This window comes from Podarcis pityusensis (genome assembly GCF_964106645.2).
Source record: "Podarcis pityusensis genome assembly, chromosome: 4".
Taxonomy (NCBI): Eukaryota; Metazoa; Chordata; class Lepidosauria; order Squamata; family Lacertidae; genus Podarcis; species Podarcis pityusensis.
Genome location: NC_138027.1, coordinates 86,633,058 through 86,705,146, shown reverse-complemented (window position 1 = coordinate 86,705,146; position 72,089 = coordinate 86,633,058). Strand labels below are relative to the sequence as shown.

Genomic DNA, 72,089 nt, shown 5'->3' with positions numbered 1-72,089 from the left:
TTTGGATTTGATATCCCGCTTTATCACTACCCGAAGGAGTCTTAAAGTGGCTAACATTCTCCTTTCCCTTCCTCCCCCACAACAAACACTCTGTGAGGTGAGTGGGGCTGAGAGACTTCAAAGAAGTGTGACTAGCCCAAGGTCACTCAGCAGCTGCATGTGGAGGAGCGGGGAAGCGAACCCAGTTCCCCAGGTTACGAGACTACCGCTCTTAACCACTACACCACTCTAGCTGCTACCACAGAGCATAGACAGTCCTGATCTGGATAGACCAAAGGTCTGGCTCAATATAAGGCAGCTTCAAATGTCCCCATACCATTTAGTTCAGACTGATAGCTCCTTGGAGGAAAAGTGGGATTTAAGTGTAATTCATAACAAATTTTAAAAGCACGTAGGTTTGCGCTGTCAGTCAAAGTTTCTCAAGACAGATGGCAAGCCTGCAGATTGATGAGGAGGTGATTGGTACTGAAAAATATATTTCTCAAGCTGCGTTGAAGGAAAAAAGTGGAATCCACATATGTCTGACAATGCTCTGTGTAACTTGCAAAGGCTTCAACTTCACAGGGAAGCAAATCTTGGCAAAGCAATTGCATTTTTTCATATTATTGTTGGCTTCCCCGTGCATAGAGGCACAATACCTTCCGCTCCTGAGGTTCCACGTTTCGGGAAGTCTCGTTCTGCTTAATTAAGCAACAAAGGAGAGCGGCCATTGTTTACTCTTTATATTATGGGGGCATTAATTAAGGACTAATGAACTGAATACAAATTGCAGGCTGGAGTGGCAGCTTATTGTGATATCAGAAAAGTATAAATAATCTGTCCCTATTTAGCATTCCTCTCTTCTCACTGACATCTAATAGCGCCCTTTATCTTCAACGTAAGGAATATAGGATTCCTAAAAGGACCAATTTATTTACTTGCTACATGGTTCCGTTTCCAGGCATTAATGTGATTGATGCAGGAAGACATATCCTTTTATGGTCTCTTGTTTTCCTGAAAAACACAAAATAATACACGCAGCCAAAGGAAGCAAAATAACAATAGCCATGTCCCTGTGTGCATCTGGCATCTGTGTGATTTTGCCACCACATATGTAAGCAGACAGTTCCAAGGAAGAAAAATCAGTGCAAAGTCCTGATTGGGCCTACCACATGTGAGCATGCAAAGCCAGAGATTTACAGAAGTCATCCCAGTTTCTGATTCAATCCCAGAATGTCCTGCTTTTCCTTAGGATGTCCCTATTTTCATCGGGGAAAGACTGTACTTTTGGGGGAAAGATTATAGTCCATGCTTTGTCTGCAGAGAATAAGGTAAAGGTAAAGATAAAGGTAAAGGTAAAGGTAAAGGTAAAGGGATCCTTGACCATTAGGTCCAGTCGTGGCCAACTCTGGGGTTGCGGCACTCATTTCGCTTTATTGGCCGAGGGAGCCGGTGTACAGCTCCCGGGTCATATGGCCAGCATGACTAAACTGCTTCTGGTGAACCAGAGTAGCACACGGAAACGTTTATCTACTTGCCTATTTATCTACTTGCACTTTGACATGCTTTCGAACTGCTACGTTGGCAGGAGCAGGGACCGAGCAACAGGCGCTCACCCCGTTGCGGGGATTCAAACTGCCGACCTTCTGATCGGCAAGCCCCTAGGCTCTGTGGTTTAACCCACAGCGCCCCCCGCATCCCTTGCTTTTCCTTAGGATGTCTCTATTTTCATAGGGGAAAGGCTGTACTTTTGAGGGAAGGACTATAGTCCATGAAACAAAGGCTCTGTCTGCAGAGAGTAGGGTTGCCATATTTCAAGCAGTAAAAATCTGGACAGAAAAAATGCTTCTTCTTTTTTAAGGAAAATCACCAAACACAACACTGCCAACGTGGTTTACCATACGTCTGTATTTTCCCAGACATTTAAGTGCTTTCCGCTTGGGCACAGCTTCTGACTGCAGTATTCCCGATAAGTCCTGTCGAAAACCCTAAAGACCTGCTGTCAATCACTGCATTAACTGATCTAGGTGGGCCAATGGGATGAATTCAGAGTATGGTAGCTTTCAGGTGTTTTAAAACATTATTTTAAAAAAAACTGAAGAAAGAAAATATCCTACATAGATTTAATTATTTATTCATTTATTTTATTGTTTCATTGACGTGCGCTTCTTGGTGGGGAGGAAGATCATTTTAAAATCAGGATACAAAGAACTGAAATAAAGTAGAGGCTGGATAGCCATCTGTCATGGATGCTTTAGTTGAGATTCCGGCATTGCAGGGGGTTAGACTAGATGACCCTTGGGTCTCTTCCAGCTCTATGATTCTATGAAAGAAGCATAGCTGAACTACCATTTGAAAACAGCAGCAGCAGAATAAGAGGAGCACACAAACATCTGGGACATCTCCAGAAACGGGAAGAGCAAGACACATCTCACCATACTTCAGCCTTCTCTTGTCCGCATTTGGAAATGTTAAAAGTGGCATCTGTTTTGACTTTGCTCAGGAAAACAGGCAAGCCAGCTTTGATTTATTTATTTATTTTGCTTCATTTTTAAAAGACATAAATTCATAAAAGGCAAGCTGGCTTTTGTGGTGGAACATCCAGCGGATAAAAAACTATTTGGGTACATTTGAGACCCACATGGCCTGTGTTCTCTTCTGGGTTGCCCAATCCATTCCTGTTGCCCCGGCTTACATGGTTTCCCCTTCCTTCCTCCTTTCCTCCCTCCACCCTCCTCTTCATGCCATTCTTTGCACACTTGCTTTATTGCTGAGCCCGCACCCCGCACCCCGCCTTGAAAACAACACGCTGTAAATTTGTTTATGGCCCCCATTTTATTAATAGCGGCAATCAGAGGAGACTTCATGGATATGGCGATTTCCCTCCAGCCGCAATTGTGTCTGCCGACTTGGTGGGAACCCCACGGGGTGCTCGTAAATGGACAAGTTTACAATCCGGCCGACGTAAAGTACCCAAGCGGCATCTACAGCCAAGTCTCCTTTGTGCTCATTCGCCACCTGTGATGCCAGAGGGCAGAAGGTCAGCAAAGGGGGCTTCCTCTCCCTCCCCATGGATCAGGATCAGCCAGCCTCCATCTATCTGCAGTGGAAGACTTGTTTTGGTTTCTCCCATCATGACTCTGTGGGGTTGTTTGGATATTTTTAATTGAAAGACAAAGCACTTCCTTCTCAAAACTTGGCATCCATGAGGAGCACGGTGGGGGAAATGCTCGTTCAAAATAATTAAGAATGTCAGGAAAATCCTTTCCTAACTACTACAAGATGAATGCATTTCGTAGCATAGTCAAATTAGAGTCTCATAGCTGCAGAACTTTCAGCTGACCTATATTTTTTTTCCTTCGCCCTTCCAACCAATGCTGGGAACAAGCACTGTGGGAAATACAAGCTATTTCTAGCGTATTTAACTACCACTGATTAAAGAAAACTAACCTTTGAAAGAGAGGAATGGCCATATAAGCATCTAGCCAGGTACAAGCTCGTCGGAACCCTATGGTCTGCAATGGCCTTACATTTACTGTGTGGGCCCTTTAAGCAGAATTAAGTCCAGAAGCAAAACAAGAACTTTACGACAGACCCTCCAAGTGTCCCTATTGTCCAGCGATAGTCTCAGAGTTACAGAAGCTTCCCGGGTTTCTGATTTGATCCCAAAATGCTCCGCTTTTCCTTAGGGCACCCCTATATTCATTGGAGAAATGTTGGAAGCTATGGAGGATGTCTCTGTTTTCTTTGGAAAAATGCTAGCAGATATGGAGTTATGCGACCCCAGATCCAAGGAGATATAACCTTTAGGAGACATCCGAAGGCAGCCCTGTGTAGGGTTTTTTAAAAAAGTTTAATGTTTTATTATATTTTTATATACCGTATTTTTTGCACCATAACACTCACTTTTTTCCTCCTAGAAAGTAAGGGGAAATGTCTGTGCGTGTTATGGAGGGAATGCCTATGGGTGGCATGCCTACGGATTTTCCTCCTCTAAAAACTACATGCGTGTTATGGTCGGGTGCGTGTTATAGAGTGAAAAATACGGTATGTTGGAAGCAGCCCAGAGTGGCTGGGACAACCCAGGCAGATGGGTAGGGTATGATGATGATGATGGTGATGATGGAATAAAGGTAAAGGAACCCCTGACCATTAGGTCTAGTCGTGACTGACTCTGGGGTCGCGGCGCTCATCTCGCTTTATTGGCCGAGGGAGCTGGCGTACAGCTTCTGGGTCATGTGGCCAGCATGACTAAGCTGCTTCTGGCGAACCAGAGCAGTGCACAGAAACGCCGTTTACCTTCCCGCCCGAGTGGTACCTATTTATCTACTTGCACTTTGATGTGCTTTCGAACTGCTAGAGTGGCAGGAGCAAGGACCGAGCAACGGGAGCTCACCTCGTTGCGGGGATTCGAACCGCCGACCTTCTGATCGACAAGTCCTAGGCTCTGTGGTTTAACCCACAGCGCCAACCACGTCCCGATGATGGAATAGGATGTCCCTATTTTCATTGGAGAAATGTTGGAGGCTATAGCTCCAGTGCTGACTTGCAAAGAAAGGCCATTGACTTCCTGGAGGTTTTCATTTCTCAGACGTTGTGCATGCAGACTCCTTGAGCTGAGTTTGGGGGAGATCTTTAAGCCCACCCTCTTAGTTAACTGAGAAACATAAACCCTTCCTCCACTCGAAACCCAGAGAGCATCCTCATAAGAAAAAGGGCTTTTTTTTGTGAATGGCCTAGCAAGTGTTCTCGGCCCCTTACACTGGCTTTTCAGAGGAACATCGATATGTATTAGAAGAATGAGATGACTTTTGGAGGGTATGGAGGACCTCCCTCTTTTCATCAGAGAGATGTTGGAGGATATGGAGTTATGCGACCCCCGAGCCAAGGAGATAAGTAACGATACAACTATGTTGGAAGCCACCCAGAGTGGCTGGGGCAACCAGTCAGATGGACAGGGTACAAATAATAAAGTTGTTGATTATGATTAGGAAGTCCCTATTTTCACTGGAGAAATGTTGGGCACTGCATCTGTCTTAAACAAGAACAAAACAGCAATGGGAAACTCCTAACTTTACCCAAATACAACTAAGTCCAGCACCATGTAGTGACTATACTATGTATACCGACACTATCCTAACACTGGCCTTCCTGTGTCACTGGAGAAGTTGGACACAACTTTTTCTGCCTCATTAACCCAAGATAGGTCTGGACCTTTCACATTCTGTGCTTGCTTTACATCTTTCATCCTCCCTTCTTGGCCTGATGCAATTCATGGGTTAATTAAATGTAGTTTTCTTTTACAGCTGAACTGGGAACTTGCGATCAGAACATCTCAGGAGCTACAGCAGTGACACACATTGACTCCAGATTCTGACAGGGCAAAATGGAGTGTGTCACTTCAGACTGTGGGACAACTCCTTTTCATGCAAGAAGGAAATCTCTCAGCTAGCAACCTCTCCCCCTTCCCTCCCCTCCCCTCCCCTCCCCTCCCCACCAAAACAACAACAACAAAACCATCCTCTAGCAACTTCAGGAGAAAAAAATCCCACTTCCCGAACATATTGCACACCTATTGATTGCATAGATTCCAGGCCTTTAGCAGTATTCCTTGACATGTTTTCCTGTTGATGCTCTTCCTAACATCCCCTATTGCTTTCTTACCAATATGAGGAATCCCCCTAACTTATTCATTCCAGACTCCACTACATGAGCACGCTGCTTGTGTAAAACGACAACGCAGAATAGCAAAGCACAAAGGAATTTTTCACGATCAGTTTGATCCAATAGAGCTCCATTTTCTGTCAACCTGCCACCTTTTGACCTCTGCCCTAAGAGCACTGGTCACTCAAGGGCAAAGGTTCAGTGGTAGGTTAAGTCTGTGTGTGTTTGTGTCGAGGGGCGAGGGGCTGTCTGCTCCTGCTTCCTGTTGTCTCTAGCCCAACAATGCAATTGCTTTCTAAATGCAAACTTCACCCCCGCTAAGCAATGGCATACAGATGTTCTGCTCTTCCCGTTCCCATGGCTTTGAGTTTTGTTGCACAACTAATCAAGTTGGAGGAAGTGCAGAAGGAAGGAGATGTTGCTTGTAAGTCGCTATCCTACTTTGGGGTCGTTGAGCTTAAGAAAATATTCTACACTTCCTCTTGCTAAGACCTTCCTTAATTTTAATCATTTATATATAGGATTGTCTGGTCGCATGGCAGAGATCTTTCCAACTTTTTTTAAAGAGCAACACAGCCTCAAAAAAGGACACCATCTTCATCATCGCCCTATGAAACATCTCAAAGCGATTCCATCATATGATAGAAGGATATATAATACATCGGCATATATAAAAACAGTTAAAGCAATTGCAAATATAAAAAAGCAATTTCAAATCCAACATAGGTATCAACTGGGAGAAGCCTCCACTTTGAAAGCTTGTTGAAAGAGGATCCTGTGGATATTGCCAAGGGATCTCTCCTAGACCAGCTTTCCTCAACCCCCAGATGTTTGGGCCTATAGCTCCTATCATAGGGTTGCCATATTTATTTCAAAAAGTAAAAACCAGAGCACACACACACAAAAAGTGGTTTTGACTTGCCAAAGATCAAGAAACAAGCATCACGCTTCAGAAATTCCCCCCAGAAATGCTGAGGCTGGTGCGAACTATGATCCAAAGCAAAGGAGCGCTATGGTCCAAAAGAAGGAGCTCTAGGATTTCTGAATTCAGAAGGTTGCTCAGAATTCTTCTGAATTCAGAAGGAGCTCTAGAATTTCTGAATTTGTAAGGTTGCTTGTTCCTAGGGATGAAAGATATCTCCGCTCTCTCAGTTTCTCAGTTTTCCAACTGTAAATTCAGTTCACATTTCTGAAGTAATTAACCAAAATAATCAAGCAATCAATCTCCCTTATTGGCAGAGAGAAAGTGCATCATATACGTGGATCAGAAAACAACACAGTTAATGAAACATAGTAGGAGATACTTTAGGATAAAACTGTCCAGATATCGTGAGGTACGAAAATGACTCTTAGCACCTATGGTGATGTAATACTCATGAATACTGATGAATGGTGCCAGCATTTTAGTGCAAATTTCTCCTAATAAACACATTGTAATGCAGTTTTGATTCATGTACACATTTTCCCAAGCAAATTCCCCTTATTTGATGCATTTGTGTGTGTTATTTTCACTCGTTTATTCATTTTAATGTACACTTTCCCCTCATGCAGGCATATTTGTCAACCTTGGTTGGTTGGGGAATTTCACTGCAAAATTTGGATCAGTGCGAATTTTAGTTCTTTGGTTCTCACATTGTTTCAGAAAGTGTGGATATGATAGCTTCACCTTTAAAATGCCAGTTATTTAACAGCAGCAACTGTTCAAAAAAAATTCTTTCTTCTTCCTAAATTATGCTGCCGATATTAAATCCTTCATAGGTGAGGGAACCAAGAATGGATTTTTGTCTGTTAGGATTATAAACTCCGTTCGGGTAGTGAATACAAATTGCTGGCTTGAGCATGTACCAAGAGCCAAATAAAAAAATCAGCTTTAAAAGATTAGTATATAGTGAGAGGGTCGGGGTGGAAGTCCTTGACAGATAACAAAGGGTGTCTGAGGGTACCATGGTGCCCAAAATCACCACATTGGACACCCAGATCTAAGCAGAGGAGTCAGCATGAAATTAACATGAAGTTAACAGAGAGTGCTATGTCTAATTAGGTAAAGGTAAAGGGACCCCTGACCATTAGGTCCAGTCGTGGCCGACTCTGGGGTTGCGGCGCTCATCTCGCTTTATTGGCCGAGGGAGCCAGCGTACAGCTTCCGGGTCATGTGGCCAGCATGACTAAGCCACTTCTGGTGATCAGAGCAGCGCACGGAAAGACCATTTACCTTCCCGCAGGAGCGGTACCTATTTATCTACTTGCACTTTGACGTGCTTTCGAACTGCTAGGTTGGCAGGAGCAGGGACCGAACAATGGGAGCTCACCCCGTCGCGGGGATTCGAACGGCCGACCTTCTGATCGGCAAGTCCTAGGCTCTGTGGTTTAACCCACAGCGCCACCCGCGTCCCAGTATGTCTAATTAGGTGTGTCCAATTTCTCTCCTTTTCTCAGCAGGTTGTAATGGAGACAGAGTCAGGTGGGGACCAAGGGCTCCTGGATTCGAACTCCACCACAGTCATGTTGAACTGCTCTCATGAGATTACCCCACCAAGTGGGATTCCCATAAACATCTTGTTTGTCACCATGAGAACAGGATGCTGGGCCACTGGCCTAATCCAACAAGCTCTTTTCGTATTCTTGTGATCTCAGGCCAGTCTCTATCACTCAGCCTAAGTTACTTCGCAGAGCTGTTGTAAGGATTAAAAGGAGGGGAGATAATTCTACATACATCACATCACAGCTGGCCCCAGAAGTACCCACATCTGACTAACTCTGTTTCGTGACATCTGAAAGAAGTCTTTGAGGTCTAGGGATGAGAGGAGACACTGGACTTCCGGTCGGCGCCATCGGTTAATGGCGGATTTCCCTCCGAGCTCCGGAGGGGGTCTGCTTTACAAGTTTGGGTCTTGTCGCTACGGTGAAGTGAGGACCCTCAAAAATTACAGGCGCGGAAGCCTGTGAACAAGGAGGCTCGGTGGGCACCATCGCGCCCCCCCGAAATCGCAAGGGAGCCTTTTTAAAGGCTCCGGAACGGCAGCGGGGGGAGAAGCGGTGCTGAGAGCCGCTACCCAGCTTGTGAAGCGAAGCCGCATCGCCATAGCCGGAGAGCGCCGATTCCTTCCTGAAAATTGGATTATAAAGTAAAACCTGTGAGTAAGACTGAGACCTAATTGGGATTTACAATTATCTTTTTGAAATTTGGCTGAAAACAGGATCGGCTTAAAGTAAGGAAGTCCGCCTTTCCCGGACTGCATAAGGATAAAGCAAAGAAGGATTAAGCTGCAACCATTGAGAGATCGCAAAGAGCTAAGAGAACCAGACATAAACTGTGAATTTTCCCCCTTTTGGTAGGCAGGAGCAAAAGGGGGAGGAATTTGTGATTAGAACCTGCCAGAAAAGGATTTTAAAAACTTTTTACCGCTGTGTCAAACACCCCTGAAACGGACTGCCGGGGCAAAGGAACCTGGAGAGAGAGAACTGTCAGTGAGCTGTCACTTGGATTGTTACATTGTTTTAAACTACTCAGCTCAGGAGAGATATTAAATTACTGGTTTGTTGAACTCTGAAAATATAAGAACTGTTACAATTGACTATTGGGAAACCTCAGGGGAATTTTTGACTGTAAGACATTTTGTTTAGTTTTGGAAACTTTCTTCCCCTAGAGGGCATTTTGATAACTGTTGCAAATTGGGCTGTAACTACTAAGGCAGTGGAAATTTCCCTTGAAAAACAACTAACAGCTGCGAGAGTGACCTTGGCTAGGCATGAGTGGTGCACCAGAAGAGACAACAACCAGGTCTGGGAGACAATACAAAGCAAAATCTTCACAGCGTAGAGTTTCAGTCTCAGGCATCCCAGTGGCACCAGCTGCAACTGGTCAGACAAGAACAATAATGTCATCAGATCCTGTAACACAAGCTTTGGTTAAAATAAATGAGTCTTTGGAATCTTTGACAAAGCAGGGGGCGGAAAATAGTAGAAAATTGACAGAACTCTCAATTAAACTTGATCAGAATACGCAAAGTGTGAATGAATTAGGGAAAAGGGTGACATCTAATACAGAATCTATTAATAAAATATTAGAGGACTCTGCCAATATACGTAAAATTGCAGAAGAAGCCAAAGTCTCTGCTGATGAGGCTAAAGTCTCGGCGGATGCTACACAGGAAAAAATTGTACCAGTTTGCAAAAAGTTAGAAGATCATACATTGGCCCTGTCTATGCTTGAATTGCAGAGGAGAGATAGAAATTTAAGACTACGAGCGGTGCCTGAAAGTGAAGGAGATAACTTGGCGAACTTCCTTTCTAAAGAATTTTCGGATTTTTGGCAACAGGAGTTAGAGAAGGAAGAAATTAAAATAGTCACTGCTTTTAGACTGGGAAGAGCACAAGGCAGGAAGAAGCCAAGGGATTGCCTAATAACATTAGGATCAAGAGAGGAGAGAGATAAAATATTGAGCCTGCATTTTCAAAGAACACTCGAGATTGAAAAGTCTTTTGTGGAGATTTTTAAAGATATCCCAAAGGAAATCCTAGACGCAAGAACATACTATAAAGAACTGGTCGGATTGCTGAAGAAGAACGACGTACCTTTCAGGTGGGAATTCCCGCAAGGCCTATCTTTTAAATTTAAAGGTAGGAAAATAAGGATAAGATCAGTAGAAGATCGAGATCAATTTCTGAATCACTACAGGGAAGACCTTCTGAAAGGAACAGTCGGAGAGGAAATAACATCAGAAACGAAAGACGCAACAGACATTTTAAATTTGACGTTCGGACTGAAATCACCGACAGAAGAAGAACAACTACTCGGAGCGACAGGAGGTAAATAGCTTCAGGATGGCCCTGCAACTTCTAAGTTGGAATTGTAATGGACTTAACCTTCCGCGAAAGAGGAAAAATATATTCCACTTATTGAAAAAAGAGCAGTTGGACTTAATTTGTTTACAGGAAACTCATATAACAAGATTGCATAGGAAACTACTCGTCAATAAGAGATTAGGCCAAGAATTTATTTCATCGGATAAAGTTAAGAAAAGAGGAGTGGTAATCTATGCAAAAGAAAAACTTTCCCCAAAGTTTATGTTTAAAGATGAACAAGGAAGATATTTGGCAATTGAAGTGCAAATCCAAGGTGAAAAATTTTTGATACTAGGGATCTACGCACCTAATGAAGGGAAGTCAGAATTTTTTAAGAAGTTGCATGAGACATTGTTGGACTATTTGGATTACAAATTAATCATGATGGGAGACATGAATGGAGTGGTATCTACAAATATGGACAAAGCACAAAGACAGGTAATCACCAGAGATGGGAGACTACCAAAGACTTTCTTTGAAATGACTGAAAATATGGACTTGATTGATATTTAGAGAACAAGGAATCCTCTCGAGAGAGAGGGAACCTTCTTCTCGGAAGCAATGATGACCTGGACCAGAATCGATCAAATTTGGATTACTAGTGGGTTGGCTCCAAAGATTAAGAAAGTGGAAATCTGCCCAAAGACTTGCTCCGACCATAACGCCGTGAAGATGGAGATGAAATTTACAACAACTGGTCAATTCAGATGGAGGATGAATGACACCCTGTTTCGAGATGAGGAGATCCACAGAAAGGCCCAAAAAATTTTAAAGGACTATTTTGAAATAAATCTAAAAACGGATGTAGAAAAAAGAGTGATCTGGGACGCAAGTAAAGCAGTGATGCGAGGATTTCTAATTCAACAAAATTCAGTAAAAAAGAGAAAGCAAAATGAGAAGAAGGACAAGATCTTGGAAAAGATAAAAGAAGGAGAGAAGAAATTGAGATCAAAACCAAAGTCCCAGGAGATTTTGAGAGAGATTAAGTTATACCAGACACAATATATGGAATTGATGAATCAAGAGATTGAATGGAAGATAAAACAAATGAGACAAAAGACATTTGAATCTGCAGATAAATGTGGTAAGCTTCTGGCTTGGCAATTGAAGAAAAGACAGAAACTAAACACAGTTACAAGCCTAGAAGTGGATGGAAAGAATATATCTAAACCTAACGAGATAAGAAACTGTTTTTTGAGTTATTTTAAAAAACTATATTCACAAGGACCGCAGAAGGAGGAGGATATAGATGAATTCCTTAAAAAGTATGGATTACAAAAAATCTCTCACCAAAGTAAGGTGGATCTAAACCAGAGAATAACAGATCAAGAGATAGAGGGTGCCATTCAAAACATGCAACTGGGCAAATCTCCAGGACCAGATGGACTGACTTCCAGATACTATAAAGCTTTGAAGGAGTGGTTGGTACAACCATTAAAGGAAGTCTGTAATGAGATCTTAGAGGGGAAAAGGGCACCAGAATCGTGGAAAGAAGCGTATATTACACTCATACCAAAGACAGAGACTGAAAAGACTCAACTTAAGAACTACCGCCCAATATCATTACTTAATGTGGATTATAAAATTTTTGCAGACATTCTGGCAAAAAGACTGAAAAGAGTGTTGATGGAGAAGATTCATAAGGACCAAGCAGGCTTTCTCCCAAAAAGGCATTTATCAGACAACGTGAGGAACATAATAGACATTTTGGAATTATTAGAGGTGAACATAAACACTAAAGCAGTTCTGATCTTTGTGGACGCGGAGAAAGCCTTTGACAATATTTCTTGGAGTTTTATGAAAAAGAATCTTCATGGGATGGGGGTAGGCCAAGGATTCGAGAATGGTATGGGTGCCATATACGCTGAACAAAAGGCTAAGTTGATTGTAAATAATGTGATAACTGAAGAATTTAAAATAGAAAAAGGGACACGACAGGGGTGCCCAATTTCCCCATTACTTTTTATTTCTGTTCTGGAGGTGTTGCTAAATATGATTAGAGATGACCAGCAGGTTAAAGGTGTACAGGTCGGAGCCAAACATTACAAATTAAGGGCCTTTGCAGATGATTTAGTACTTACTTTACAAGAGCCAGACACTAGTACAAAAAGGGTGTTGGAGCTAATTCAAGAATTTGGTCAGGTGGCCGGATTTAAATTGAATAAACAAAAGACTAAAGTTTTGGAAAAAAATTTAACAGTCATGGAGAGGGAGAAGTTCCAGAATGAAACAGGTTTGACAATGGTAAAGAAGGTGAAATACCTAGGGGTTTATTTGACATCTAAGAATTTGAACTTGTATAAAGACAATTATGAAAAATGTTGGTCGGAAATTAAAAAAGATCTAGAAATATGGTCAAATTTGAAATTGTCAATGTTAGGCCGAATTGCAGTTATTAAGATGAATGTATTGCCCAGAATGCTATTTTTGTTCCAAACATTACAAATTCTTGACAAGATAGACTGTTTCAAGAGGTGGCAGAAGGATATTTCGAAATTTGTCTGGCAGGGCAAAAAGCCCAGAATAAAATTTAAAATACTGACGGATGCAAAAGAAAGAGGGGGATTTGCCCTGCCGGACTTAAAACTGTATTATGAAGCAGCAGCATTTTGCTGGCTGAAAGAATGGATGCTCCTCGAGAATACAGATATCTTGGACTTAGAAGGTTTTAACAATACATTTGGTTGGCATGCATATTTATGGTATGATAAAATTAAGGTGCATAGGGCCTTTAAAAATCATATTGTCAGAAAAGCATTATATAATGTTTGGATAAGATATAAAGATTTGTTGGAAAGTAAAACCCCTAGATGGTTGTCACCTTTGGAGGCTACGGCGTTGAAAAAGCTTAATATGGAAGCCGAATGGCTAAAGTATTGGGAAATTTTGGAACAAGATGGAGATAAGTTGAAGTTACAGAGTTATGAGAAATTGAAACCCAAAGTTCGAGATTGGCTCCATTATTATCAAATAATGGAGGTGTATAAACAAGACAGGAAAATTGGCTTCCAGGTGGAGAAATTAAAATTAGAAACTGAACTGTTAGAACCCAATGCTAAGAATTTGTCAAGAATGTATAATCTGCTGCTGAAATGGAATACACAAGATGAAACAGTTAAATCAGCTATGATTAAGTGGGCACAGGACATTGGTCATAACATTATGTTTGCTGACTGGGAATGGTTGTGGAACACCGGTATAAAATTTACGGCATGTAATGCCTTAAAGGAAAATATTATGAAAATGATCTATAGGTGGTACATGACCCCAGTCAAGCTAGCAAAAATTTATCATTTGCCTGATAATAAGTGTTGGAAGTGTAAAGAAACTGAAGGTACTTTCTATCACCTCTGGTGGACGTGCCCGAAGATCAAGGCTTTTTGGGAAATGATATATAATGAAATGAAAAAGGTACTTAAATGTACTTTCCCGAAGAAACCAGAAGCCTTTCTCTTGGGCATTGCCGGCCAATTGGTGTTAAAGAAAGATAGAACCTTTTTTATGTATGCTACGACAGCAGCAAGAATACTCATTGCAAAGTATTGGAAGACAGAAGAACTACCCACCTTGGAAGAGTGGCAGATGAAGGTGATAGACTATATGACATTGGCTGAGATGACTGGCAGAATCCGTGAGCAGGGGAAAGAGACGGCGGAAGAAGATTGGAAGAAATTTAAAATTTATCTTAAGAACTACTATAAAATTGAGGAATGTTAAAATGTCGAGGTTTGGAGAAAGAAAAGGAGATTACAGCGACATAAGATTAAGCTGAAGAAAAGAATAAGAAAAAATATATTTGATAAAATTATTTAGAATTTGCTGAAATAATTTTGGAAATTGGGATGTAGGAAGGGGAGGTTTGGGGGAGTCCGAGAAGAGAGGGATATGAAAAAAAGGTTATGAAATTATACATGTTTGTATGTCTTTTTATTTGTTTGTATTGTTTAAAACTTTTCTGTAAAATCAATAAAAAAATTTTTTTTAAAAAAAAGAGAGGAGACACTGGTGACATGATGGGTTTGTGAGATGGCAGCTGTAAAGGATGTTGGGGGCCTGAGCTCAACATTTACGAAGTGATGGGTACCGTCTTCTGAATTTTTCACTTGACTGAACCACATATTAGAAAGCTAAAAGCAGATGTAGCTGTGGCCAAAACCATACAAAACTCAGCTGAGTTTAGCTCTGAGGAAAGGAAACTTCACGCAGTGGGTGTATTTCTGTTTTGTGGTTCCCCTTTACAGGAAACACAAAGGGTACACAAAGGACTGTAAAAATCTACTTTTAGCTTATGCTGTCTGTGTTTGATGTACGTGACACTCGGTGGTGGGGAGGGGAAATTTTCCATTCCCTGCGATGATAAGAGCATGTACAACTCACACCTGTATATTTATGGTAAAAAAAAAACTAGAACTGGCCAAATAACTGTCAGTTTTCATCCGTACGGTGTTATTTGGCTGCATATGTGCTTCTTCCCTCATCAGTTAGGGCCTTTGTACAATTCAGGTGTCTAAATTTGAACTGTATGCTTGAAGTTTCTTAAAAAATATACATCTTAAAGATGTAAAGCATGACAAACAAAGGTCTGAAAATGCAAATATCATATAGGTAAATACAGAAGCAGATTTATTCCTGAGCACACATACCCCCCCCCCCAAAAAAAACACCCTATATGTAATTAAACACCATCACTATGTTGTGTTCTGTTTTCATAGTATACTGCAATGTATTGTTATGAGTTCCTGGGGGGAAGACTCCCCATAATCCCTGGATTTAGAAAAAATTAGAATTAATCAAGGTTTGATTAAACTGTGAGAAACAGTGAACCTCTCTGTAATTAGTTTATGCTAGCAGCCCATTCCAACTTGGAATAGCCGCCAAGATGGGCCATTAGCAGGGGCCAAAGGCCAGTGATGGCCCATCGAGGAAACCATCAGAGGGCAAAACTGCCAGGCAAGGAGGAGAATGGCTCCTTCTCTAGCTGTGTGTGTTAGTGGGCAAGGCAAGAAAAGGGTTAAGATTTCAGTGCTGGGTGATGTAGGCTGAATGAATAGTGGCACTTTGCTAGAGGTTCGGAAAGCAGGCCAGAAAGGGGTCCAGAAGAACTCTTGATGGGCTGGCTGGAGCAGGGTAGAAGAAAGGCTGCTTCCTCTGTTTGTAGACCTAAGCCTGCTGCTCCTAAATAATCATCTTGAGATGTGAATGCTCTGAACCTTCTCTTCATTGTAAATTCAGGTTGTATATGTCTAAATAAACCATATATCATAAAGACACTGCAGTTTACCCTGTGCCCAGTGTTCAAAAGAAACACAAACTCTGGGTAAGTGGCTGAAACGTTGTGTGCGCTGCTCGTTGGAGATAAGGGTGGTGTGTAACAGTATTTATTATTTTAAATGTGTTTCAACTTGCTTGGAGACCTTTGAGTAACAAGCAACTAACAAATAATAAGAATAAGAATAGCAATAATAATACAAAATGACAACATAACCAAATCACGGGGTACAATTCAGCCAAAGTTCAAAACTTTCCTGTCCCATTGGTTTCAGCGGGAAAGGTTTGCAGCCTTCCAATTCGAGTCAATGGTGCTTCAAAGCAGCTGGATCATGCCCAAAGTGATTCATCCACGATACCTAACAGCATGAGGTGGAAGTCCTTTGTGATGTCAGTTACCCATCCTGTCCACATTATGACCAAATGCCAGGACTGTACTAACATCAGAGCCCAGCCCCCCCCCCCCTTTCAGGGATAATCCAGACCCTCTCTGTGAATGTTCAGCTTTTGGTTGAAAAAGCAAATGCCTAAACCATAATAATAATAATAATAATTTATTATTTATTCCCCACCCATCTGGCTGGGTTTCCCCAGCCTCTCTGGGTGGCTTCCAACAAAACACTAAAATACAATAACCTATTAAACATTGAAAGCTTCCCTAAACAGGGCTGCCTTCAGATGTCTTCTAAAAGTTTGGTAGTTATTTTTCTCTTTGACATCTGATGGGAGGGCGTTCCACAGGGTGGGTGCCAGTACCGAGAAGGCCCTCTGCCTGGTTCCCTGTAACTTGGCTTCTCGCAGCGAGGGAACTGCCAGAAGGCCCTCAGCGCTGGACCTCAGTGTCCGGGCAGAACGATGGATGTAGAGACACTCCTTCAGGTATACTGGACCGAGGCCGTTTAGGGATTTAAAGGTCAGCACCGACACTGACCATAGATGTATGTGGCCCTCAATTTCACTTTTTGTGGCCCTTGGCTTAATTTCAAAAATCGATCTGCAGTTCTCATCCCTGGCAAGAATAATTTGTTGCTACTTTTTGGGTTGGAGAGAGAGAGAGAGAGAGAGAGAGAGAGAGAGAGAGAGAGAAGCAGTGTTAGAAAATGAGAGAAAGAAGGGGCAGAGGGAAACAGAGAATGGGCTGGTTCTTTTTGCCAGTTTTGACTGAGGCACCACTCACTGCTACACCTGTAATGCTAGTGATCTCTAGAGAAATGTGGCCTGTGACCCACTCCCTCAAAAATGTCCACCCATGTCCTAGGCCTTTTGCTTGTGGAAAAACACAGAACACTGCTTTTTTGGTGTTCTATTCAGTGGCTCACTAAGAAGTAACCTTGCTCCTGCCATCAAACATTCTGGCCAATGGGTAAAAAGGCAAGCACCAGGCACTGTATAGATTGCAGAGTAATGGGAATATAGGAAGCTGAATAATATAGAGTCAGAACTTCAGTCCATCTACTTCCATATTGGCTACTATGGCTAGAGGCAACATTCTAGAACAGAGTTTCCCAAATTGGGTCTCCAGCTGTTTTTGGACTACAACTCCCATCGCCCCTAACTGGCAAGATCAGTGGTCAGGGATGATGGGAATGGTAGTCTGAGAACAGTTGGAGACCCAAGTTTGGGAAACAATGCTCTAGAGCAACCTTTCTTAACCTGTGGGTCCCCAGATGTTGTTGAACTACAACTCCCATCACCCCTAGCTAGCCAGAGCTCAGGGGTGATGGGATGTGTAGTCCAACAATAACAGGGGACCCACAGGTTGAGAACCACTGCTCTGGAGCTTCAAAAGGAAGCTGGTCCCATCCTAATGTGGAAATGCCAGAGATTGAACTATGGACCTTCTGTATGCAAAGCAGATGCTCTGTCATTGAGCTATAGCCCTTAGGAAGAGATACTCTTCTTGACGCATCATGTTCAAAATGCAGGTCCTGGGGAGGCGGTACGTTTTCTCAGATTCTTCTTAGGGCCCGAAAGATGTTGATTGGTTGGTGAAAGAGGCAGGGAAGCAAGGAGGGCAGATATTGAAAGGCAATGACTGTAGCAATTAACTTTATGACCATCTCTTACCTGCTAACAAGCCGATAGATGATAGATAGATAGATAGATAGATAGATAGATAGATAGATAGATGAAAGATAGATAGATAGATAGATAGATAGATAGATAGATATAGATAGATAGATAGATAGATAGATGATAGATAGATAGATAGATAGATAGATAGATAGATAGATAGATAGATGAAAGATAGATAGATAGATAGATAGATAGATAGATAGATAGATAGATATAGATAGATGATAGATAGATAGATAGATAGATAGATGATAGATAGATAGATAGATAGATAGATAGATAGATAGATAGATGATAGATAGATAGAGTGGTACCTCGGGTTAAGAACTTAATTCTTTCTGGAGGTCAGTTCTTAACCCGAAACTGTTCTTAACCTGAAGCACCACTTTAGCTAATGGAGCCTCCTGCTGCCGCTGCGCTGCCGGAGAACGATTTCTGTTCTCATCCTGAAGCAAAGTTCTTAACCCGAGGTACTATTTCTGGGTTAGCGGCATCTGTAACCTGAAGCGTACGTAACCTGAAGTGTATGTAACCTGAGGAACCACTGTAGATAGATGATGATAGATAGATGATTGACAGATAGATGATAGACAGATAGATGATAGATGATAGATAGATAGATAGATAGATAGATAGATAGATAGATAGATAGATAGATAGAGATAGGCGATAGACAGACAGAGAGATAGATATTGTGTCTTCGTATCTAACATGGCTGCAGAATATAATACAAACTGGGGCCTTGCAAATGAGGAGAGAGGGCCATGCAAGTTAGACAGGCTCTTTCCCCAAAGGCTTCTATGGGGCAAACTATATAGAATTTATTCTGGAGGTGGGAATTTGCCCCCCTCCTTGGAAGCTGCTGCCAGGGGTGCCTGCAAATCCTTGTTCCTCCATCAGCCGTCCACCTTCAGGCAGTTTCCTGCCTCTGCAGTTGAGATCTGCCAGTGCCTGCCTTTCAAGTGTCAACACTCCCCCCCTTGGCTAGGCCAGCCAAATGCTTGTTAATGAGAAATAGCAGCTGGGTAGAGGTGAACTACTGAGAAGTATAAAGGCGTGCTGCTGGTGCAGGAAGCAATGCCTTTTGGATTTTTTCAGCACTCCAAAAGCATTCGAATCAAAGAAGGTATGTTGCATTCATTAATGGGGGAGGAAAAACCCAGTTTCCCATGCAACGGTAGGCTAAACTAGATATCTCACAGAGGATGCTTAAAAAAACCCTCCCCAGCACTTTGGGGTATGGTTTTGTTTTCAAACTGAAAAGCAGCCCTGGAGGCTGCAAGCAGGAGTAGACAACCAGGGGAGTGGCACTGCTTAACCCTTTCTTTTCTGGTTAGTTGTCTACTGAGATCCGCTCTCCCCACTGCTTTCCTATCCATTTAGGAAATGATTGTTGGTCCCCAAATAATGTGATGGCCTGGGAGTGATTCAGAAGCTGAACCTGAGGAGTCCCAGCCTGCACAGGAGTCCCCGCCTCCAGGGTTGGCTGAGCCGGGGCAGGGGCTTGAGTCTGAAGGGTCTGCACCTGTGCCAGATCCTCAGGAGCACACACCAGATGAATCCACTCTGGCTCCGGAGGTGGTTGAGGACCCATTGCCTGCAGGTGCGCCTCTCCCAGCCCTCTCAGGGGAAGGTGAAGCTGCCCCTGGGTCCAGTAACCCTCCAGCCTCTCCTGAGCTGCAGAGGCTCAGGGCAGAGAGGCAGAGGGAACTGGGTTCTCTCAGGAGGAGTGCTCGCCTTAAGGCCAGGAGAGGCGGGTCACCTGTGGGCCGGGACCGCCCCTGGCCTCATAGAAGATAAAGGTCAGTCAGCCCAGTCCCAGGTTGCGGGAGCAACGTCGTTGGAAACCTGTTTCTGCCAGCACCCAGACCTGTTCTTCCAGAGTTCCTGACCACGCCCGGCTTCTCGCTCTGGACCCCGCTTCACCCTTGGTGGACAGTCTCCAGACCCTTGACCCAGGACCAAACTCTGACCACGCCTCACGGTAACCTCCCCCCGGGACCATCACAAATAATAATAATTATTTTTATTTATTTATACCCCACCCATCTGGATGGGCTTCCACAGCCACTCTGGGCAGCTTCCCAAAAAATATTAATATACCGTAATACTTCAAACATTAAAAGCTTCCCTAAACAGGGCTGCCTTCAGATGTCTTCTAAAAGTCTGGTAGTTGTCGTTCTCTTTGACATCTGGTGGGAGGGCGTTCCACAGGGCGGGCGCCACTACCAAGAAGGCCCTCTGCCTGGTTCCCTGTAACTTGGCTTCTCGCAGTGAGGGAACCGCCAGAAGGCCCTCGGCGCTGAACCTCAGTGTCCGGGTAGAACGATGGGGGTGGAGACGCTCCTTCAGATATACTGGACTGAGGCCTGAAGAGCAGGTTGGGTGGAGCAATTTGCAATGGCCATTGTTTGAATTGGACTCAGGTCATACTTGGGGGCCTACTGTATGAGACAGGATGTTGAACTAGATGAGGTTTTGGTCTAAAGCAGCAGGGCTAATCTTATATTTTTGTTATTTTGGGGGGGGGAGCATATAGGTGGTGCTGTGGTCTAAACCACTGAGCCTCTTGGGCTTGCTGATCAGAAGGTCAGCGGTTCAAATCCCCGCGATGGGGTGAGCTCCCATTGCTCTGTCCCAGCTCTTGCCAACCTAGCAGTTTGAAAGCATGCCAGTGCGAGTAGATAAATAGGTACCACTGCAGCAGTAAGGTAAACGGTGTTTCCATGTGCTCTGGTTTCCGTCACGGTGTTCCGTTGCACCAGAAGTGGTTTAGTCATGCTGGCCACATGAACCGGAAAGCTGTCTGTGGACTAACACCGGCTCCTTCAGCCTGAAAGCAAAATGAGCGCTGCAACCCCATAGTCACTTTTGACTGGACTTAACCATCCAGGGGTCCTTTACCTTTTACCTTATACACCTTGATATCACTTGGATTATGATGGTCAAATTAGTATAACACTGAAGTTCCACGTATTGAATACGATTTATCTTTCTATACTAGATTCTGCTCATTCTGGACATAAAATGTTGTTTGGCTGTATACAGAGTCATTTTCTAACACAACGGGAACTCCAGACATTGTTGGACTGCACTCCCATCATTCTTGACCATTGGCCACACTGTTTGGGGTTGGACAGGAGTTGGAGTCCAACAACGTATGGTAAATGACAGGTTCCGCAGCTCTGTTCTAATGGATAGAACCTTCTTTAAATAGCAACCCAAGTTTTGGCTATTTTCAAGATGTTCTAGAGCTGAAATGCAAGTTCACATAAACTCTAACCACCTGCTTGCTTTATTTCAACAACCCATAGGTCTGCCACCATCGTGTCTAATTAGAGTTAGAGCTTTACAGCTCAGTCATATTCTTACTCATAAGTAAGGCCCACTGTATTCAATGGAGCTCTCCCCCATGTCATTGTGGCTAGGATTAAAGCAGAGACAGGGGTCATGTGGCCCTCCATCTTAATAGACTCCAACTCTCACTGCTCTCAGCCACATCTGGAGAGCAGTGGGTTTCCCATCCCTGTATTACAGATTTAGGCCAGCTTTACATAGATAACTTTGCTTATAAAATAATTCATCTAAATGCCCTGTTCTTTTAAAGGCAATATACTTATTTGAGTTACTCATACACTTACGTCTTTTGTTAAAATAGTTGGGGGGAGGGCTTCAGAAGTTGTATGGGTCTTTTAAAAGTGTTTTTTCTGAATTCTCTAATCCAGGACAGAAGTTGCATTTTATAGTGAAAGAGCATTTCTTGTTCAAACATTTCAAAGTCCAGTCTGTACGTTCAACATTATTGCCTCCCACTGGACTACCGTTTAGTTGAAGGAGCATAGGAATAGGAACAAGACACTTGCAGACTTCAGAGCTCAAATGTTCACTGGGAGAGACAAACTGATGGAAGAGTATCTGACAGAAACACCCCACATGAGCAATGTAAAGGTAAAGGTAAAAGGACCCCTGACCATTAGGTCCAGTCGTGACCGACTCTGGGGTTGCGGCGCTCATCTCGCTTTATTGGCCAAGGGAGCCGGCGTACAGCTTCCAGGTCATGTGGCCAGCATGACTAAGCCACTTCTGGTGAACTAGAGCAGTGCAAGGAAACGCCATTTACCTTCCCGCCGGAGCGGTACTTATTTATCTACTTGCACTTTGACATGCTTTCAAACTGCTAGGTGGGCAGGAGCAGGGACTGAGCAACGGGAGCTCACCCCGTCGCAGGAATTCGAACTGCCGACCTTCTGATCGGCAATTCCTAGGCTCTGTGGTTTAACCCACAGCGCCACCTGCGTCCCACACAATGAGCAATGTAGAAGGCTGCTTATACCACACAAAACCTGCTAACCATTTCCTAACAAGCAGTTTTTGTTAAACCAAACAGTTAAACCAAATTTAACCAACCAATAGACTTGGGGAATCACTTCAAGTTGGAGGAAATTGGTTGAGCCGTTTCAGAACTGTGTAACACACACAAAATTGGACCCAGGCAGCCGACAATTTGTTGCTTGTGTATGCGATTGTGTTGGCTGTGCATGTTTCATCTTTTGATCATTGATGTTGCTCAAGCAGTAAAATTGCAGCAACCAACCATCACTCTTCTTAAGTTCATTGTTCATCAAAGTGTTGCTCAAGAACCCTTGACAGGTGGTTCTCATTAACTTCAATGAGAACCCAATGCATGCACCAGAAGAACAAATTTGGTCTCCAGACTCTGCCAGCCTAAATATATATTATTTGGTAGGGGCGGTTTGAGAGAGCCAGAGTGTTTTGTTAAAATATGTTGAAAAAGACATGCTGGCAACGTTTTTAGAGAACGCGTCTATCTGTCGGTGGAACAGTGTAGCTGGAAGATGTTTAAATGTACGTCCACACAGAATGGTTTAATTTAAGCTGAAGAATTTAGTGGTCATCAGTTTGGAACACTTTCCCTGATGAATGAGTACCAGGGAGATTCAAAAAGACAGTGCACATAAATTTAACGGATTCGGGGAAAGAACAAAGAGTTCAAGGAGAAGGTGTTGGAGGGAGACTCAGGTGGTGTCAAGCTGAAGGAAATGTATTCTCCTGTTTTCTTTCAAAGAGAGATCTAGCAGCCATAACAAAAAGAGAGGGAATGCTATAAAAAGTGGGGGGGGGGGGAGGTTTCTACTATTGAAATACAGTGTACCTCTGGTTAAGAACTTAATTCATTCCGGAGGTCCGTTCTTAACCTGAAACTGTTCTTAACCTGAGGTACCACTTTAGCTAATGGGGCCTCCTGCTGCCACGGCACCGCTGCTGCACAATTTCTGTTCTCATCCTGAAGCAAAGTTCTTAACCCGAGGTACTATTTCTGGGTTAGTGGAGTCTGTAACCTGAAGCGTCTGTAACCTGAAGCGTCTGTAACCTGAGGTACCACTGTACTGTTGACTTTTCTTTCTTTTCCTCTCTCCCGGCCTGGACCCCAATCAACCTCCTAGGACAATGTACAATATATTTTAGAAAGCTGTTTGTCTAAGGTATCATAACTGTTTTTTTCATTATGGTCCCTGCGATCAAGGATCAGCTTTGGGGCAAAGTTTTGATACGACTGGACACCTGCTTGAACCAAGATGGCAGACTGATCCTTTCAAACCTGCGTTGATATTTTGGTTTCTTAGACTTCCTGAGCAACGCTGGTTAGGCAGCTGCAAGTATGCTACAATTCTAGGTAGATGATCACATGATTTGTTCTTCCATTGCAAGTCCATATCCGATATATAAATCCAATAAATCGAGCTGTTTCAAGTTTTGTGCTTTTCATTTTTTTCTACAAGGCATCTGTTTTTGAAAATCGAAGTCAGCAATTGGGGCCGGGGGAGGGAGCGGTGCAAGCAGTTAGTCTTGCCTAGTCACAAAATAGCCTCAAACTGGATAAGCCACAGTAAGCCTCAGGCTTGCATCTTCCCTTATTACCTTCCCTTGCTCAGCTGTGGCTGTAAGGAGGTGATTGGAAGCTTTTGATTCCATTTTAGATTAAGCACAATTTAGCATGGCATCCAAGTTCTAAATTCTGATTAATCTTAACCAGGCATAGGCAAACTCAGCCTTCCAGATGTTTTGGGACTACAACTCCCATCATCCCTAGCTAACAGGACCAGTGGTCAGGGATGATGGGGGTTGTAGTCCCAAAACATCTGGAGGGCCAAGTTTGCCTATGCCTGATCTTAACTGTGGGTAGTCTAAACAAGCCAGCCTTCATAGTTTGAAGTCGCCTTGTTTCCATTAACCATTGTTTAAACTAGCCACAGTTTGTTGAGGTTCAGATGTCAGAACAAGCTGCAGTTCCTGAAGTCCCACTTGCAGAGACACCAGAAGAGAAGCATGGACAAACGGACAGACAGACAGACAGACACATCAATCTATCAAACTTCTGTGCTATCAAGTTCTCCCTTTTTGTGTGTTCAGGACCATGTTGCTCATGAATTTGATACAGGTGTACCTTCCAAATAGGAAGCTGCAAAGTAGTATTCCTTTGGGTGGAAAATATGCAAGAGTTATATATTACACTGATATATTTATTATATCACAATCCCTCTTGCTGTCTTACTGTCTGTTTTGAGTGCCAAAGCGTCTGTTATTTCATAGAGTTTCCATATTTTCACTTTTGAGAAAGTTGTCAGCTTTTCAAAGTCAGAATTTTCACTGCCCCTCTTTATCACAGCTGAGCCAGAAAGCATTTTCTCCAGATTATTTGTAGGCCGAATATAAGAGCAACTCAAAAGCACCAGTGTTAAGGCATCAGATATGTAGATATCATATAATTCACATTATCATTTCAATATTATGTTGACCTGGGCTGCATCATAGAGTTCTGGTTTCAGCTCTACAGCACCATCTGGTGTCACAGTGTTATAACACATTTATAACGTTTTATTTTTACTAATGTAGCTGAGTCCCTGTGCTCTGTTCACACATTACTCATTTCTAGGACATAATTGTGTGGAGTGTGGAGCAAGGACATGCTTTTAGTCCTGCTTCCAGAGTCTCATCTCCCCCCTTTCAACAATTGCATTAGATGTGGCTGCCCATCATTTGACACCTTCCTCCGGTAGATCAGGCAGGGTCACTGTTAGTTTTCTGTCTTCTCTCTAGGCCACTCAGCAGAATAACAGCCAGAGCAAAGGCAACTCTTTCACCACAACACCACAACCATTTGCAAACATAAATTCCCAGAAAGACAAATTTCCATTTTTATCAGATTACAATTTTTTGTCTAAAAAGGGGGCTCTCTAAAGTATCTAAATGTTGGAGATGCAATAGGGATAATGCTTCTCTTAAACACATAGTTTTTTTCATTGTCCTACATGGAAGGATTTTTGGCAGAAGGTAACTGAAACCATCAACAGAACTGTATGCAACAACCTTACATTTACAGAGCAAAATATCCTATTGAATTATGTGCCCAGCGCATGGAACCTTACAAAAGGACAATACGAGCAGACTCTCAGTGCCCTTACCACAGCAAAAAGACTGATACTGATGAACTGGAAATAAAAATAAAAATGCGGCTCCCTTCTATAATTGGATTGAAGACTCATACAAACTCGCAACATATGAACAACTTACATATAAACACAGACTTGCCATGGACAAATATTTGGAATCCATTCTTACAAATACTGTGATAGGTTAAGATCTGGCGAAGTACAATAACAACTTTGTAAAATATACAGTTTTGGGTGTGTGTGTCCCCCTATTTTCCCTTCTATGTGTGTTCAGTTTCTCTTTTTCTTTTTCTCTCTCTTATTTAGGTCTCATCATGTTCTGTTGTTGTTTAGTCTTTTAGTCGTGTCCGACTCTTCGTGACCCCATGGACCAGAGCACGCCTGGCATTCGTGTCTTCCATTGCCTCCTGCAGTTTGGTCAGACTCATGTTGGTAGCTTCGAGAACATTGTCCAACCACCTCGTCCTCTGTCACCCCCTTCTCCTTGTGCCCTCAATCTTTCCCAACATCAGTGTCTTTTCCAGGGAGTCTTCTCTTCTCATGAGGTGGCCAAAGTATTGGAGCCTCAGCTTCACGATCTGTCCTTCCAGTGAGCACTCAGGGCTGATTTCCTTAAGGATGGATAAGTTTGATCTTCTTGCAGTCCATGGGACTCTCAAGAGTCTCCTCCAGCACCATAATTCAAAAGCATCAATTCTTCGGTGATCAGCCTTCTTTATGGTCCAGCTCTCACTTCCCTACATCGCTACTAGGAAAACCATAGCTTTAACTATACGGACCTCTGTCGGCAAGGCGATGTCTCTGCTTTTTAAGATGCTGTCATTGCTTTTCTCCCAAGAAGCAGGCATCTTTTAATTACGTGACTGCTGTCACCATCTGCAGTGATCATGGAACCCAAGAAAGTAAAATCTCTCACTGCCTCCATTTCTTTCCCTTCTATTTGCCAGGAGGTGATGGGCCCAGTGGCCATGATCTTCGTTTTTTTGATGTTGAGCTTCAGACCATATTTTGCGCTCTCCTCTTTCACCCTCATTAAAGGTTCTTTAATTCCTCTTCACTTTCTGCCATCAAGGTTCTGTCATCTGCATATCTGAGGTTGTTGATATTTCTTCTGGTAATCTTAATTCCGCCTTGGGATTCATCCAGTCCAGCCTTTTGCGAAAGGCTGAACTCACCATGTTTAGTGCACATATAATTAAGTACTTTTTGAATTTTCAGTAAAGATGTTTGAAAAAAAGGGGGGGGGGACATTACAAATTTCCATTTTTACCAGATGCTGCTGAAGGACATGCCTGATATCTGGGATGCATCAGAGCACAGGTGAGCTTTCTCACCTGTCCCTCCTGGCAAGCAGTCAGCAATGACTTCACTGCTAGGTCAGGTAAGAGGGTTGCCCACGACTGCACTGTCCCCTGCTGCCCTGTCGTTGCTATGAAAAGCACCACCTATTTAGTTCTGCATATCAAACTGTGCCAGGGAAGAACAGGCTGGCTGGAACCTCCATATATGAGATACCTTCCACTTTAATGGGACACTAAAAAAAAAAACTGCTTCAAAATGAAGAGGAAATGTACTATAATTTTGCCTCGTGTGCATTAATCCTGTTAAGTAGGGCCTCTTAAGGCCTGGTGGAATTGCACTTTTATCAATGAGGGTACTATGTGACTTTTTTTTTTACAAATTCCACTGCTGTAGGAAAAGTCTGTTTGCTTTAAAGGCTAGATTAAGCTAAGGTTGCCCCCCGCCCTGATTTGCGCACACAGAAATCACCATATTTAGGGAAATAAAAGTTGGCATAGTAGAACTATGGAACCACAACAGTTTTAAAAATATTCAGACAGTTGAAGTATCTCAGAAACTATTCTTTTAAATATGGGCTTCATTATTCCATGCTGCTGGGCTACCTACAGCTGGAGGAAAGATGTCCAAGGCAGAGTGGATGGTTCTCAGTGATCATAAGTGGTTTTCCAAAATGAACATGGAATTCGTTTTGTGCCTCCTTCCCAGATTAGAATTTCAATGTGCAAACACATTCCAGGGATTTGCCATGAAATAAGGCTCTCTTCTTAAATGCCAGGAAGCCAATCAGCAAGCAGAGTCAAGAACTATCCACAATTTCATTCCACACAGCTTCCTGGGGAGCAATTTAGTGGTCCTCATTTATGGACACATAGGTAACTCAATTTTGAAAATGTCTGCTGTTTATTATAAAGTTACATTTACAGGCCACTGTAGCCATGAGCACTAAGGACACTTTCTCTCTCTCTCTTTCTGCTGCACTCCAATAGGTAAAGGTAAAGGAACCCCTGAACATTAGGTCCAGTCATGACTGACTCTGGGGTTGCGGCGCTCATCTCGCTTTATTGGCTGAGGGAGCCGGCGTACAGCTTCCGGGTCATGTGGCCAGCATGACTAAGCCACTTCTGGCGAACCAGAGCAGCGCACGGAAACGCCGTTTACCTTCCCACTGGAGCAGTACCTATTTATCTACTTGTACTTTGATGTGCTTTCAAACTGCTAGGTTGGCAGGAGCAGGGACCGAGCAACGGGAGCTCACCCCGTTGCGGGGACTCGAACCGCCGACCTTCTGATCGGCAAGTCCTAGGCTCTGTGGTACCCGCGTCCCCTGCTGCACTCCAATAGAACTACACAAACAGAATCACCTTCTGTTAGGATGGAGGGATCTGTCAGATTTTGGTGTCTCTCACTTTCATATTTTTCCAAACTTACATTCAGTTCTCCACATTTCCAATTTTTTTAAACTGCTTTTGAAAATTCACCAGCATTTTAGTTTGAATTTATCCTCATATACACATTTCTCTACGTCGTTTAGCCCTAAATGGCTTTGTCCCAGTATACCTGAAGGAGTGTCTCCACCCCCATCGGCCACTGAGGTCCAGCTCTGAGGGCCTTCTGGCAGTTCCCACATTGCAAGAAGTGAGGTTACAGAGAACCAGGCAGAGGGCCTTCTCCATAGTGGCACCTGCCCTGTGTAACATCCTCCCAACAGATATGAAACAGATAAACAACTATGTGATTTTTTTTAAAAAGACATCTGTTCAGAGAAGTTTGTCGTGTTTGATGTTGCATTGTGTTTTTACTGTTTCTTGCTGGGAGCCACCCAGAGTGGCTAGGGCAACCCAGTCAGATGGGCAGCATAATAAAACAATAACAATTTATTACTAATGCATATATATTGCCAACCATTCCCCCTAATATAATTTTTGCTTTTTATTTTCAGGGACCCATACATGTTTACGCATATTTTTCCTTAGTATATGCTGAGTTCTTGGTGTGTTTTTTCATATCCGCATTATTTGGGTTGGAGAATTGCATCACCAACCCTCGAAGACCTGCAGATTTTTAAAGGAGAGCAGTATTTTGCATTGTGTATTGTTTCAGGAAGTGTGAATTAGGTTGCTTTGCCCAAAAATGTGAACCACGCCAAATTTCTACCCCCATCCCTCTATCCCATGTCTGCTCAGTTTGCTTATGAGATTTCAAAGGGAAGCTGGTCCGTAGCTTTTGGAAAATTGAAGAGTCCAATGGCTGCCACTTAACTTGGCATCTTCTGAGCAGCTTGATAAGTGGTGCCATGAAGAATTGACACGCTGGATCTGTTCTCGAAACTCTAGTCACAATCCAGACCTGGCTCTGGAAGAATCTCCTTGTTTTCCCTCTTCTTTTTTTTAATTAGCCCAAACTGTGGAGTTCAGAAAGGCTAAATAAATGTAGTATTTTAATGGCAGTGGAACAGCTGCAGAGGCAGACACAGTCGTTCATACATACGCATAACCTCCTGACCACGTCTGCCAAAAGGCTGTAAACAGGTGCACCCAGAGGCCGAAGCTGTTTTTTAAAAAATAAAAATAAAAACTGTGACACTAATTTCATTGTCCGCAGAGAGCTTTACAATTAACTATGTGTTAGGACACCATAAAGGAATCCAGACACATATGGTCAGCTGGAATTCCAAGCCCCCTTTCCTCTCTCTCGCTCTCCCTCTCTCTTTTTTTTCTTCCTTTCCCTCCCCTCACCTCCCAAAACTAAGCTGCAATTCCACTCATCAATACTGAGCTCTTTCGTACCGTGAAGGGGGTGGGGGACCCTGCTGTTGTTTTCAAGTAAGCTTCTGCATGGCTGTACATTTGAAACACACTCTTTCCCTCACGCCGGCTCCCTCGGCCAATAAAGCGAGATGAGTGCCGCAACCCCAGAGTCGGCCATGACTGGACCTAATGGTCAGGGGTCCCTTTACCTTTACTACCCTGGGAACAGTCTTTTAACATCACAGAACTACGGTTCCCAGGATGCTTTGGGAACAGTGGGATGTGGTGAGGCACCAGGGGGACATGTAGGTTACTAGCCCAGCCCCCCTAGTCTACTGAACGCACATAACTGTTTGGAAAAGACGTGTTTTAAGTGCATGGGGTGTGTCTGGCTGTGAGAGTAGGGTAGTTACATCATAGAAAGCTGTCCTCCATTTGAAGAGCCAGCAGAGGACCATCCTTTATTTGAAGTCTTCTGCTGAAGAGCTGTAGTGTCCAACTCTGTTTTAAAAGAGAAAGAAGCATAATAAGAGACAACAGGGGCCTTGAAATTTTCAGCCAGCAACATCTGGGCCGTTGACTGAGCAGGCACGGGCCACAGTCGCCATCTTCCCTAGTGTTGTGCTGAAAATTTATCCTGTGGTTTCCCCACCCCTTCACCCCAAGCAACCATTCTTCAACGAATAATGAGAAAAGAAATTGCATTAAAAATTTATCAAAGGCTATATTTTATAATGAGAACGATTGGAAGCTTTTCACAGAAGACTTTATTGGATAAGACATGATGTTGTATAAATATCTGGTACTTTTAATTGTTGTTTTCTTCTTGTTACTTTTAAACTTTTTGTACTTTTTGATGTGGAGAATTCTTTTTTTTCTCTTTTCTTTTTCTTTTTCTGTGCTTAACTTTGTTGTACTTACCTTTATTGTAAGATTGTATTTTAAACCAATAGATATGTATTTATTTTTTAAAAAAATTATCCAAGGCTAGATAAACTTTCACTGAATTCGCATGAGCGGGGAGCAAGGCTGTTGTCATGCCTACAGAAAAGTCGAACAGAGAACATCATGGGATTTTCAGGAAACATGGGTACACAAAAAGTTTGCAGAATGAACATGAATAAGTACCATGAAGCATGTGAACAGCTGCCCTAAAAAGGGCCAGTGTGCAGTAGTTTATTACATTGTTGAAGGCATGGCTGCTTGCTGTGGCCTTCTGCAAGTTGATAAACTCTGTCAGGCCCAGCAAGCTTGGTCAATGGCCAGCGATTGTGGGACCAACATCTGGAGGGATACAGGTTTGCACGAGGAAAAGGCAGTTGACAGCTTGAATCAGTATTTGATTCCTTTTGCATGTGTGCAAAGAAAATGCAGCTAAACTGGGCTCACCTTGTGACTGAAGGACCTGCTGGGAACACAGGTAAAATTGTCACATCTGCTTCCATCCTGCCTTTAGTCACAACTGTAACAGTTCCATAAAAGTTAATTCCCTTTACAGTGGTAGCTCAGGTTAAGTACTTAATTCGTTCAGAGGGGCCGTTCTTAACCTGAAACTGTTTTTAACCTGAAGCACCACTTTAGCTAATGGGGCCTCCTGCTGCCGCCGCACCGTCGCTGCACGATTTCTGTTCTCATCCTGAAGCAAAGTTCTTAACCCAAGGTACTATTTCTGGGTTAGCGGAGCCTGTAACCTGAAGCGTCTGTAACCTGAAGCGTATGTAACCCCAGGTACCACTGTATAAATAAAGGAGTTCAGGGAACTTGTGTCCTTGTGAGACAAAATTTCAATCAATGTTATGAACATTTACCAAAAAGGAAAAAGAAAGATATTTTTTAATATTAAAAAAATCACATTATTGGATATGTTTTTGGTTTGAGGTCAACAATCTTTAACTGGGTTCCAGAGGAGATGTCCCACTTAACTTTGCCCTGATTCACTCTATTTTTTTTGGTGGGGGATCTTTCATTTCCTGGTGTGTTTTCCCCCAGTCTCCAGACATTTTCTCCTTGCCGGATAAGGTATGTGCCTGCAGTATCTCAAAATGGATTTAGAGAGTGCTTTTAATAGAATTCAATTTATAATCTTCAGTTTCAATTGTTTTGTGTAAAGTATCCTAGCCATGCCATTGGATTATGGCCAGAAAGATGTGATCTTCTTTATAGTTGAATCCCAAAAGTTCCAAAAACGTTTTGATGCAGGGGGAGATTGGGGGGGTAACTAGATGCTGGAGCGCTGGCCCACTGTCATCTCTGATAAAAGATGGGATACCACATGTGCTTAATACTGGATCCAGAGCAGGAAGCAAAGTATCCGATGAGGTAGATGAAAAAATGCCAGTAACGGATATCTGGAATATGCATCTGTCAAAATGGAAAAAAATATTTGCCATTGGGCAGAAGTTCTTTCAATGCTCAGTAATTCAGATGCCTGAAACTTTCTGTCTTGGATGTCTGAGGCTTCAGTTGATTCACCTCAAAAATGTAATGAAAAATTCAGACCGACGAAGCTACTCTCTCGCCAGCACATTTATGAACAAAACCATACTTTCTTCCTTAATCTCCCCCCCCCCCAAACCAAGGAATGCATTATTTGCAAATGTTTACATAGCAGAGGCTGGTCCATTAGACTGAATTGCCCCATCAACCTCAGTCTCTCCTCAGCCAGCCCCCACCTGCCAGACTCCTTACATCCAGCCCAGGAGGCATCACTGCTGTCAATTTCTGCTTCCTTAGTGCCAGATTTGCACTTAGCGTCAGAACTCAGTTGGGGGGGGGGGAATGGTGGCAAAAATGCCCATCATTGGTTCTGGCTCCATCCTGTGTTGATCACTCCGCCTTCCACCCTGCCAGTTCCAATAGTCACTAGCCACTGCTGTGTTTAGACCAAGGTTTCCCAAACTTGGGTCACCAGCTGCTTTAGGACTACAAATCCCATTATCTCAAGCTAGCAGGACCAGTGGTCAGAGGGGATGGGAACTGTAGTCCACAAACAGCTGGAGACCCAAGTTTGGGAAACCCTGATTTAGACTATAAATAGGTTTTTGTTTTTGAAATGGAATTAAAGGAAGAAAGCAACAGGAATAAATCATCACAACATTCCAATAACATGGTGCAAAGCAGCACAGGTATAAACGCAGGTGTGACATTCATTCAGAGGAGCAGGGTGAAACCAGGTGTCAGGATGCTGTCAGCGGCTCCCAGCTTGTTGCCCAGGAAAGTATAAAGACAAGGCAAAGTTTCTTACTGTCCTTTTTTATTTCAGTCTTTACAGAGAGAGGCTATAGACCCCAGCCTCTTGGATAATGGCATTGTCCCATGTGAATCTCCACACACACACCCGTCTCTCCCACTTCCTTATTTGTCGTCATCATCATCTCTACAGCTGCTGCTATGTGCCTTTGAGGTTTTTGCTCTCCTACTTTTAAGGCTCACCAGGTTCTGGGAGATGGAGGGTCTGGAATGCTTTCTAATGACAACGTGTCAGCCGGGTGTTGTTCTGGCTCTCCCATGATTTCCCAGCTTTTCCCCTCATCTGCCTCTAGGCTGCGACCTCCCTCAAACCCCTGCTGTAAAACTACACTGTCTTCCTCTTCCTCCTCCCTGAAGGGTCAGGATAGGGAGGCGGTCTCCACCACTCCTCCTCTGCCCAGTCCCTGACATCAGGGTGGCCTGCTTCAAGCAGTATCATGAAGCGGTTGGGCATGGCAGAAGGAACTGAACTGGTGTCTGAATGGTGCAACAAGACATATTAAAATGTTTGTTTATCTGTGACTTAATCTGGTGGAACGCTCTGCCACAAGAGACTAGGGCCCTGTAGGACTTGACATCTTTCTGCAGGGCCTGCAAGACAGAGCTGTTCCACCAGGCCTCTAGCCAAGGCACAGTCTCTGTAATCCTCACAGAACTCTAGCCCAATGGTTGCTATTAATTTAATTTGATTTTGAATTGATTTTAAAATGAATTGATTTTAGAAGACTGTGTTACTTTATTGTTGTTAGCCGCTCTGAGTCCGGCTTTGGCTGGGAAGGGAGGGATATAAATTTAAAAATATTATTATTATTATTATTGTTATTTTTTTTAAAAAAACACCAAAGTTGCCATCACTATACACACATACCTAAGAGTCATCAATTAGCCTTCCCTATGTTTGCATTTATACCCTCATGTTACGGGATGTCCTGAACCCCATGCCTACCTAGTAGCAAATAAGTATGCCAAGTCCCCAGTCCAGGGTCAATCCACGTGTCCAAAGTCCAAACCTAAGCACAGTCCTGCAGAGCTCCTGGAGCATCCAAGCTGAGGTCCATCAACATAGGTAGTTGAGTAGACCCAGCACCTCAGCTCTGTTGCCCTTTTGTACCTTGCATGATGATTGCAACATCTGGGCTTGAGGAGGCAGGTGACCCTCACCTGTTCCAAGCGTACTCCAGCTGAGGAATCACCTCCTATCAGAGCTAGCGAGCCCCACCTGGCCAACTAGTGAGCTGGGCTGTGGACCCTTACCTGCCTCAGCCTCCTGGATCACCCAGCCTGCTGCTCCTCAGAGCCAACCACATTGATGGAGACAGGGGCCTCTCTAGTTCTGCTGACACGTCCTGCCACTCTGGTTCCTCCAGCTCCTGACCCCCATCCCCTCGTCATCCTCCATCACTCCATGAGTACTTCCTACACCAACCACTCCTTCCCCATCCCCAGTTTGCCCCAGTCCTGGCTACACACCTCACCAGGATCCTCTTCCCCATTGTCCTGCCAGTTCATGACACTGTAGGCCTTCACTAGATCAAGCATACTCTGGAGTCTTCAGACCCAGTCCAGTCCAGTTTTTCTGGGTGGCCCAGAGGAAAGCTGCTTGCCTCCATTTTTAACATATTAAGAACATATGAAGCACAGTCCTAGATGTGTCTAAGGAGAGGGATTGTGTGTGTGTGGGAACCAAACTTGATTCTCTGCGATTTGGTGAGAATTGGGAACATTGCTGTAATCTTTTGAGTACCACTTCAGTTCCAGGGTGTAAACCACAAGACCACACTTCCATTTTGGTTCCAAAGCAAAAGATTGTCATCCAATTGAATGAAATACCGCATGGCATTAAAGTCAGGCTGTTTCGCTGGCCTGCTTTCCCTCCTCTTACTAACTCAAGGGGGGGGGGCAAGGGAAGGAGGTGAGATTTCCAATTTGCACGGCGATGCCTCCCAGTCATTGGATAAATTATAACACATGCTGTGGTCGGGACACAAAAAGCCCTCTGGAATTATGCATTCCACTTGGGGAAGATATTGTGATAGCAAACATTAAAATATATGACTGCACAGATATTTGTGGTGAATTGTTATATAAACTTTTTTCCCCGGTGCCAAAAATAGAGTAGCTAAACTGTTCTCAACAGCAGTGGCAATATCTTTCGACAATGTGATACTCTGGGAGCAAAAACTGAAAGACTGTAATGAGAAATAGGAAAATATGCACCACTTCAATGGTATATATTTGAATACGATCCTCTCTTGTGCCAGAGGTCTTAGAATTATGTATTTGAGAGATTGCTAGACTCTCTCCTAGAGCCATTGGCAGGGTTGGACTTTGGTATTTCAAATTTTAGCAGTGCCCTGTGCAAGGCCAAAATTTGTCCATGCCCCCACCCTACTTCTCGCCTTCTGTTCTGCTCAGTTCACTATGTCATAAATTTGATGCCCTGCAGCGCCCCCTAGGCTCAGCACCTGGAGTGATGGAAGTGGACCCACTGTTCTAAATCCACCTAGGATTCATCCTTAGGACCAGGCATGCCCTTCGTGTCTTGGAGCAGAAAGCCAAATAGAGACAGAGGGATTCCCTTAGCAGCAGCCGCAGGTGGCAGGAGGGCTAGGAAGTAGCTGCCAGGGGGTTGGAGCAGCACTCTGAGCAACGTTGGCTCCAACTTGAGAGTGTACATTCTGTGTCTTCCTGTGTTTGTGTGGATTAAAATAAGGGAGCTGAAAGAAGCTGTCTGCATCTTTGACTTCACTAGGCAGTTAGCCAGTGAGCTGTTGATGGCACCCCTGATAATAGGGCGGTATACAAGCAAACAAATGAATTAATTAATGAATTAATGAATTAATGAATACTCTTCCATGCAGAATGGGCAGAATATCCATCTTCAGGTATGCCACCACATCTCCCTATTCTATTAAAAGACTTTTAAAAAGAAAAAATCAGATTGCATTTTAAAAATAAACCCTGTGCATCTATTGCTTTTAATTGATCCAAACCACACCTACATTTTAGATTCCAAGCAGTGTTTTGCAGTGGCTTTATGGCTTATCTCCTCTCTCCAACTCAGAACTGCCTCTTTCCTTTCAACCAGCCTGTCCTTTCGTGACATCAGGACCTGCGCACAAGAAGATCCCTCTCTCCTCCGTCAGTTTCCAGGAACTGGAAGAACTCTGGTGGGATGGAAGAATGGGGGAAGCCCACTTTCCCAGCCATAGGCTGCCCACATGTGCGTTAGAGCATCTGAACCAACAACAACAACAATAATAAAAATAAATAAATAGCAATAATCTGAGGCCCTTCTATGAATGCCTCCTCCGCTAGCAGCGTGAGAAGAGGTCTTTTCTGCAGTGGCTCCCCATTTGTGGAATGCTCTCCCCAGAGAGGCTCACCTGGCACCTTCATTATATATTGTTAGGTGCCAGGCAAAACCATTCTCCCAGGCCTTTGGCTCATTAAACAATCTATGGCCTTTTAAATTGTGGTGGGGTACTGTTTTCTTTTATTACAAGGTGTGTATTTATATTGTAAACTCCCCTGTGATCTTCGGATGAAGAGCAGTACAGAATTTTAATAAAAATAATAATGTCTCTGATCCTAATTTTTTAAATTAAAAAAAAACCAGTGTCCATTAAATTACCTAAACAAACCTTGCACATGCGGAGTTGGAAACAGGAAAAGGTGGCAATCATGCCCCTATCATTTTTTGCAAGAGAGACAAAAAGGTATTGATGCACACTTGAATCCTTTTCTGCATAAAGGAAGCAAACGTCTGGGTTTAATGAATCAAAATTCCCTCTTGAAGATACAAGGATTTATTGGAAAATAAAACCCCAAGGTGGCTGTCACCAATGGAAGCGAAAGCTCTGAAAAAGCTCAATATGGAGGTCAAATGGCCGAAATATTGGGAAACTTTGGAACAAGATGGAGATAGATTGAAATTGCAGAGTTTTGAAAAACTAAAAAACAAAGTGCGAGACTGGCTTCATTATTATCAGATAATGGAGGCATACAATTTGGATAAGAAAATTGGCTTCCAGGTGGAAAAATCAAAATTAGAAACAGAATTGTTAGAACCCAAAACTAAGATTTTGTCAAAGATGTATAACTTGCTGTTGAAATGGAATACGCAGGATGAAACGGTGAAATCTGCTATGATTAAATGGGCACAAGATGTTGGATATAACATAATGATGGCTGACTGGGAACAGTTATGGACCACAGGTATGAAGTTTACGGCATGCAATGCCTTAAGAGAGAATATTATGAAAATGATATACATGACCCCAGTCAAGCTTGCAAAAATCTACCATTTGCCCGATAATAAATGTTGGAAATGTAAGGAAACTGAAGGTACATTCTTTCACCTTTGGTGGACGTGCCCAAGGATTAAGGCTTTCTGGGAGATGATATATAATGAATTGAAAAAGGTATTTAAATATACCTTCTTGAAGAAACCAGAGGCCTTTCTCCTGGGCATAGTCGGCCAATCGGTGTTAAAGAAGGACAGAACTTTTTTTATGTATGCCACAACAGCAGCAAGAATACTCATTGCAAAGTATTGGAAGACACAAGATCTACCCACTCTGGAAGAATGGCAGATGAAGGTGATGGACTATATGGAATTGGCGGAAATGACTGGCAGAATCCGAGACCAGGGAGAAGAGTCGGTGGAAGAAGATTGGAAGAAATTTAAAGACTATTTACAGAAATATTGCAAAATTAATGAATGTTAGAATGATGTTGGATTGAAGTTAAGTGGTTTCTAGCTGTAATGGTATAAAAGAATATGAAAGAATTGGATTTTTAACAGGTAAAAATTTAATGCTATAATATATTAAGATTAAGGATCAGGATAAAATAAGGAGGGAAAGGAATTGCTGAACTAATAAATTGAACTGGAATACAAAAGAGGGAGGTATGAGGAGGTCCGGGAAACAAGCAAATGAAAGATAAGTGACAAAAAGATGGAATTGTTTTTAACTGTTTTTTATTTTGTATTTTTTCTTTTTTCTTTTTCATTATGTAATATTGTAAAAACTTTAATATTTATAAATAAATAAAAACAAAATTCCCTCTTGAAGTCCCCCCCCCCCCAATTTCTTCACAATCAATATGTTCGGGAGACCGGCAGACATTATGTGTGTACATTTCTACAGTCTCCCTCAATATATAATCTCCAGCCGGTTCCCTAGTCACAATTTCCCATGCTTTCGAAGCTTTGCTGCGAAGGCAATCAAATGCAAAGCCGACCACAGTCTCAGCAGCCTCCATGTACTGGCATGAAGGCTTCAGAGGAAGCTCGGCTGTGATGGCTGTTGTGCGGCCTCCGAGGCAATCCTATACCCCCCCCCGGAGGTGCTTTTTTGGGACTTGCTTCTGAGTAGACCAGGGTAGGATTGCATGGTCAGTCTGCCATCCCAAGCACTCTTACTGGGTGGAAAGTCCCGTTGAACACAGTGGTCCTCGTTTCTGAGCAAATCTGTGCAGCACAGTGCACCAATTATGTATTAATAGGAGTTAGGAGGGTTCCTCTCCCCCCGATTCCTCAGCACACATGTGGGCAAGTCAGCTGCAACTGATTTGAGCTGTGTACCAATTCCATGCTCCACCATGCCAAATGGCACCGCCTTGCAAAATATATGAGCTAAGAATTTCCCACGGAGCAGCTCCACGGCCGTCTATTAAACGTGTAATCCACAGAACCAAAGTGCCTTTTTGTTTTTTATGTACTTGGGAACAGCCCTTGGTGAAAATTGAATCCATTCCTCAAAGGGCTGGATGTTAAAAGCTGGGACAACTGAGGAGGAACTGGGCTCGCTTACGACGAAGGGAGAACCCAGAAGGAGCATGTGGCGGTGTTGTTTGGGGTCTCGGCTTCAGAAAGAAACTGGCAGCTCGGCTTAATCTACAGATGGTCACAACCGATGTGGGAAAGACAGCTGCTATTAAGAACCAGGCCTCATAAAACTCAAGACATCTGCATTGTGTCTATTAATGTGGCCCTTCAGATTTTTGGATCCTAAAGGCGTCCAGGTATCCGATTACATTTGGCAAGCAAAGGCCCGAGATACGAAGCAGTTGCCAGTTATTATACTATGTGTTATTGCTTTAGCGTTGATTGATTTGGAAGTCTTATATTCCACCTCCTGTGCACAAGGGACAAGTTTTATCCTTTTTGCCAACAACCTTCCCCAGGGTGGAAAACACACAGTTCGTTCATCTTCACAACAACCCTGTGAAGTGGAATAGGTTGAGAGACAGGGCAAAGTCAGCCAGCAGACTTCACAGCTGCATGGAGTCATTCCCCTTCGTCTAAGAGCCAAACTACAGATTATGTACAATCAGGGCTTTTTTTAAAGCAGGAGCTCACTAGAACTCAGTTCCGGCACCTCTCATGTGGGCACCATAGCCATTCTAAGAGAACAAGTTCATAGTGAGTTCCGGCACTTTTTCCCTAGAAAAATAGCACTGCGTAGAACGAGATGGGGTAGAATTCTGGTTGCAGCACTTCAAAAGGCTGGTGGGGTCATGTTTTTCGAATCTCCCCCTGCACACAGAAAACAGCCCCCCTGAAAATTTGGAAGAGGGCTATAGCAAACCACACTTCATGTTGAGCTTCAATGTGTAGATATAATTGTCCTCACCACCGTTCAAAAATGTGTGTGCATGCAAACAGCTGTCTGAAGTGGTAAGGTAAAAGGTAAAGCACCCCTGGACAGTTAAGTCCAGTCAAAAGAGACTATGGGGTGTGGCGCTCATCTCTGCTTTCAGGCCGAGGGAGCCGGCATTTGTCCGCAGACAGCTTTCCTTCATGCGGCCAGCATCACTAAACCACTTCTGGCGCAACAGGACACTGTGACTGAAGCCAGAGCACACGGAAATGCTGTTTAGCTTCCCGCCACAGTGATACCTATTTATCTACTTGCGTTAGTGTGCTGCTATGTTGGCAGGAGCTGGGACAGAACAACGGGAACTCACCCCGTCGCACAGATTCGAACCGCCAACCTTCTGATCAGCAAACCCAAGAGGCTCGGTGGTTTAGACCCCAGCGCCACCAGTGTCCCAACTCTGAAGTGGTGCAGTTCACGAACTCTACCACCTCACTCAACCATTCTGCCTATTATGTTATGAGTCAGTGTCTAAGATGTTATCCACAACACCACACAAGCTTCCCACTTTACATACATTGCGGAGCTGAGGCAGGGAAATGGTAAATACTGGCCCAAGGCAAGCTATAATTGAGGCTGGCCAGCATTTCCCCCTAGATTGCTCTGTCAGCCCTTATGCTAGAGAACAGAGTGGGGGAACCTCTGTATTTATTGCATGGTTTCCTTTTAGAGAAGCACTGTGCTGAAATCCACAGACTGCTTAAACTGGTGTACCCACAGCTGAAACCACAGATCCCAGGAAGACTAATAGCACAATCCTAAGCAAGTTTCCTCAGAAGTAAGCTTCACTGCATCCAACTAGCTTGCTCCTGAGCAAGCATATGTGAGAATGCAGCCTAGATTCCTTTTAAACACTGGCTAATAGGCTTTGTGAATCACACTGCTCTGGTTTGTACATCATGGTAAGTGAGAGCCTGGCTTACTGTGGCTGGATCTACACTGACCTGTTTTAGCATTATTTTCCTCCTATTAGAATGATATTAAAAAGGTAAAGGGTAAAGGGACCCCTGACCATTAGGTCCAGTCATGGCCGACTCTGGGGTTGCGGTGCTCATCTCGCTTTATTGGCCAAGGGAGCCAGTGTACAGCTTCCTGGTCATGTGGCCAGCATGTGGCGAACTAGAGCAGCGCACGGAAACACTGTTTACCTTCCCGCCGGAGCGGTACCTATTTATCTACTTGCACTTTGACATGCTTTTGAACTGCTAGGTTGGCAGGAGCAGGGACTGAGCAACGGGAGCTCACCCCGTCGCAAGGATTCAAACTGCGACCTTCTGAACGGCAAGTCCTAGGCTCTGTGGTTTAGACAACAGCGCCACCCACGTCCCGTAAAATGATATTAGAGATGTCTAAAACATCACAGGGCATACTTGCTAATGGAAACATTTTTTTTTTGCTTCGGTTGGGCAAATAGGATCACTTATTCTAACAGATAGCACTTATCACAGCATCAGCGGAATCAACTGTGATTTGAAAGATACTTGATCTGTCAAGGGGTCAAGAAAAGCATGAAGGCAAGAGGGCTTCGCAGGAGAATTTGCTGGCTCTCAGGCCAGCATTATGCATGGCACTTTCCTCACTTTCACTCCCCTCTTCCCAATCCTAGCCCCATCATTCTTCTAATCTGGTGCTTTTGGCTTTGTTTAAAGGTCAGAGCCCCAGTCTCCACATGCCAAGCCAACTTAGACAGGGTTGGCATCAGGAGTTGCCATCATCAGGCACCTACCAAGGGGTCCTGCTGTTGATCCCTAGTACCCTAACATTCATAGAATCATAGAATCATAGAATCATAGAGTTGGAAGAGACCACAAGGGCCATCGAGTCCAACCCCCTGCCAAGCAGGAAACACCATCAGAGCACTCCTGACATATGGTTGTCAAGCTTCTGCTTAAAGACCTCCAAAGAAAGGGACTCCACCACACTCCTTGGCAGCAAATTCCACTGTCGAACAGCTCTTACTGTCAGGAAGTTCTTCCTAATGTTTAGGTGGAATCTTCTTTCTTGTAGTTTGGATCCATTGCTCCGTGTCCGCTTCTCTGGAGCAGCAGAAAACAACCTTTCTCCCTCCTCTATGTGACATCCTTTTATATATTTGAACATGGCTATCATATCACCCCTTAACCTCCTCTTCTCCAGGCTAAACATGCCCAGCTCCCTTAGCCGTTCCTCATAAGGCATCGTTTCCAGGCCTTTGACCATTTTGGTTGCCCTCCTCTGGACACGTTCCAGTTTGTCAGTGTCCTTCTTGAACTGTGGTGCCCAGAACTGGACACAGTACTCCAGGTGAGGTCTGACCAGAGCAGAATACAGTGGCACTATTACTTCCCTTGATCTAGATGCTATACTCCTATTGATGCAGCCCAGAATTGCATTGGCTTTTTTAGCTGCCACGTCACACTGTTGGCTCATGTCAAGTTTGTGGTCAGCCAAGACTCCGAGATCCTTTTCACATGTACTGCTCTCAAGCCAGGTGTCACCCATCTTGTATTTGTGCCTCTCATTTTTTTTGCCCAAGTGCAATACTTTACATTTCTCCCTGTTAAAATTCATCTTGTTTGTTTTGGCCCAGTTCTCTAATCTGTCAAGGTCGTTTTGAAGTGTGATCCTGTCCTCTGGGGTGTTAGCCACCCCTCCCAGTTTGGTGTCATCTGCAAATTTGATCAGGATGCCCTTGAGTCCATCATCCAAGTCGTTGATAAAGATGTTGAATAAGACCGGGCCCAAGACAGAACCCTGTGGCACCCACTAGTCACTCTTCTCCAGGATGAAGAGGAACCATTGATGAGCACCCTTTGGGTTTGGTCAGTCATAGCAGGTGTGTGTCAGTTCGTAAGTACATCTATGGAGCTCAGTGGGGCTTGCTTCCTGCTAAGGGTGTATTTGCAATCGCAGCTTCCCACCTGCTGTCTGAAGTGGCATCCCACACTCTTTCTGCATGTTTGGATCAGCCTTGAAATACGCAATGTGGAAAGGATGTGGGGATTGAGGAGCGAGTCGATTTCCTAATTGTGTAACACGAGATAATTGGTTCAGGCTCAGGCATACGGTACTCGGCGGGAGCCAAGAGTTGTTCTCCAAGACTGGCAGCTCCGGATCTTCTCAGCTCTTGCCAGGTTAGTTTGAAATGTCCCTCCATCCGTCCTGACAGATGCAAACCAGCTGCGTTTCAACAGGAGGACACAAGCGAGAGGAAGAGGCAGGCGAGTTGAGACTGAGCAGCAACAGCTTCTGGAGCCAGCTGGAGCCCGAAGATCACAGACACAGACACTGCCACAGCAACACACACAACAAAAAGATGTTATTTAATATTTGCCAAACAGTGAAGTAATTCATCGTGAGGTTATAAGTGGATCTAAAAGGTCTGAAATCGCCTGCTGGAGATTAACGTAACATCTCATGTTTCCCAACATGATGACCCAAACGGGAAGGAGAGTCGAACAAGGCTTGTCAGAAAGGCAATCGGGACATTCAGAGAACCAGCAGAAAATTCTCAGGCTGACCATCTGGCAACACATTTTCAAAAGGCCCTGAACCAGAATGACATTGTGAATGAAGACAGAAAGCAGAAGGTGATGTAAAGAACAGAATACTCGTGTTGGAATTGCTCTCAACAGCATTGGATGCAGACAATCATTGTTCAGTGAATTGGTTGCGGCGTGAGACCCAGATCATTAACTTGGGTGTACAAAAGAAGAATAAGTGTTTGGATTTGATATCCCGCTTTATCACTACCTGAAGGAGTCTCATAGCAGCTAACATTCTCCTTTCCCTTCCTCCCCCACAACAAACACTCTGTGAGGTGAGTGGGGCTGAGAGACTTCAGAGAAGTGTGACTGGCCCAAGGTCACCCAGCAGCTGAATGTGGAGGAGCGGAGACGTGAACCCAGTTCGCCAGATTATGAGTCTACCGCTCTTAACCACTACACCACACTGGATAATGTCCAACGGGAAGTGATGAGAGTGGACACTCTCCTCAAATAATTCCCACTGCCCCATTCACTTCAGTTAAAATAAGCTAGCAAGTGTGTGTCTTGTAGACAGGTTCATGCTACCATTTTCAGGATACCATTAATCTCAGGTTGGCACATCAGACAAAAAACTGGTCAAAATTGTCATTGACACTAGTTAATTAACCTTCCTCCTATTTGACCCCCACAAATATTGTCAGATATTCCATGAAGTCATGTGGTAGCTGGTGCATGATGAATTGCCAGGCTGCCTTGAGTAAACTCATGGGGAGGAACACATTTAGAGCTCCCCATTACTACACAACAGATTCTAAACTTCATGAAAGCCAGTTTAATCAACTACCATTCCACCCCACCCTCAAACAATCCTGGCTTCATTTGCTATAGAACGTTTCAAAGAACTACAGTTCCCAAGGTACCTTAGGTGGAAAATGACAACAGCTAAACCTACTGTGATGCAGACAGGCCCAGCTGGCTCAATAGGAAATGATGGCGCATCTCTCAGGAAACCCCAGAAGTCCTAAGTTCTCAATAATTGCATACCGGGTAAATAACGTCCTCCGTCTGGTAGCTCACCAAAGTTCAAACCAGGTCATTTTCTAAATATGATGCACAATTCTCTCTCGCACACACATCTGCCATGATCATAGGAGAGCCAGGAACTGGCTGAAATTTAATTAAGTAGAATACTAAACAAGTATCAAATCATAACAGATTTGCTAATTGTGCTATTTTAAATGTGCATTTTATAGTTGACTTCCTTTCGGATGCTTTTTTTGAAATGCTTAAGGTTGTTGTTTTTGTTAACTTTGCTGTGTTAATGCTGTAGTTGACCACCTTCATAACGTTTTGTTTTGAAATCTTTAAGACAATGCTTTAGTTTCCTGTTAACTACAGTGGTACCTCAGGTTACAAAAATCTCGGGTTACAAACACTTCAGGTTATAAACTCCACTAACCCGGAACTAGTACCTCAGGTTAAGAACTTTACCTCAGGATGAGGACAGAAATCGCATGGCAGCAGCGCACAGCAGCAGTGGGAGGCCCCATTAGCTAAAGTGGTACCTCAGGTTAAGAACAGTTTCAGGTTAAGAACGGACCTCCGGAACGAATTAAGTTTGTAACCCGAGGTACCACAGTACATTGCTTTGAATGTATACTTTCTTCAGTAATGTTTTATTCTGGGTTGTTTTATTTGATGTTTAAATGTGTTGTAAACGGCTTTGAGGTTTTTTTCTTGAAAAATAGAAATGAAATAAATAATAATAATAATTACAGGTGGCGGCCATTGCAGTTTATAAGGGGCATGGAACTCAACGTTCGAGTTTCATCCAGATAATTATGGAAAAACTAGAGGATTAGGGAGGACAATGAATGAGCAAGTCTATACAGATATAGAATCATTTTTAGCTAGCCTGCATAATATTGGTCTTAGAGAGAGTCACAGGATTCCCTTTTTTAACATAATTACAGGGTAAGGAGGCAGGCGTAAGTGCTCCTCTTATGAGTTGGATAACTACAGACCGCAATGAACAGCAGAAGTGTTTCAGCAAATGAAATGTGTTTCAAGGTGGTGGATTCCCTGTTCTCTCACGTCGAAGAAGGTGCAATCTGCATTATCATGATGCACTTAGAGGGAAATAGTGCTTCTTTTGGGGTATGTTTCCTATGCAGTGGAAATGGGTCACTGCCATGGTTCAAGAACTCAATGATCATTGCTACGTGCCCCTGAGGAAGAACTACAGTGGTACCCTGTCCTTGGCGGTGGTGGATGGTCGGTACGGCAAAGTACAGTACAAGGAGAGACTTTGCCTGTGTGGGCAACCTTGCGTAGAGGACCTGTACCACTATTTATTGCAATACCCACTATAAAAAACCCATGCTTGCGAACGGAACACACTCGAACAGGGCGGAAAGGGTGAAATGGCTGCTGAGTGATACTGATGACTTCGTAACTTACAAAGTAGCACTATATGTGTTGGCAAGCTAAGAAGATCCGGAGAAAAGAACTAGATAAAATAGCGGCCAATTGCAAAGGTGATTCGGACATTTAAGCTGGCACATTCTATCTGAAAACCCCCTGCTATTCTATCGTACGCAACAAATAATTTCTAGGAGACGTGACCGTGGTTTATTGTATTTGCAGTGCCTGGTGTTTTTATGGTTTTGGGTTTTTTGTGTGTGTCCTTTATGAATGATGCCATGGAGTTTGGCTAGTGCAATAATGTTTATGATGATGACAGTGGTACCGTGGTTCTCAAACTTAATCCGTTCCAGGAGTCTGTTTGACTCCCGAAACCATTCGAAAATCAAGGCGCGGCTTCCGATTGGCTGCAGGAGCTTCCTGCACTCAAGCGGAAGCTGCGTCGGACGTTCGGCTCCCAAAAAACGCTCGCAAACCGGAACACCTACTTCCAGGTTTGCTGCATTCGGGAGGCGATTTGTTCAGCAACTAAGCCATTCGGGAACCAAGGTTTGACCGTACTCTGAAATGTGTCAGGCCTGAATGGAATCTTTCCTCAAGCAGCTAGCATCTTTTCCTGTTAGTGCTGTCTCCTTGGTTTTCTGGTTGCTTGGGACCATAGTTTCCATCATCCCTGTCTGTTGGCCACGCCGGCTGGGACTGATGCTAGTAGTAAGCTGGCAACATCTGGAGGAGACCCCCATCACCGCGGTAAATCTTTGAACTTTAATTGCGTTTGAAATTAACTGTAAGACCCCCTCTCTCAGGAAGAAGCGCAAACAGCCAAAGAGGGAGATTTGTAGCTCAGAAGCTGTTGCGATACACCTAGTGAAGGCAGACATCCTGAGGAATTACAGGTTTATTGTACTTCTGGCTGCATTGGCCGCCAAAAGCCAGTTTGGATATACCAAATGTTGCATTTGGCTTCCATGGCAACATAAACTTTAGGAGTCCAAACTGCTTGGCTGACATATTTACTGCGATGTTTTTCTTTACTCCTGTTCCCTGCCTTACAAGGTGTCTGTGAGTCTTGATTACTGCCAGAGACAGGTTCAGATGACTGCTGTATTGTATTGTATTGTATTGTATTGTATTGTATTGTATTGTATATTATATTATATTATATTATATTATATTATATTATATTATATTAACCATTGTTTCTCTTGCCCATCATGGCTGTATATGGCCTGAAACATTTTTGCATGAGACTGAAATTGGGAGATATAATTATAGTGTTCATACCACCTTATCATGGAGGGAGAACTCAACTTTGGTTGCATTTCAGTGAGAAAGTGCCTAATACGTACTTCTCACCAAAGTGCAAGCTCCAAAGCAGCTATACTTCATAATTTGCACGTCTTCAGGTTTTTCAGTGCAGTTTTCCAAGTAAAATGTGCCTAGTGTTGTATTGGTTAGTGAAAATAGCATACGAAAGTATTTGGGGAAATTGCTTCAGATGTTTTCTAAAAGTCAGACAGTTGTTTATTTCCTTGACATCTGATGGGAGGGCATTCCACAGGGTGGGTGCCACTACTGAGAAGGCCCTCTGTCTGGTTCCCTGTAACCAGGGAATACTTCTCGCTGTGAGGGAACTGCCAAAAGGCCCTCGGAGCTGGACCTCAGTGGGTGGGGATGGAGCTGAACGATGGGGGTGGTGACGCTCCTTCAGATATACTGGGCTGTTCATGGGGCAGTGCTGGATTAAACCCTGTGGAGGCCCCTTGGCAGCCAAAATCTGGGCAGGGGGGCAGGCCTCGTGCGCACACTGGAATAACCTTGAACTAAGAAAGCTTGATTGTTGTTTTCTTTCAAGATCAAATCAATCTTCTTTTGATCCATTGTCACGGGACCCCTAAAATGTGTGGGGTCCATAGGCCAGTGCCTACTCTGCCTATTTGGTAATCCAGCCCGGCCCCCTTGGCTGCAGGAGAGAGAAGAAACGGAAGTTGAGGGACGCCTCCTGACGTGCTGTTCCCCACAATGAAATGGAAGGCTCAACATTTGCCAGGCACTTTCAGATGCTCAACAGCCTTGTGTGGTTACAACAACCCTGTAAAGTAGGCCAGTGCCATGCGCTCCCCAAATTGAAGCTGAATCCCTCGCAGATTGGCATCCAACCTCTGCTTAAAAGCCTCCAAGGAAGGAGAGTCCACCACCGTCCCAGAGAGTCTTACCGTCAGAAAGTTCTTGCTAATGTTTAGTCCGAATCGCCTCTCCTGCCCTCCCCTCTGGAGCAGCAGAAAACAAGCTTGCTCCCTCTTGCAGCCCTCAGATATTGGAAGATGGCTCTCCTCTCTCCTCTTCTCCATGCTAAACATACCTCCATGCTGCCTCAACTGTTCCTCATCAGGCTTGGTTTCCAGACCCTTCATCATCCTGGTCGCATTCCTCTGCTCACCTTCCAGCTGCTCAATATCCTTCTTCTACCTTCTTCTATCCTGCGCTGACTGGCAGCAGCTATCCAGGGTTTTGAATGGGGGGGGGGGACATTCCCAGGACAGAAGGCCTGCATGCAAAGCAGATGGTCCAATGCTGTGCTATGGAGACCCCTAGCCTGCCTTAAAGGATGTGGGGGTGGTCTCCCTTTGGAAATGGGGCTGCAGCAAGAAGGACGTGAAATGCCAATGTGAATCTGTGGATAGAAGATACAGCCCAGCTGCAGTCGGAACAGAAGGCACCTCCAAGTTCTGACAGATAAGCATCACCTCTCAGGAGGGGCCACATACAGGTGGAGGGGTTGCCATGGTGACAAGGACCTGCCCTCCTTTGTGACAGCTCTTGCTCTTCCCTTAAAAGCCTCTGACTTGCAGGCGGCCATTGTGGGTTAGTGAGGAGAGTCAGGAGAGAGAGGTAGTGGTGGTGGTGGTGGTTGTAGAAGAGGAGAGGTTTGCTTGCTATTTTTCTTTTTATTTTATTTATTACTTTTATTTGATTCATTTTATTTTTTTATTTTTATTTTATTTTTTATTTTAACACTTTTATTTTAACACTTTTATTTTTTACTTTTTATTTTTATTTTTTATTTTGTTATTATTATTTATTTGTTTTTATTTTTTATTTTTTTATTTCTTTTATTTCTTATTTCTTATTTTTTGCATATTTGTGCGCATTTGTGCACATTTGTGCATATTTGTGCGCATTTGCACGCATTTGTGCATATTTGCGTGCATTTGCACATATTTGCACGCATTTGTGCGTATTTGCGCGCATTTGCACGTATTTGCGTGCATTTGTGCGTATTTGCACATATTTGTGTGTATTTGTGCATGTTTGTGTGTGTTTGCACGCATTTGTGTGTATTTGCGCATATTTGTGCACATTTGTGCACATATTTCTTTTGTTTATAGAAGAATAGTTAGGGGTAAGTGTAGGGTTAGGGTGGGGGTTAGGTTTAGCGTTAGGGCTGGGTTTGGGGTTGGGAGTGGGATCAGAGTTTGGGATCAGGCTTGGGTGGGAATTTTAGCTAGGTAGTTAGCTTAGATAGGGGGAGGGGATTTTTCATCAAGAAGATGTGCCGGCTGTAAGTACCATTCCTTTGCTTTCACTTGGTCTCCTGCGGGCGGGGTGTGAGTCCCGGGTCCCCCCCACAGCTTTAGCTCTCTTGTCCACCAGGGACCAGAGTCTCCTCCCTCACCAGGAAGGGCAGGGCTGTCCTGTTAACGGAAAAATCCGAGGGCTCCCTTGGACAAAAACAAAGACACCAACCAATAATAGAAAGATATTATCAAAACCACACAGATTACTACTGGACTGAAAAAATGGAAAAACAATGGGAAAAAAGCTTAAAATTCACCATGTGCTATCTGATAAAAAGGTAAACAAATACCATTCCACAAACAATGTTTGTTTGTGCTTCAATTAATTTCATAGGCATCATGGAAAAACTGATTTAATAAATGAAAACAGATTATTTGTAACTTAAAAGGTGTCAAAGCCATAAAGAAATAGAGGAAAGTCAACTAATATAGCAGGGATTCAGACTTGTTTCGCAGAACAGAAAGAAAGTGACTGTTTGGCTGTAAGGGAAGAAAGACGAAAAGAAATACAAATGCAATGACTTTTCTGAGAATCTTGGGTACAGAATATTTAAATTGCTGTTTGTATCCCCCCCCACACACTTTTTTTTTGTGAGAGAAAAGAAGGGACAAACACTTTGTTAGAGGTTCCCATATCCTGTTAAAAGGGAAAATTATTTCATGTGAGAAGTCTGTCAGGAAATGCTGTTCCTAAAATGCACATAAACAAAACCTGTTATAAAATTTAAATCCCATGGGGGGGGGACTACTCAAGAGAGGAACTCACAGTGGGAGTGCTTTGATATTTACCTGTGAAAAGAATTTGGCATGTTAAGATTTGAAACTTGGCAACCTCTTGACTTTTGATGGTCCAGTACTTAACCCTTTTGTACTTAACCCCTGGAGCAAAGGAGACATTAAGGGTGATTTCCCTCAATGGTTCCAAGTTTACACAAGGAAATTTGGATGAGTTTCTCCCTGCAGCCCACGCTCTCCAACCTTTCCCCTCCTTTTTCTAAGCTGATCTAGCCTCTGTGCATGTGCAGAGTTCATATTTCAGCAAACCTTTTATACCATTGAAAGTGTTGCATCTGTTTTTTTTTTTTTTTTAATAATCTTTATTAAAGTTTCAAAAGGTTACAAAAAACAAAACAAAAACACACACAAAAATAACACAAAACACAACATAAAAAATTCCACCTTTTAAGTCTCATTTTCAATAACTTCTTTTCATGACTTCCCCACGCCTCCCCTTATTGTATTCCAACTCCGATTGTTTATTCAAGCAAGTTTTTATCCTTAATGTCCTAATCATAATTTATTAATTTACTTAACCATAAATTATTAATGTGATTCTTTATAATAATTTTAAACCTTAATTCATTATTATCCATTAATTTAGATTATTTAACAATTTTTAGAATATATACCTTAATCATACATAAAAAGAGATTAAAAAAAAGAGATATAAAAACAAATTATAAAATACCTTCCCTAAGATTGTCCCTAATTCCCATCCACAGATTCCCCATTCTTATAATAATAAAGAGCATATAGTTTTACACTGCAAAATAAAAATCAGGCCCCCTTTGGACTTCTAAACCCCACCCTTCTCTTCCCGGTTTCAATCCCAAACCAAAGTCCAATTAGTCCATCTTTTTAGCCTGGTGACCTTACGTCCGAGGCTCTCGAATCTCTCTCAGTCCCTTTCCGCCGGCTTCTTCGAAAATCTTTCATATTGAACACCCCAGGTCGGGGAAGTACCTTCTCCATGTTAACCATATTTCTTCCAGCAAGGCCTACTTGTTTAGAGGTGGAGCTCCAACTCTGTTTCTTAAGTCTATATGTCCCAAATAATCCAGTTTTCATCTTAGTCGAATTGGAATTCTTCTTGGCAGGTCTCCGGCTCTCTTTTATCTTCTGTAACTTTTCAGCCACCCCTTCTTTCTGCTCCTCCTGTTCAGCTGATGTCTTAATCTTTGGTTTCTTTTCTTGTCCAGCTGCCTGTGTTTTGAGCATCAAGTCCCTTTCCAACTCAGTAGGTATATTTTCTGTTGACTTCGGTTTCGTAGGACTTGTAGACAAAACATGGCCTTGCTCGATCCTCTCTTGCAGCTTTCCCATGAGAAAAATAAGCTCTTGCAAGTCAGCTCGTATTTCCCGACCTAATTCCATTCTTGTAATATCCAAGAATCCCCTCTAGAGGGATTCTAGTTACTTAGTATTCTTTTCCCTTCCGATCCAAAAGTCAGGTTTATTTGTATCAGTCTTTCTTTACTTTCAATATTTTGTAGCAGTATAGCCGGTTAGAATTTAAGCTTTGATTTTTCCGGCTTTGACAGCTAATTTGACAGCTGTCAAAAGTTTTCTATAAATCCTCTGCAGGCTCTTTTCACGGGTTACTCCCGGGCTTGAGAAAGGTGGTACTTAGTCCAAATAATTAAACTTTTGTCCTCCGGCACATTAGCTTAGTCCTTTAAATCTGTGGAATTTATATCTTTTATCAAATTACCCCAATTCTTCACGCAACCTTAGTTGACAGCTCCTTGCTTCAAACTGTTTACAATAAGGGGGGGGCGGACTTCCCTTTTTTTCACCTCCCCCGCTCGTGCCAAATTCATAATCAAATTATTTGTAATCCAATTTCCCAATTACTCACGGGTTGTTGTTCTTGATTTTAAGTCCAAATTTTAATAGGAAGAAGTCAGCGCTCTCCGACAAATGGCATGCGGCTTCGCTCGGCAGGGGAAGCAGAAGACTCACAGCACCACGCCACTCCCCGGCACCCGTTCCGTAGCCTTTAAAAAGGCTCCTTCGCGAGTCGGGAGGGCGCTAACGATGCCCGCCGAGTCACCATGTCCACGGGCTCCTATGCCCGTGGTTTTTGAGGGTCCCCGTGTCGCCGGCACGGCAAGACCCAGCCCCTGTCAAGCCGATTCCCTCCGGAACTCGGAGGGAATCCGCCATTAGCCGATCGCGCTAACCCGGAAGTCCGAAAGTGTTGCATCTGTTGGCTAAATTAGAATAAAGGAAGGGAAGGGTAAGGAGTAGATTTAAAAAATAGATTTAGATTTAAAACAAAACAAGAAACTTAGCTAACAATAGAAGTTGGTCAAATTAAATTTCTGTTAACTCAGTTCTAAGGGATCATGTTTCCTGCAGCCCAAGCAAAGGGAGTGCTTTCTTTATGTGCAGGAAAGGACTATCATTATTTTGTGCTGCCCCTCTGGTCATTCGCGGAACAATCAACCATTCTCTTATTTATGAGTAAAAATGGCCAGAGAGTCAGAATTCATAGGATCTTTAACATTCTCAGTCATTTCAGCCTTACCATTTGCAGACAAAATTTTCTGCCCTTTATTTACAGGATGGTCAAGGCTCATTCTACTTGATTATGAATTTGTATGTGCTTAAACTTTGAAAAGACTTTTAAGTCTGATTTTTGTAAATAATAGACAAAATGATAAACACTGTAATCACTCAAATGCTTGATATTACTAGTTCTGCTTCAAAACATCACGGCTTTCACCTCTCACCTCTCACCTTTTAAAAAACAAAGAGCAAAGCTGGGCTGAATTTCAACTCATCACCACACCAGAATTTAAGAATTACCCTCCAATGCTTGCAGACACATGACCTTCCACACAGCCACAAATTGGGAGAGTTGAAAGGGACCCTGGGGTCATCTAGTCCAACCCTCCAAAATATAGGGTTCACATCAAGATTTCACAGCAAGATTTGTACTACCAAAGAGATACACATTTAAGTATAGATGCGCAACTGGGAAAGGAAACACAGCAAGCAGACACATGTACTAAGGAAGAGGAAAATAAAAGTACCCAACTTTATACAGAACCCTTTTAACAGATCTTGAAGCTAATTTGAGTGAGAGTTTACTTCCTTAGACTAAAGAGTGCAAGTTCCTAGAGAAATGATCTTTAAAAGAAGAATAGTTTTCCTAAGATAAGATAGGAAGAGAATCAGGGAGAGAATATTTTATAACCATAGGGTTAATTCAATTGATATAACCACTCACAAATAATTAAACAGCCATAGATTTGATTTAAAAGGTATACAAAAGTGAACAATTTTTCTGAACTTGCATAGGAATAGTAAACCTAATAAGGATTTTAAAATTACCACACATAGGAAATTGAGATGCAGGGTACCTTTAGCAAAGATTGCCCCCCCCCCCCCGCAATTTCCTTTTAAAGGAAGCTTGCTCAGGAGTAAATTTACCTGGCACAGAAGTAAGGGGGGGGGAATTGAAAAAGACTGAAACAGGGGGAGGGGCATTTTCCAAGAAAAGAGGCCAGGAAGTCTTACAGAGACTGATATCAGGACTCAGACAGACAATTGCTGACTATGGGAGCTTCTACCTTTTAATAACAAATTTTCTTAGAAGGAACACCATTTTTTATTATTTTTTTAGGCATATGCTTAATGAAATACAGACACTGCATTTTAGCTTGAGAGAGCAGTTGTGCTCAACTAGGCTTTTGCAGCAGAAACATTAGTTTCTTCACAGCACATTCCAAAATACTGGAACAAAAAAACTGGAACACGGATGTAGACTCACAAACTCAAAAGTTGCAACAAAACATCATTTACCGTCAACTTAAAATCATCCTCCTCACTTAAGCTATAGAGGAAAGAGGTGGGGCAATTCTCCTTTCAGAACACAAGTAAGCACATATACAGGATTTTTTTCCTTTTTTTCTTTTTACCACTCGGAGGAAGTCTCTCTTTGGAGCCTCTCTCAAATAACAAACATTTGCACACTTCATTCTCATTTTTGTCCTGTTTAAGATTGATAAGGCCCACCATGGCTTCCTTAGATTTAAAATTTTTGAAGCAAGCTTGCAATTTAAAAACTATGTGCACTTAAGAACAGTCTGTGGATGCCGAAGCCAATGTAAACACAAACCCTTTAAATATTTCTAAACCTTTGAGTACATCTCTTATTCATTTTTAGAGAAACTAAGATCTCTACTGCGTGGGCTCTCAGGCTGGGTTATTATTATATCTATTGCCTTCTGAGCACCATTAAGTTTACGGTTTCATGTTCTAGCTTTAGGTTATAGTTTAACAACACAAATTTGATGTGCTCAGTTCTCCTTAAGGGTTCACACCCTGATTTTGTTGAAGGATCCCTGAGGTGGCCACTGTGCCCTGGGTTTCAGGTGGTGGGCCTAAGCCACCCACTAAAAGTTACAACAGTCTCGCAATTTGTACTTGGAAAGACCATTTTGTCCCTTTAATTTATTTTATTTTATTTGCCCAGTTGGAGATAACAAACTGGAGGGGGGTATCAGAATCCTCTCTGGGGGAAAAAGGCTTCACGGAAGCTTTGTTGCCAGGAGGAGTCCAGCTAGGGTGTTTAGAAGAGTGAGCTCCCATTTTCCTTTAATACCGGGGGGGGGGGGGTTGCTCAATAACAAGTTACACAAGGAGATACATAAACAGAGATACAAGAGAGGGACAAAGAGGGAGGGGAAGAGAAAAGAATATCCTATCAGTATTATTCAGTCTAACACTCAAGTGCCCCTCTCGGCCCTTTCTGGGCAAAACTCCGACGGATCGGAACCGGAGAAGGCTAGTAGAAATACAAAGGCAATCCCTGCCTACAACTAAAACCACAGGCAACTAGCCTGGAAACCACGGGTCTCTTAACCCGGAAAAACCACGGATCTGGAATTCACTCAGCGCTGCTCACAAAACTAATCCTAGTGCGGGGCCCCGTCTTCTTCCCGAACTTCTCGCTCTACCGTTCACGACAGCTTCCTGCCTCACCTTAGAACTATGTCCGAATTCCCTACTGGACACTTGCACAGTGCAGTGCCAGATTGGGGTCCGAGAAGACAAAGGTTTGAAAGGAAGCAAATGACAGACAGAGAGTGAGAGAGAGAGATTTTCCACGACCCTTCTGGCCACGCTCCGAGAGAAGGTGTCAAGGAGAGAAAAAAGATTTTCCATGATCCCTTTGGCCACACTCCGAAGAAGGGAATCAGGAGAGGGAGAGAGAAGGACTTCCAGGACGCTTCCGGCCACGCTCCGAGAGAAGATGTCAAGGAGAGAGAAAAAGAGATTTTCCATGATCCCTTTGGTCATGCTCCGAAGAAGGGAATCAGGAGAGAGAGAGAGAGAGAAGGACTTCCAGGACGCTTCCAGCCACACTCCGAGAGAAGACGTCAAGGAGAGGAAAAAAGAAAAGTTCAGCTGCCGTGGAGACATTATTCTTCCACCCCCCTCCCAATGTACTAACTTCAAACCATACTCACGTCCTTGAATGTCCCTTGTGGATCCCGGGATCCTTTTCTTTGGCCGGCTTGACCTTGCCTTTGCTCCCCTGGTTGAGCTTTCTGGTGACGATTGATTACCGCCCGCAAAGAGGAGGCAGAGAGAGGGAAAAGGATCCCTGGGCTAAGATTGCCCAGTGGCGCCCGATCCCCTCTATCTCCCCCCTCACCTTCACAGGAGAACCAAGAGTCCCTGAGCATGGTCACCAAACTGTTAACGGAAAAATCCGAGGGCTCCCTTGGACAAAAACAAAGACACCAACCAGGATAACTTGGAGCAAAACAGTAGCCTGTAGGCTTGGCCTTTATTGATCTGTTGCAACAGGGGGCTCCCCTCACCTGCGGGAGAGAGGAGGAACCCAGAAAAATGATGTGCAAGGCCTTATAAAGACTTTTGGAATTGCCACCCTGTAGATCAAGACCACCCCCAGAAACATCATACGTACATCACAGAAGGGGTGTAACCTAAGACCACCCCTCAGATACAGCACACCTACATCACAGAAAGGAGGGGTTGAGGGAGGAGTTGTGGTGGTAACCTGAGTGTCCTGTCACCTGGCTGGTTCCCCCTTTCCCCCTCCCCATGAGTACTTTCCAGGTGACAGAGGGGAGTTTGCAGTTTCCTGCCCCCAGAGGGAAGAGCTGATCATAGTCCTTTGTTCCAGTCCGTGTTGAATCCACTCCCATATGCAAGTTCTTTGTGATCTTGATGGTCTTCTGTCTAGGACCATCAGGGTTGGCATAGCAACTGGGCAGGGCTCCTGTGTATGTGCTGGTATGCTCAAGGGATTATGGCTGCCCTGTATCAAACCTTCCCCATTTTGTAGTCCTTCCTTCATGGAGTAAAATAAAAGTGGAACAGTGCAAATCCGATGTATGGTTGATTTTCTATGGATTTATAACAGAAGCGTAGCGTATGTAGTGTGTGAGTGTTGAGTGTGTGAGTGTGAAGTTTGTACAAACTGAATGATTGGGGGGAGCGGTTTCCTGCGACAGTCCTAAGAAGACAAGGCAGAGCAGCCCTTTAACAGCTGGCAATGCTTGTCTTTCCTTTGGGTTGGAGCTCTTGAACCCATACCACTTGGGGCCTCCTTTCTCTCTCTGCCAGCCATTCATGCTCTGGGCTGCCTCTTTCCAGCTCTGCCAATGCCCTTTCAGGTCACAGAACTGCAGAGAGATGGCAGGAATTGGGCCAGACGCCCCTCCTCATACACACACACACGAATTGGGACTGCCAGCTTCTGAGTCGCTCTCTCTGCTCGTCTCTTCTAGGTTCAGGCGCTTAAGGCGGCTGATCAGCTGCAAGAAGGTGGCCCCCCTAGAAGTCCTGGAGCAGCCCGCGGTGTCGGGTGAGCAAGTGGCCCTCCTTTTGGGGACGGAGGAGGGCAGGAATGGGCTAGGGGGGCATCTAGTAAAAAGATGCACAGAGCCAGATGGCTGGATCCAACCCGCCTATCTGCGACAGCATCTGGAAACCCAACTGCCCCCCCCCCAGCAACCACCCCATTTTGTGGGGTCTGTTGGAGGAAGCAGGGGGCTGTGTTGTGGGGCAAGGCAGGGGGGCAGTTGTCAGTGGGAGGGGCATCTTCCCTGGGGAGCCATGTTCTGGGGGCATGAGGTTAGGATTGGCCCCCAAGGCCTGGGGTGTCCTTCTCCTGTACTTGGAATCCTGGACTTGGAATCCAGGAGAAAACTCTTGGAAAAGCCTTGCAAGGGGCTCAGGGAGGAACTCACCAATCCCCATGTCCTTCACTTTGCAGATGTGCTGGGAATCCACATCCCTTCCGCTGCGGTGAGTATTGGATAAAACGAGAGCAGGGAGGGGATCCCTCGGACCTGCCCCCCTCTTGCACTCCACTCTGCACTCTCAGATGTGGAGGAGCCCTCCCCCCACAAGGAACTGACAGCCTGACTTTTGCCTTTCAGCTGCTAGACAAAGATCAGCTGTATCTCCTGGGCATCATCCAGGACTGCCAGGCAGCTCGGCTCAGGGGGCTCCGAACCCTGAAGTACTCCAAGGAGGAGACAACCAAAGCCATTCTGGTGAGTGATGGGTGGTGTGAGGGACCCCCATGGGGAGGGAGGAGCAGAGAGGGGCTGGCGTCTGGGGTTGGAGTCATCCTCTGGAGACTCCTGGAAGGAGCTGACTTTCCTCCTCTGCTCTCTTCTAGAACATCCTCGGGCACTTGGAGTACTTCAGGGATCGCCCCCTGAGCCTGGCCCTGGCCTTCGAGGCCCTCCTGCAATTGAGGTGAGTGGGATCTTTGGGGTGGGTGGGGCTGCAGGGGGACAGAACTCCAGGGGGAGCTTTGGGTGGGCAAGTCAGGCAGGAGGGAGAAGGGGACAAGGGGGACTTGGAGGAGGCAGTGTCTAACCCCTTCCCTCTCTCTCTCCAGTTTTATGAGACCCCACTTCAGTCCCTCTATGGTGAGCGCAATCCTCCATAGAACAACAGAGGCAGTTCTGGGGAGCGCAGAGGAGGACAAAGAGGTATGTCCTCTGCTTTAAGTTCTCTTTGCACAGCTCTTTCTTCTTTTTACACTCTTACAAAATTTAACCCAGCAGCACTCAACCTCTCTTCTCTCTTTTCCCACAGGAGCTGAAGAGACCATTCCAGAGCCTGCTGGGGGGTCTCCTCCTAGAAGCCCCCAATACTAGCACCCTTCTCCAGTTGCTTACCGTAAGTATCCTGATAGCACTAGGAGTGGTTTTAGGGTTGCCCCGCTGTCCCTTACCCAACTAACTGTCCCATTTCTTTCATCCTGCAGGACCTCCGATATTACGCCCTTTTGGGGAGTGAAGACCAAAGAAAATTAGGGGCCAGCAGTATATCCCTGCTGCTGGCCCTTTCACGAAGATTCCCAAACCTAAGAGTAAGTATTTTGCTTTCCTGTATTCAGTTCTTTGGTTGCTTCCATCCTTCCTGGATGGGGCTGCTTCTCTTACACCCATCCAGGGTGGGGTTCATAATGTCAACTGACTCAGATTTGTCTTTCCTCTGCAGAACACAGTGATTCGGCCGGAGCTGGCGTGCTTCAGAAATAATCTGAAAGAAGGTAAGCAAGCCCCACACCTTGGGGACAGTGAACTCCCTTGTCCCTTCTTTGCCCAAGACACACCTCCCAGGTCTTCTTGCTGGGAGTCCTGCAGGACCTGCTCCCTGCCTGGCAGGCCTTTCCCACCTGCCCTGGGAGGGCAGCACCCAGACTGACTCCAGCTACAAGAAGCCCAAGAGGACTGAACAGATTTTCTCTCTTTTTCATTCTTTTCCATCCAGATGACATCATCATTGAGGAGTTGTGATTTGGACGTCTCAGCTGGCCAAAGACAGGCAGAAGAAGAGGCACTCGCTGAGAATCAGGAGGGGGACAGATGATTTAAGCAGCCATAAAATATGGACTGAGATTGGGCAGAACAAGAAAGAAAGAAAGAAAGAAAGAAAGAAAGAAAGAAAGAAAGAAAGAAAGAAAGAAAGAATCCATGACAGATGGCCATCTAATCTCTGCTTTAAAACCTGCAAGGAAGGAGAGTCCATCACCTTACAGGGGAGTCCATTCCTCTGTTGAACAATGTTCAGTCGGAATCTCCTTTGTTGTATCCTGAAGCCATTGGTTCGAGTCCTACAGTCCAGAGCAGGGTAAAAAAAGCTCGCTGCATCGTCCAAGTGAAAATGGCTCTCTCTGTTGTCACTGGATCAAGCTGATCGATTTTCTTGCATTACTTAAATGAAATAGTTTTTAATTGATTTTGAATAAACATGCAATAAATTGTTACTGTTCTGAATTTCATTGTGTTATTGTCTTCCATTGAAAAGGGGCAAGGAGAGGGGCTGGCTTTGGACTCAGAGCCTGACTGATGAGCTGAGGGGGGGCAGTGGCGTAGGAAGGTTAGGTGGTACCCGATGTGGAAAATTTCTTGTCAGGCCCCCCCCCATTGAAATTATTAAAAGAAGGAAAAATAAGATACTTAGAGCTGCAAGTGTTATTTTCTGGTTTATTTACTTAACATTGTGTGCATAAGCACTTGAAACCTTTTTTTCACAGTGGGAATTTATTATGAATGAATTTTTTTTACTTAATTTTGCTATTTTGCAACCTACTGTTGATGTGAAGTACAGGAAGCTGAGGTGCTGTGTGAGTGGAACTGCAAGAAACAAGCACCAGTGCGGATATTCCCTCACTCCTAAAGAGCTTACCTAGAATAAAAGAAGAGCCAGTGGCGGAGGAAAGGGGTGGGGGGGTCATCACTGAGGGGGGTGACAAAATAACAAAAATAGGGGGGTTTTATTTTTTAAAAAAAATTGAGCTCACAAAACGTTTTAGTTCAGTCAACAAATGTAATGAAACGTGGCTGGCACTGGGCGCCACACCACAGAGGCCAGCACTTACCATGGGGCCTGCAGCGTGCCTGAGCCACACGTCTCTCCTGGGAGTGACATGGTGGCTTGGGTGCCTGCAGGCTCCTCGCTGCCTGAAACGGCAGCATGGGACTTGCATCTGCCCTCCGCCTCTCCCTCAGCTGCTCTACAGCTGAAGGGGAGGTGGCAGAGAGGCTCCACACAGCACACCCTGGCTCCATTGGTGGCTTGCCCTGCCCCCATTGGGCTGCTCGCCCCACCCCTGGCTGCAGGACGCACGGACTGCACCCGGCACCCGAGCGGCTAGCTACGCCACAGAGAAGAGCCCTGCTGAATCCTATCTGGAACAGAATCCTGTTCTCACAGTGGCCAGCTACATGTCTATAGGAAACCCTCAAGCATATACCTTCCGATATGTATTTACCCACCAGCAGGATCTTGCACCTTTGCTAGTGCTATGCACAAACATTTGAAGTGTACAATATGATTGCATCCTGCCCTATCCCCGCTCCAGTTATGCGGCAACTGAAATGTCTATGGGTCCTTCCAGCTGGAGCCTGAATACTGCAAACTGGCCGTTCAGACATTGCAAATGGGACGTTGGCAGCAGGTTTTTCTTTGTTTGTTTTTACTTACCTGATTTTCTGTGAAAACTGTGACTCTGAATATAAAAGGAATGAAACACAGCCCAGCATTTTGATGCTGATGTCATGGGGGTGTATGTGAGAGCAGTGCCAATCCCACAGTCTGGAACACCAGTCTGGAAGCAACCTATAATATACCGGGATGCGGCAAAATAGGGAAACGTACCTTTTAACTCTTCAAAACTGCAGCGGCTGCACATATCACGTTGCCATATGGATGAGACTGTAACACGATAACATAAGACGATCCCTACTGGATCAGGCCACCTAGTCTGGCATCCTGGGGCTTGTCCACACCTGAGCAATATGTGGCTTTGCACCTGCCTGTCTCATTAATAGAGGGACGTCCACATTACGTCCTCCCCATCCCAGTGTTGTCCCAGATCTTTTTGAGCTTTGAAAAGTCAGAAATGGTCACCATGTGTAGTGCTCCCCCCCTCCCCAGGGTACTCAAGGGTATGCAGTAACCCCCCCCCACACACACCCATGTTAAAAGTGTGGCACTTATTGTAATGAATTCATAGTGATTACCAGCACCTTCCCCCCCCCCTTAAAAAAGAATAAAGCACTGGGAGACCCACATTTAAAGGGTGGAAAGGTCCTAAACAACACTGGGATAGGAAAGTTTCCCTGAGCACTCTCCTCACTTGTGCTGTAACAAAATTATATAGGAGAGGTCCTGTATACCTGAAGGAGCGTCTCCACCCCCATTGTTCAACCTAGACACTGAGATCCAGCACCGAGGGCTGTCTGGTGGTTCCCTCATTGCGAGAAGTGTGGTTACAGGGAACCAGACAGAGGGCCTTCTCGGTAGTGATGCTCACCCTGTGGAACGCCCTCTCTTCAGATGTGAAGGAAATAAGCAGCTATCCTATCTTTAAAAGACATCTGAAGGCAGCCCTGTTTAGGGAAGTTTTTAATATTTAATGCTGTATTGTTTTTAACACTTGATTGGGAGAGTGGCTGGGGAAACTCAGCCAGATGGGCGGCGTATAAATAATAAATTATTATTACTATTATTGTGCTTCCTGGGCTTGCAGCCTCCTGCAGAATCTCCCAGGCACATGTGGGGTTTTTTCATGCATTACCTTTGGTAAAAATGACTTAGCATAAATCTGCTCTAGAATCGGGTACCTCTGAATTCTGTTAGCTGCCTGGTGATAGGCTCATTTCAGTAATCAAGACAGCAATACTCCTAACAATATCTTCGTATGATTCCTGCAATCCCATCGCTCAGGATTTCCAGCAGTGCGTGAACTGATGCCTAAGTAAGACTGGCAGATTTGGCTTTAAAGTTCATTCCTGAAGATTGGGAGGGGAGAAGGTTGGGGGCTGGGGGGGGGGGAGAGAGAGCCGTTTCCTCTATCCTCCCCTCCACCCCATAGATGTCATTACATTCTCACTCCTTGGAGAATTAGCCAATGTGGAAATACAGAGGCTAACACTTGGCCTTCCTTCAGCAATGAACACATACCACAGAGTTCACATTTGCTCAGAAATAATCTGGGCGGGGGGGGAGCAGGGTGGAGGAGGGAGAGATGAAGTGAAGCACAACTGCAGATCATCAGTCTGGCTTAACCTTGTCAAGCAGGGATGAAGCAGGAAGTTCCTTGTGACAATGACTGGCAGGTATACAAATGGATGAAGGAAACATGCTGCAAAGCAGAGAGGGTCTCAGACAGTCAGCTGGAGCACAGGAAGAAGACACAGGCAATAGCCAAGATCAGAGGAAACTGACATTGGTGGCAGACATTTCAGCAAAAAGATCTGTTCCAGATGCATTTTATTGGGGGTGGGGAACTTTTCCAGCAACGCTGTTTGCTAAGTGATTGCAGTGAAGATCGAAGGATTTCATGGGGGGGGGGTAGCTTTTTAAAGTACAAGTTACAAACGTGGAAATGATAAAATAAATTGAAGGAAGCTCAGAAAGAGGAGGGTGGAAGTCAAGGATTGAAATGTTGGAACTATTGTTAAACTATATAAAGGAAAATTATAAATAAAATTGTTATTTTAAAAAAAGTATACCGTTACAAAATTTGGGTGCCTGCCCCTCTCTCTGCCGAGCGGTGGCAAGAACCCACGGAGTCACAGGCACCCACACGAGGCCTGTGTCCCTTTGAAGATGCAGTGGAGACTGTTGTGGCTTTAAGAAATATGGTTTGTTCACCTATTTACACCTTCAGTCTGCATGGAGGGAGTCAAGATCTTATAACATGGTCATTTTAAGAGGCAGCAGCTGAAGCAGCCTGCAGCCAGCCTCCTGGAAAGGTGGATCTCAGCTCTTTTTCCTAATTCTTCTTCCCAGAAACCCTTTTCCTGCCCCCTCAAACATACACCTCATCACCTTGGTAACATCTCACTCCCCAGTGGCCCATCACCAACTTTTGTCATGTTAACAGGTTTGCTCTTTGCCCAGCCATTCTGGTTTGCATAAGCCAGCCTGGGAATTCCCTGAATTCCTTGTCCCGCACAGTTCTGCACTTTAATCCGTATCCCAGTTAATCAAAACCCTGGCATTTATTAATTTCTGGGGGGTAAAGGTAAATGACCCTTGAGCATTTAAGTCCAGTCAAAGGTGACTATGGGGTTGCAGTGCTCATCTCGCTTTTCAGGCTGAGGGAGCCGACATTTGTCCACGGACAGCTTTCCGAGTCATGTGGCCAGCATGACTAAACTGCTTCTGGTGCAACGGAACACCGTGACAAGTGCCAGAGTACACAAAAACACTCTTTACCTTCCTGCCACAGTGGTACCTATTTATCTACTTGCACTGGTGTGCTTTTGAACTGCTAGGTTGGCAGAAGCTGGAACAGAGCAACGGAAGCTCACCCCCTTTGGTGGATTCGAACCGCTGACCTTCCAATCGGCAAGCCCAAGAGGCTCAGTGGTTTAGACCACAGCATCACCCACATCCTCCCCTTAAATCTATAACATAACATAAACTTTTATTGTGCTAGCCAAAGGCCATGGTATCATCCAAAGAAGGGAAGGGGGGAGAGAGAGACAGCAGTTGCTACATGTGCAGTAAAACCATGATCAAATCCACCAAAATTCCTTATTGCACAGAATAAAAAGTAATTCTCAAATAAAATGCTCAAGTTAGATCTCTGAGTCCCCTTTTGCAACTGACTGCTAGCCCATCCAGTTCTTTCTTCCTAATCTTCCTAACTGCCAAGGCATGGAGATCCACCTTATAAGTCACAGAGTCATCAGTATCACTCAGCAGCCATTTTACGCTCTCTGCCCTGGTTAGATTTGTTTCCTTCGTGAAAAGGGGTTTTATTAATCGATTTCTTGGGTATGCATATAGTGGACATTGTATTAAGTAATGGCAAATGGTTGTTCACACAGAAAGAGTCTCTCTTCATAAGGCATTTTGTTGTATCGTCCATCAAGGTAAAAACTATGCTTATGCCATTCTTGATATCATAATCAAACAAGAATGCCACTGCAGGCACTGAACAACAGATAGACAAGCGACAAAGAGAAACAGGTTCATGTTCCTTGTACACACACTGAATTTTATCACCTGAAAAGTCCAGAGCTTCTGAATGGATGAAATATTCATCAGTCTTCTTCTTTGGTCATCACTCATAGCCAAGTAAGATTGTCTTCCATGAACACGGTTTTAACAATGAGTCCATAGGTGACTCTGGAGACCAATTCTGGATCCACACATCATTCCCCAGTGGGGACATAGGTTTCCGGGCAGGAGTTGATCATGGTGAGGGTTTGCCAAGCGTGCCTTCGTCTCAGCATGTTTCTCCCTTTCGTCCTGAGTTCAAGCGTCTTCAAAGCTTTTGGTAAAGGCTGTTCTCCAACTGGAGCACTTGCACTTGCAGGCCAGTGTTTCCTAGCTGCTAGTGTTTATACTACATTTTTAAAGATTTGCCTTGAGAGAGTCTTTTAACCTCTTTTGTTGACCACCAGCATTACGCTTTCCATTTTTAAGTTCGGAATACAGTAGTTGCTTTGGAAGATGATAATCAGGCATCTGCACATGACCAGTCCAAAGAAGTTGATGTTGAAGAATCATTGCTTCGACACTGGTGATCTTTGCTACACTGGAATTAGTTTTCCTGTCTTCCCAAGTGATGTGTAAAAATTTTCACAGACACCATTGTTAGAACCTTTTGAGGAGTTGGAGATGGTGTTTGTAAGTGGTCCATGTTTCATAAGCATACAGTAAGGTTGGTAATACAACCTTCTGAACAGATGAAAGATTCATCAGTAGAAGGTGGTTCGTTCAATAAATAACAGCTGGTTCGCACTTGCATATATATCTCTTATTTACCCAACCCCTGATAATTCTCAGTGGAATCTCCATTTTTAAAAAAAATGTAGCCGGACTTCAATATTCTAGGTGGAGGCATTGCTGGCTAGGTGAAACGCTGAACAAGAAAGTAAATTGTGTTAATTTAAGTCCCACTTTTTCTGACCTAAATTCAGTCTGGTCACTCTTGGCTCTAAGTTGGTCCGAAGTCGTGGTCCTTGTTGTATGCAAAATTGAGTGGCGGAGCTATGTGACACTGAAAAGCAGCCTTGAGGAGGCTGTGGTTTGGACCGGTGGGGCGGGGAGCAGGCATGTCGAATTTAAAATCACCCTCCCCAGGTTCCCCCCCCCATAGCAGATCCAGATGTGTTTGCTCTGAGGGGCTCTTTAAAATAAGAGTTTTGAGGGCGGGGGAAGGCAAACCGACAGGTGCTCAGGAGCACTGGAGTCAGACAAACATCTGCTGCGGATGTCAGGAACGCACAAAAGCTGCTCTGTGTTGGGTAGTGAAGCATAGGAGCAAAGGAACAGCTGGAGCAAAGGACGGAAGGAGCCCGAGAAAAACAACAAGGTATCAGATTAAAAGAAGACAAGCGAGAAAAGCTACTTTAGGGGCCTGGTAAACAGTCTCCCAATAGATAGATAAATAGATAGATAGATAGATAGATAGATAGATAGATAGATGATAAATAGACAGAAAGATAGTAGATAGATAGATAGATAGATAGATAGATAGATAGATAGATAGATAGATGATAGATATATTGGGGAAATCTAGCTCTGTGGCTGATCTGGAATTATTTCTTTGTTTATTTGGTTTATTGTAAGGCTGGACAAATCTGTTAATTTTGGTTTTGGTTTAAATTCAGTTCTCCACATTTTAGAGTGATTTGTGGCTTGCTTGCTTGCTTGCTTGCTTGCTTGCTTGCTTGCTTGCTTAAAAAACCTCGTGAAAGTTTGCCAGCATTTCAATGCCGATTTCTCCCAGCATACACATTTTTGCAAGCAATTCTCCCTAATTTCTGTATGTTACTTTCACTCATAACTGCATTTTTATGCACACCTTTGACACATGCATTTTTTATACACATTCGTCATCACAGAATTCAGAGAAGAATGAATTCCAAGGCATAATTGTATTTTGATTCTTGCCTTGGTCTGAGAAGTGAGAATTGGGTGGATTCACATTCAGATGGAAATCAGATCAAACTCCTCCTCAGCCATAACTGTAAGTCTCCCTGCGTGTCTTCAAAGAGAAAGACGGGTTGCAAATTGTAGCATAATAAGTAGGTTGGTAGAACACCTGATCAATTAATACTCTAAAGCAGTAGTTCCTAATTGGGGGTCCAGGGACCCCCAAGGGGTCTACGTAACACAGCCAGGGGTCCGTGGCACAATTCACATAACGAAAACTACTATAGAGATATCAACATTTTCAACATTTCCATGGCTTGGCTTTTGAAAAACAGGGAGTCCACAGAACTTAGCTAATTGGGAACCACTTAGCTTCCCAATGAGGAGAAGCAGAAGAGAAGTGTATTCTGGCTTCTTACATCAGCCAGGGGATTGAGAGACACTGAGAGGCTGCAGTCCTCTGCCTCTCAGGAATAAACATCAAGGCAACCGGGAAGCCGTCCTGGCTCTATCCATCAGCCAAAGAAGGAGCAGCTGCAGGGAACTTACTTTCCCCCTCCATTCCTGAAAGTATGTTCAACTCTAGTTGACTGTTGCAGAAGCCAAGCTGGAGAAAGAGGACACCCAGACCTAGGGACTGGGGAGAATTTCTACTCTGTTTGCATTGAAAGGAGAGGCTCTCAAATCCACCCTTTCTGACACAATCTGTGAACCAAAACACAGCCCTCTTTCAAAAATCGCACTCCTCCGAATTTTACAATGCTGTTCCCCAGCCTGGAAATGTACACAAGAATGCACAGCCCAGGAATAAAATGTGCATCTATTAGTGAAAATAGTGTGGTGGGGAAAAGGGTTTTATTAGAGCCATTCAATACTAATAGAACAACCTGGGATTGCTGACTCATTTCGTGTCAAGGTCCTCCTTGAGGATAAGTCTGATACTATTACACTGGCTGTAGCAGAATTCCTCTCAAAGGCAGTAAAAATAAAAAATCAGTATGTGCAGCCTCTGTTGACTAGCAAGGACGATCTTACACCTTAATACCTGTTGATATATACTATTGTTGTACTGTGTATTTTGGGTCTATGGGCAGCAATAAAGCTGTGTGTTTATTAGAGGGACATTGCTTTGCAAAAATGTGTCTTAGGGAAAATTGCCCCCAAATTATATATATTGGGGAAAAATTGCACTAAAGTGCAAGTGAATTATCAGGAGGACTTTAAAAAAAATAAAATAAAATGGCAAGTTCTGATTTGAAGAACTAAAGTTCAGATTAGAGAAATAAGAAACTGAGAGACACTGAGATTCACTCATCCGACCCCATCCATCATTCAAAAGAGCAAGAGAACACCAGCAATGGAAGACCAGCCTGATCTGAATTGCATTCTTATTAATATTTGTTGGAAATGTAAAGAGAAGGAAGGGACTTTCTACCATATGTGGTGGATGTGCAAGATAACAAAAGCATACTGGGAAATAATATATAACGAGTTAAAAAAATGTTTAAAATAACTTTTGTGGAAAAACCAGAAGCTTTTATACTAGGAATTTTAGGGGCAGAAATACCAAAGGAGCAGAAAAAAAACTATTTATGTATGTGATGACAACTGCGCAAATACTTTTTGCCCAGTGATGGAAGGAAGATAAAGTCCCTACAAGAGAAGAATGGTTGATAAAGATGATGGAATACGCCAAAATGGCGGAAATAACCGGGAAGATTAGAAACCAAAAAGATAAAAACTTTCACAAGGAATGGGGGGAAATTATAAGTTATCTTGGATAATACTGTAAACAATTTAAAACATTAGCAGGATTTGAATAGCACTTGTAATGTAACAAGAACTATGGTAAGAATAGAATTTTGGATGAAAAGTGGAGAACGTTATTAGATGCAGTTGAATAAGATTAACAATGGAACCCATGGAGGGAAGTCCAGTGATTCAAGGAATCCCATATTTTTATGATTATGATTTTTATTTAAATGTCATTGTCATTTGTAAAACTGAATAAAAATAATAAAAAAATTAACTGCATTATTACAGATGGCCAATTTTATTCCAGCCCTGAAGAACTGATCTCCTTCCTCCACCTTTTCTCTGCTCTCCCTGTTTCAGTGTATGTCTTGCTTTTTTCATTTGTGAGCCTGATGGTCTCTCTCTGCTTTATGACAGAAAGCTGCTTCAGGTGTCAATACCTGTCTGAAAAGCAGATTCAGTCAGTAAGCAAACCAATAAACCAGAGTCCTCTGAACTTGTGAGCTTCCCTGAGTTGGGCTGCATACACACCACATATTTAAAGGATTGAGCTGGTGGCGCTGTGGGTTAAACCACAGAGCCTAGGGCTTGCCAATCAGAAGGTCGGCAGTTCGAATCCCCGTGATGGGGTGAGCTCCCGTTGCTCCTGCCAACCTAGCAGTTCGAAAGCACATCAAAGTGCAAGTAGATAAATAGGTACCGCTCTGGCAAAAAGGTAAACATCGTTTCCGTGCGCTGCTCTGGTTTACCAGAAGTGGCTTAGTCATGCTGGCCACATGACCCGGAAGCTGTACGCCAGCTCCCTCGGCCAATAAAGCAAGATGAGCGCCGCAACCCCAGAGTCGTCCGCGACTGGACCTAATGGTCAGGGGTCCCTTTACCTTTACCTTTATGGTTACCAGATTTTTTTAAGTGAATCCGGGGACACATTATAATTATAATTATAATTATAATTATTATTATTATTATTATTATTATTATTATTATTTTGAAGCTGAGTAGCAACAGGGAGCCATTACTGGGGATGGTGAGGCAAAAGACCCTGGGCCCAAGCACACATGCATATTGTATAAAGGTGCAAAGCCCTTCTTTCACAAACTGTGAAACATAAATGCGCAGAGTTTTTAAAACACTGGGCAACGGCCGCCCACCTGCAACTCCCTAGCCTCCCCCAATCAGTCAAAACAAAAGGGGAAGGGGGCAGGAGATCTGTACTGTCGGACGTCCCCGGTTCCCCTTCTGCAGTGGCAGCAGCAGCGGTAGTCAGCAGCCCGGAGCCTGCCTGTTAACGCAGTTGGCTCTGTCTGGTTTCAGGAGCTGCTCACTGCCTGCTGCCATGGAGCCCCCGAGTTTGCCTCCCAGAAGTCCCCATATGATGTGTCTTCTGCGCAACACATTGTATGGGGACTTCCGGTGAGGAAAAATGGTGGGCGCCACGGCAGAGAGCAGCAAGCAGCTCCTGAAGCCAGCCAGAGCCAACTGCACTACCAGGCTGGCTCCGGGCTGCTGAGGCTGCCGCTGCCAAGTTTCCTGGGGACAGATTTGCAAATCTGGCGACATTCTGGGGACAGAATTTGTCTGAGGACAGATTTGCAAATCTGGGGACTGTCCCCGGGAACCAGGGACGTCTGGTAACCCTAGCTCACCCCCAAGAATCCCAGGAACTGTAGTTTCCCCCCTACATTTCTCAACACCCACATTTAAAGGGATTCTTTGGGGGAAGTCATGTGGTGCCTTGGGCACTGTTGTAAAGGATCCGGGAGTAAAACAAGGACAAATCTTTAAAACAACAGGGACAGAATATCACAGTAAAATATTTATAATTTTCCTCTTTTTTTGCAGAGATTTTTATTAAAGTTCTCACAATGCAATAGGGTTATATCTGGAACCAGTATCAAGAAAGAAAGAAGAAACAACAACCAAAGAAAAGAGAGGAAAGCAAAGAAAGAAAGAAAAGAGAAAAGAAAAACATTAGAAATAATAACACACACAAATCCAGTGAGAAGGTTTTCCCTTCTCTCAGCCTCACACCCTAAGAAAATCCCATTCTTGCCTGTCTTCTATCCATCACCTATTTGTATTTTCCAGCACATTCCTAACCCCATTGAATTCAATGGGGCCTACTTTGGTCAGGATTGCAGCTTTAGTGTGTGCATATGATAATAAGACAAGGTGGGGGGGGGGGGGGTTAGAGTTGGAAATTGCCCAGAGCAGCAGAAAAGTAGTCATAATCTTGGGCCAGCCCTGATCCTGACCCTGATTTCAGAGTACGCTCGCTGCTCCTTTCGCCCCTCCAAAAACAAGTCGGAGGAATGTTCACAAAGTCCAAGGAACACAGGTAAAGCTATGGGTGAAAAAAAAAGAAAGATGTTATGTGTGTGAGGGAAATAAAACTCGGGATATTGGGCGTGGTGGAATGCGTTTGGGAGCACAAAAGACCCATTGTTAATGTGGGACGAGCCTTTCCCCAGTAGGGGAGGGAGATGAGAAAGTGAGGGTTTCTAGCAGATCAGGGTAAAAGCATAAATGCTGTTAATACGACACACAGCTGGTGTATAGAAGGTTTTGGAAGTATGTATTTCTTTTTTCTTTTTTCTTTTATTTTGACAAAGTAATAATCATAAATAATAAGAATAAAAATGTGCACCCCGCCACTAAGACCATTCCATTGTCACTATCCAACCTCCCAAAATTTCAGCACCTCTTGCTATGGTTTGACCCCTTTCCGTTTTAACCAGCCTTTCTCAACCTGTGGGTCCCCAGATGTTGTTGAACTACAACTCCCATCACACCTAGCTAGCAAGGCCAGAGCTCAGGGATGATGGGAGTTGTAGTCCAACAACATCTGGGGACCCACAATTTGAGAACCGCTGGTTAAGAGTACAAATTCTACAAACATCTTCCATATCTCCTCAAAATCATTTCTCCTGTGTGTTCCCCATCTTACCTTAATGGTACATGTTAATTTATCATTAATAGCTATATCCCACACCTCTTCCATTTTATATTCTGCTTCCAGAAGGGTGTATTTGTATTGCCAACCTGAGACATGGGTGCCCAAGTGAGGTAAGGAAGCCACAAAAGTTTGTGGCACACTTAGGAAGGATCAGAAGGACTCCTCTATGGTTAGATCTTGATTCCAGACCATATAAGAGGGAGCTAGGCTCCATCTTCACCATATACCACTTTAAGCAGCCATGGTTTTCCCCAAAGAATCCTGGGAACTACAGTTGGTTTAGGAAGCTGAGAGCTGTTAGGAGACCCCTGTTCCCCTCACGGTGCTACAATGTTCGGTGGTCAGGGATGATGGGAGCTGGAGTCTAACAACCTCTGAAGGTCATCAGGTTTTCTGTCTCTACAGACATATATTCAATGAATGCACTTGGCACAGGCCTCCATGAGGTAGCCAAGCTGACAAAGAGCTACGCTAACCTTAGGAACCAAGGAAGAGCCAAACATGCAGCTCAGAGAATAAGTGGGTAGAATTTAGCACTAGGTTCATTGCAGAAATCCACACTGGGCCAATCTCCGCCATCTCGCTTAGCAGAGCCCTAAGGGTTGCATATCTCAAGTGAAGCCACCAGTCCCCTATCGAAATTTGTAGCAGTAAACAGGGGCATTACACTGAGAAGGGGTTTATGGCCCTGGCTGGATATGCGGGGAGAAATCTGATGAGGTTCACATTTAAAGGCGAATCTACCAAAATGGCGCTTTGCAAAATGCTATGCAAACCAAAATGCAGTCAAACTTCAGAACTGACACTTCTCCAAATTTTGCAGTTTCTGGCCAAGTAATGTGTATGATCATGCCGATGCTAAGTGTGCATAAAATGCAAATATTTGTAGAAATAAAATACAACAAATGCATTGCATTAGAGAAGGTGGGTTGGCAAAAATGTGGAGAAATCCACATTAAACCCCGATGAATTTCCGTGAGGGCTTTGCAAAGAAAATCTCAGACTGGTGTTGAAATGTGGAGGTGTGGTTTAAGGGGGAGGAAAAACAAGAAAAGGAAGGAACCCCAAACTGAAAAAAATTGGTCCACACTGCTATGGCGGAGAGGAGGTCAATATTTTCCCCTTCTGCCATTTACCTGCTCTATAAACATCCCAAACTGCAGGAGGCAGTGGAAGACAGGAGTGCCTGGCGTGCTCTGGTCCATGGGGTCACGAAGAGTCGGATACGACTAAACGACTAAACAACAACAACAACATAAACATCCTCTTTACTTGCTCACCTGCTCTTTGTCTTCTTAGAAAGCATCCAGGTACCCAGTCACAGCTCTCCAATGTCTCTCATTTTTTATCCATGGGTCTGCATATTAGCACATGCCTCTGAATCTTTAGCAGCATGCGGGGATTTTCTGACAGGTGCTCAAAAGCTCCTTCGTGGACAGATCAGTGTGGAAAGCGAGCCGTGAAGTTGGAAAGATGGAAAGCCATTGACCGTGTGATATAAATGCATTTAGTATTTAGCACTAGCAGCAATGTCTCATGATACAAATATGAGCCAAGCTCCACTTTCTGGGTCTACGTATATTCAAACAGCAGCATACGATGGTGAGAATGACTGCATGTTCAGAATCACTGCATCGCTTGCCATTCTTCCTTCTATCGACACCAAGCTATCCCCGAAGACAATAAGATATTGTTCCTAGTACATGCAAAAGGGTTTTGTTCTGGCAGGTAGAGGCTTCCATCCAGCCAGCTTAAAATAGTAGCTTAAAGAGAGGCTTGACTTGTTGAAACCGGGCTGTCAGAGCACTTGATAACAGCAATGATTCACTACTGGCTCGAGCTGTTTTGTGGAAGTATTGCAAACAGAAACCAGACATTGAGTGAAAAAGAGACTATTGCAGGGTTGGGGGGGGGGGGAGATGTTCTAACAAGGAAGAATGCCCAAGGTAACAATGG

At 43.9% G+C, this 72,089-nt stretch overlaps 1 protein-coding gene across 1 annotated transcript; it reads left to right on the top strand.

The window, feature by feature from the left end:
• Positions 1-14,841: 14,841 nt before the first annotated feature.
• On the top strand, positions 14,842-58,797 carry LOC308476378 (uncharacterized protein; the record flags this gene model as incomplete). The annotated part of the gene is made up of 11 exons (XM_081003921.1): positions 14,842-14,880; positions 19,626-19,816; positions 56,287-56,363; positions 56,775-56,806; positions 56,941-57,057; positions 57,186-57,265; positions 57,411-57,504; positions 57,611-57,694; positions 57,783-57,887; positions 58,019-58,070; positions 58,292-58,797. 11 exons carry the CDS (start codon positions 14,842-14,844, stop codon positions 58,315-58,317), a joined length of 897 nt encoding a protein of 298 aa, XP_080860047.1. The 3' UTR covers positions 58,318-58,797.
• Between the last annotated feature and the right edge of the window lie 13,292 nt (positions 58,798-72,089).